The sequence below is a fragment of the Spea bombifrons genome, chromosome 9 (genome assembly GCF_027358695.1).
Source record: "Spea bombifrons isolate aSpeBom1 chromosome 9, aSpeBom1.2.pri, whole genome shotgun sequence".
Taxonomy (NCBI): domain Eukaryota; kingdom Metazoa; phylum Chordata; class Amphibia; order Anura; family Pelobatidae; genus Spea; species Spea bombifrons.
This window is the reverse complement of record NC_071095.1, coordinates 1,506,537-1,557,925: the sequence shown is the minus strand read 5'-3', so window position 1 is coordinate 1,557,925 and position 51,389 is coordinate 1,506,537. Positions and strand designations below refer to the sequence as shown.

At 42.5% G+C, this 51,389-nt stretch overlaps 3 protein-coding genes across 4 annotated transcripts; 2 read left to right on the top strand and 1 right to left on the bottom strand.

Moving 5' to 3' along the window:
* Positions 1-6,260: 6,260 nt before the first annotated feature.
* On the top strand, positions 6,261-15,582 carry LOC128505029 (cholesterol 24-hydroxylase). Its single transcript, XM_053475312.1, has 15 exons — positions 6,261-6,747; positions 8,108-8,185; positions 8,746-8,827; positions 8,994-9,064; positions 9,772-9,858; positions 10,356-10,494; positions 10,679-10,789; positions 11,077-11,233; positions 11,546-11,608; positions 12,275-12,347; positions 12,899-12,983; positions 13,303-13,413; positions 14,287-14,375; positions 14,648-14,714; positions 14,903-15,582. Exons 1-15 carry the CDS (start codon positions 6,611-6,613, stop codon positions 15,044-15,046), a joined length of 1,494 nt encoding a protein of 497 aa, XP_053331287.1. The 5' UTR covers positions 6,261-6,610; the 3' UTR covers positions 15,047-15,582.
* An 882-nt stretch (positions 15,583-16,464) lies between these two features.
* Positions 16,465-23,906, bottom strand: LOC128505028 (cholesterol 24-hydroxylase-like). 2 transcript variants are annotated; one of them, XM_053475310.1, is made up of 15 exons: positions 23,326-23,906; positions 22,504-22,581; positions 21,707-21,788; positions 21,508-21,578; positions 21,176-21,262; positions 20,688-20,826; positions 20,250-20,360; positions 19,855-20,011; positions 19,296-19,358; positions 18,992-19,064; positions 18,082-18,166; positions 17,812-17,922; positions 17,299-17,387; positions 17,097-17,163; positions 16,465-16,762 (listed from the first exon to the last, which is right to left on the bottom strand). In XM_053475310.1, exons 1-15 carry the CDS (start codon positions 23,454-23,456, stop codon positions 16,598-16,600), a joined length of 1,509 nt encoding a protein of 502 aa, XP_053331285.1. In that variant the 5' UTR covers positions 23,457-23,906; the 3' UTR covers positions 16,465-16,597. The 2 variants fall into 2 exon arrangements, with proteins under 2 accessions (XP_053331285.1, XP_053331286.1); XM_053475311.1 differs by lacking the exon at positions 23,326-23,906 and having other exon boundaries at positions 21,528-21,578; positions 22,504-22,562.
* Positions 23,907-26,130: 2,224 nt separating this feature from the next.
* On the top strand, positions 26,131-27,868 carry ARF6 (ADP ribosylation factor 6). The gene has a single exon (XM_053475317.1). The coding sequence runs from the start codon at positions 26,894-26,896 to the stop codon at positions 27,419-27,421; it is 528 nt and encodes a 175-aa protein (XP_053331292.1). The 5' UTR covers positions 26,131-26,893; the 3' UTR covers positions 27,422-27,868.
* The last annotated feature ends 23,521 nt before the right edge of the window (positions 27,869-51,389 follow it).

Here is a 51,389-nt window from a genome sequence, read left to right as displayed (position 1 = left end):
AAACTGATGGTTTGGTGGAAAGATTCAATAAAACCCTAAAGTCTATGCTTAGAAAGGCCATTGATAAAGATGGGAAAAACTGGGACTGCCTTTTGCCTTATTTAATGTTTGCTATTAGAGAAGTCCCTCAAGCCTCTACTGGGTTTTCTCCTTTTGAACTCTTGTATGGTAGACACCCTAGAGGATTGCTAGATATAGCCAAAGAGACTTGGGAACATGAGTCTACACCACACAAGAGCATCATAGAGCATGTAAATCAGATGCAGGAACGGATGACAGCCATTATGCCCATTGTTAGAGAACACATGAAGAATGCTCAACAACGTCAGCAGACTAGCTACAATAAAAATGCCAGAGTCCGCACGTTTAAACCAGGAGATAGAGTGCTAGTTTTGGTTCCTACTGTAGAGAACAAATTCCTAGCAACGTGGCATGGACCTTATGAAGTCATTGAGAAAGTGGGAGTAGTGAATTATAAAGTAAGACAGCCTGGAAGACGAAAGGAGGTACAAATTTACCACGTGAATCTACTTAAGCCATGGAAAGAAAGAGACGTGCTTGTGACCATAGAAGCATCAAACCACCCTCCAAAGGATAATGACCCTGCTGTCATTATATCCGAAACCCTGACTATACATCAGAAGAGGGAGGTAAAAGACTTTATTAGATTAAATAAAGATGTTTTCTCCACAGTTCCAGGGAGAACTGCTGTAATAAAACATGATATTGTCACCGAACCAGGGAAAAGGATTCATCTTAAGCCGTATAGAATACCAGAAGCTCGTAGAGAAGCAATCAAAGAAGAGGTGAAGAAAATGTTGGACCTTGGGGTAATCGAAGAATCCCAAAGTGACTGGTGTAGCCCAATTGTGCTTGTACCAAAGCCTGATGGTACAATCAGATTTTGCAATGATTACCGGAAACTTAACACAATATCCAAGTTTGATGCATATCCCATGCCGAGGGTTGACGAACTTGTGGAAAGACTTGGGAAAGCCCGGTATCTCACCACACTGGATCTAACCAAAGGCTATTGGCAAGTGCCCCTCACAGACCGGGCAAAGGAAATAACTGCTTTCTCTACTCCAGATGGACTTTTTCAATATAAAGTATTACCTTTTGGTTTACATGGGGCTCCAGCAACATTTCAAAGAATGATGGACCGAATCCTAAAACCACATACCCTTTACGCAGCGGCTTACTTGGATGATGTGGTTATACACAGTGAAGATTGGGAGTCTCACTTACCAAAAGTGCAGGCCGTCCTTAATTCCATACGAAATGCTGGCCTGACGGCAAACCCTAGTAAGTGTACTATTGGCCTAGAGGAGGCTAAGTATCTAGGGTATTCCATTGGGCGAGGGTTAGTCAAGCCACAACTTGCTAAAATTGAAGCCATACGGAATTGGCCACGGCCATTGACTAAGAAACAGGTCAGAACATTCCTTGGTCTTATTGGCTATTACAGGAGATTTATTTCCAACTTTGCAACTATTGCTGGTCCCTTAACTGATCTCACAAAAGCTAAAGCCCCTGTCATGGTGAAGTGGTCCCCTGAAGCTGAACAAGCATTTCAAAGTCTCAAGGAAGCTATTTGCATTCAACCTGTACTGGTCACACCGAATTTTTCAAAGGAATTCATCCTACAAACCGATGCATCTGATGTAGGATTGGGAGCAGTGCTTTCCCAGGTAACTCAAGATGAAGAGCACCCAATCTTATACCTAAGTAGGAAACTTCAACCCAGAGAAAAGAATTATTCCATAGTGGAGAAGGAATGTTTAGCTATTAAATGGGCTGTTGAAACTCTGAAATACTATTTGTTGGGCAGAAGGTTTAAGCTAGTGACCGATCACGCACCACTAACTTGGATGAGTCAAAACAAGGAGAAAAATAGCAGAGTTACACGCTGGTTCCTTAGTTTACAACCCTATCATTTCTCGTTAGAGCACAGGGCAGGCTCTAAACAGGGTAATGCTGATGGTCTTTCACGTAAACATTCACTTATGACCGTGGTCGCTCACCCCACAAGGTTTGAGCTGGGGGGGAGGATGTGTGACAGGGAACAGGGCATGGTGGTGGATAACATGTACATTTCTCACAAAATACTGCAGTGCAATGTATTCGATAACCCCAGGGAGAATGTTTTGTTACCAACAAAATAATGGTAATGTTGTAGTTGTGTTTGGGTCCCTGGGGTGGAGCATTTGGAGAGAAGGGAGGGCCAGTGCTCCACTCCACAGTTTACTTGCAGCAGGTGATGAAGCCAGTCCAGGAGTTCTGGTTCTCTCAGATTGTTACTCACCTGTTACCAATGAGCAGCAGGGGGCTGCTACAAAAAGGAGCCCTGTGAGTTATTCAGGTGAGAAACATACAAGCAGTGAGTGAGACTGCATTTTCTCCTAACAAATCTGCTGAACGGTTCCTAAACGAAAAAGGTCTGTGCTAAATGTTTTTTGTTGGTAGCGGGTAAGCCGTCCAACGATAGTTAGTTGCTGTTTGTCAGTAAGTGCTCAGAGAGCAAGGCTTTTCTTTTTGTTTGTTTTATTTATGTTTGTTTACAGACCTTTTAATAAAAAGGACTACAATTCTAAAAATAATTTAGCCTTATGTGGTATTTCAAACCTTAAGACTGTGTGGTTACATGATCCCAGATCACAATATATATTATATATATGTGTGTGTGTGTGTAAGGGCAGTGCATGTATGTATATGTCAGCAAATCACCGTGATTGGCTGGTTGTTGTATGCTGGGTAGAGGGGTAGTCTTATACGGCGAGTATAGTCCAAACTCTATATTTGAACTGTAAAAGTTGGGGGTCGTCTTATACGCCGGAATATACGGTAACTTTAAACAGGGTTCATGTTTGACTGTAGACGAGGGTTGAAATCTAACCCTCCCCTACACAATTTCTTCATCAGATGCCCTTGTGGCTGTGTGTGCCGGCGCAGGGAGAAGGAAAGCCCAAATCTTGCGATCTCGGACGTCGCTAGATTTGGGCTTTCCTTCTCCCTGCGCTGGCACACACAGCCACAAGGGCATCTGATGAAGAAATTGTAGGCAGTGGCGGAACTACCGGGGTCGCGACTGCGACCGGGCCCTGGAGTTCTGCCAGTCAGGGGGGCCCAAGGGGTGCTGAGCGGTTGCTGTAAACGACCGCTCGGCACCTCTTGGGCCCCCCTGACTGACAGAAATCCAGGACTCCCCTGCTCGCTGCTGCCGCCGCCTGCCTCTGCGCTGCCCAGAGTGCAGTGTTGGAAGCGTGAGGCGTTTGTCTCGGGTGCCGGCGCTTCACACTGGGCGTCGGCATATGACGTCATATGCCGGCACTCAGCAGTGAAGCGCCGGCACCCGAGACAAACGCCTCACGCTCCCAACACAGGAGTTGACGGTAAGTGACCTACAAGGGGGAGTAGGGAGGGAGTGGGTAGATCGTGAGAAGGGGGGGAGGGTAGATCGTTAGAAGAGGGGTAGGGAGGGAGAGGGTAGATCGTTAGAAGGGGGGTAGGGAGGGAGAGGGTAGATCGTGAGAAGGGTAGGGAGGGAGAGGGGAGATTGTGAGAAGGAGGGGTAGGGAGGAAGAGGGGAGATTGTGAGAAGGGGGGTAGGGAGGGAGAGGGGAGATTGTGAGAAGGGGGGTAGGGAGGGAGAGGGGAGATTGTGAGACGGGGGGGTAGGGAGGGAGAGGGGAGATTGTGAGAAGGGGGGTAGGGAGGGAGAGGGGAGATTGTGAGAAGGGAGGTAGCGAGGGAGAGGGGAGATTGTGAGAAGGGGGGGTAGGGAGGGGAGATAGTGAGGAAGGGATAGATGTGGTATGTCGTTTTCAATAAACTTTGCATAAAATAGTTAATTTGCATTTAATTTTAATGGTTCAGAAAATGTCAGGCAAAATGGTCGGCCCTCGCACATGTTCACTTCATCAAATCTGGCACTCTTCGAAAAAAGTTTGGACATGCCTGGTCTAGTTCCTATCCCTGTAAGGGACCTGCGTGAGCTGGAGATATGAGTCCCTTCGCAGTATAGGAACTAGGGATTGTTATCCTTGTAAAGGACCTGTGTAAGCTGAAGGTATAAAAGTCCTTTAGCTGGATGGAAATTAGATTTCTCACTATGAACTGTCTAGTTCCTATCCCTGTAAGGGACCTGTGTGAGTTGGAGGTAAAATTGTCTCTTGGCTGTATAAGGACCTGCGTGAGCTGGAGGTATAAACTAGTGAACACAAATAAAGAACCAAGAAACAACGTGAATATAAATAACAATAAATAAAAAAATAAAAATACTTCCCAAAATGCGAGCAGCTACCAAACAACACTCTTCCTCAAAGTGTATACAGAAGCAAACCAGGAATGATGGAGCGCATACACATAAGGGAAGAAAACAAAAACAAATACAATAGTGTAATATTGTCAAAGAAGTGTGTATTATTGGATATGTAAGTTCCACTCACAAAAGGACTGGACTAAGCAGGCTCATCAAATATCAGGCTTCTAAAACTGTATGTAGTCTTAATTGAGATGTAGCACAACTCAATGAGTATTGTGCAAAAGCAAGTAGAAAATCAAGCATCCGGTGTATGGTAAAATCTTTCCAATTTATTCTCTCAACGCGTTTCGCCGATGGGTTGTCGGCTTCATCAGGAGAAAAATAAATAGAACTGCAGTGTAAATTGAACAGCAGCATAAAACATGTTATAAAGTTCCGTGTAGCGTCAACCGTCCTTTTAAATAGATAGGAGTCCTTCCGGGTACGTCATCGCGTCAAAAACGTCCTCATTCGCGTCATCACGTCTTCGTTACGGCTGCATGAAGTTACGTGCCGGCGTGGTGACGTATCCAATAATACACACTTCTTTGACAATATTACACTATTGTATTTGTTTTTGTTTTCTTCCCTTATGTGTATGCGCTCCATCATTCCTGGTTTGAGCTGGAGGTATGAAAGTCCTTTAGCTGGATAGAAACTAGATTTCTCACCGTAAACCATTTAGTTTCAATCCCTGTAAGGGACCTGTGTGAGCTGGAGAGATAAGGGTCCTTAAGCTGGATGGTAACTAGATTTCTCACCATGAACCATCTAGTTCCTATCCTTTAATGGGACCTGGCCACGATGGAGCAAAAGGTCCTTTACAGGGATAGAAACTAGCTCTCTTTCCATGAGTTGGATAGTTCCTATCCCTGTACAGGACCTGACCACTAGGGGGCAAAAGGTAATTTTGCTGGATAGAAAATAGCTCACACACACTGAGCAAGCTATTTCCTATCCCTGTAAAGGACATGGTCCTTCTACCAGATAGGAACTAGTCGCAACCCTTTTCTTTCTGATCGCTCCTCTTCTTCTGTCTTCTTCCTGGTTCAGAGGGCACGGACGCCGGTGGGCGCGGCTTCAGTGTTGTGCGCAGGGATCTGACAACAAACCCCGGCGCACAGCAGCAGTTGCCGCGCAGATCGCGAGGGAGCAGTATCGGAGGTCTTTAACAGACCTCCGGCTCCCTTGAGTGATTTTAAGCCGGTTCCAACAAACCCCAGCGCACAGCAGCAGTTGCCGCGCAGATCACGAGGGAGCGGTATCGGAGGTCTTTAACAGACCTCCGGCTCCCTTGAGTGATTTTAAGCCGGTTCCACTGGCTTAAAATCACTCAAGGGAGCCGGAGGTCTGTTAAAGACCTCCGATACCGCTCCCTTGCGAGCCTTCTCCTCCAGCGGCGGACATTGCTGCCCGTCTCTGGAGGGGTGCCGGCAATTTGGCACCCCCTGATGAGCGGCACCCGGTGCGGACAGCCCCCCCGGCCCCCGCTAGGTACGCTACAGCTATTATATACTGAAAAAAAGAGGTATCAACAACCACTAGGATGTAGTATTATGTCAAGAATGGCAAGACGAAATCCTAAAGGAAAACTGTTGCAAAACAAATGTATTTTTGTTATAATTTTCATAAGCCTTTTATATTTGAGTCCTAATAAATAAAGTTTTATATGTATGACTGTAGCTGCAAAAGAAAGCAATACTTGTCCTGGAGAAAAGAAATGATAGAATAAACACGTGTTAAAAATGGCAAAGAAGGTTTGGTCTTTAGGAAGAGAAATATGCTGGCCGTTAAGAGGTTAACCAGCTATAGAATGTGACGGCAGATAAGACCCACTGGGATCATCTAGCCTGCCTGCTTTTTCTGCTTCAAAGACTCAGATCTTAATCAGTCGTTGGTCTCGTCTTAGATTCAGGAGCCGTATGTCAATCCCATCCATTCCCTCGCTGTATTCGCCGCTGCTACTTCTGCTGGGAGGCTGTTCTCATGCTTGTGAACTTTACCCTGCATAGAATGTGAAGCATTATTCGGAGGATCTGGGGCTCTGCCAGAATGTTTCCTATGTGCAGGGGGGAGTGATTTCTATAGGGAAGTACCTCTGTATACAGTGCATTCTTGCTCTTGAACGGAGCTGAGCTCCCTCCTTGTTATTTACCGAGAAAGGAAGGGGAGGAGAGACGACTCTATTGCTTTGTCCAGCTGTCCCCTGTTTATGCTGATCGGTGTCAGCTACATTAACCGAACTGCAGCCGTCTCAGCAACAGCCCTGCTCTGTTACCCCCGATACCCTTCAAACCCACGGAGATCATGGAGCTGTGGGCTGCTCTTACATGGGCTCTACTGCTTCTCCTCAGCCTGACCGTGATCTGCTTTCTGGTCTTTTGCGGATACATCCAGTACGTTCACATGAAGTATGACCATATCCCAGGTCCCCCCAGAGACAGGTGAGTATCTGCAGATTAACGCTTTGGCGTTTGGTCACTGATGAGCTGCATGTAACCCTTAATTAATATTTACTATTATTATTAATATTGTACAGGAGCTCATCGGCTCTTGGTGTCTTCAACTCCAACTCACCAACATCTCACTGAGAGGGTCCTCGGTACAAAAAAGGGTCCTAAGTACAAAATAGGGAAGAAAGCTCAAAATTGCTTGAAGCAGCCAATCAGAGTGACTAAATGCATGTGAAATTGTTAGATGCACTGAAACTATCTTGCAAGCCTAATAGCTGGGTGTCGAGTATAGAAGCCAATGCATAGAGGGGGGCAAAATGAAAAGGGGGCACTCATATGCATGAAGGGAAGGTCTGGAAAAGGTTGAAGATGACAAATGTTTGTGGTTCACACCCAACCTATTCACTATGTCTTTCATAAGTGTTCCAGGTGACAGCCGAGGTTAGCTGAGTGCAGGGACTCGGGTGGTTAGACGCACAGAGTTATCCAACCTGGTAACCAGAAAGCACAATAATGACAGCACTGAAAGCCTGTGGGAACTGGTTTTTCTGGGGCTGACACTAGACACCGGGTGAATGCAGTTTATGATAATTATCTGGACTCCTGGACTATGTGGGGAACAATTGGAGAAAAGTTAGAGTCTCAGTGCCAAGAACATGCTGCAGCAGATCGATTACACTTGATTCAAGCTTCAGCAGACACGTGTTAGAAACACAGAATGTGCCAACAGATAAGAACCATTCGGCCCATCTAGTCTTCTCTCAATACTTTTATTAGTGCCTGGCCATATCTTATATATAGGATAGCTTTATACCTATCCCATGCATGTTAAAACTAAGCAGAAGTGGTAGAGGTTAATGCAGTGAAGGAGTTTAAGCATGCACGGGATAGGAATAAGGCTATCCTAGATATAAGATAATGTATCAGTATATGAATGAATCAGTGAATGACGGTATCAGTATGGGAATGTTATCAGGCACACTTGGAAAATATGTTTCAACTGTGTACTGCGCAAAATGACATGTCACAGAATACGGAGAGGTATTCCAATGGATCTTGGTGCCATTAGCACCCCAAGACTCCTTGCTTGACCTGCACCAAACACCTTCGTAAAAACGTATAAGTGCCCAGAAAGGCAGTGACCGGTGAATTCCCTGAAGAATCTCTGCCTTCAGCTAGTTCGTCCCCAATCGATTTAACTGTTTAGTGAATGAACCCAGAACCAACCATACATGATCCCTAATATAAAACCACCAGCCACTTTGTATCATAACCCTGACACGTAACACAGATGTGTTGTCTGGTCGCGATTTCCAGGATGTTTTCAGATGATTCTAATCATTTTTTGCAGTTTCCTGTTTGGACATTCCCCCACAATAATGAAGCTGATGAAGAACAACGACCTGATCTATGACCAGTTTATAGATTGGTAAGTTTTTCATTGCATGGACGGTGTGAACATATAATCGTCTTCACATGCTCGCTGCCCTGGGGTCCTTTAAGGCCTTCTTCTCCATTCCTCATATGCAGTCAAACTCCACAAAATCGCTCATCTGACAAAATATGCTATAAGAATTGTAGTTCATGTCCTTCTTTTCTCCCATCGCTATACTATATGCTGCTGACAATTTGATTTCTCAACCATGGAAACATAGAACAGACTTTGTGGTGGACACTTCAATAAATGCTTCATATTCATCAATGACTTCCAGCAGCCTTGTTACAGACACCAGTATGAGTCTTTGGATAAACCAATATTGAAGCCAATTTATAGCTGTAACTGATCATTGGGCAAAATGCTTGGTGGTCCAGTCCCAGATGCCATAGGCCGCGTATGTTTGCTGCCGCTCACGCATCCAGTCCAGTAAGGTGTAGCCAGGTCCAGATTAGCCAGATTTGGATATGGAGTATTATAATGAGACAACACATACATTTAGATAAATTACAAATGAAATGAACTATGTATTTGCAAATTTCTCTCTTTTTCAGGGTGAAGATGTACGGTCCGATAATACGGATTAATGGGTTACACAAGGTGTTGGTACTGGCCATTAGCCCAGAAGGAGTGAAGGTATTAATCCAAATGACGTAAAAATCCTAAATATGTCCCTGGGTCCTATTAACATCACACACACCTTTGTGTCCTTCAGTGGTTGCAACTGGAGGGTGGCATGGAGTATTAAATTTGGGGTCCATGTATTATTTTATATCGTATTAGCATATTTTATTTGTTACAGGAATTTTTGATGTCAACAAAGTACTCCAAGGATGATTTCTACGACCGCGTCGCTAATATATTTGGGGTGCGGTAGGTGTTAGACTATTTCATTTTCCTGCAGTCAATCTACTGTTTCTCATCGGGTCTCATGCGGGTTATCTACAAGAGAGAGACAGTGTTTTCAGTTCTATCTACTCTCTCTTGTGTAATAAGATCATGATTAAGATCATAGGATCATGTTGGTTATTTTGGATAATATTTACTTCTCCAAGTACACGAAAGCTGTCATGTAAGAAGACTTCAAACTCTCAAGATCTCGATACTAAGCACATTGCAACATAACAACTTAGTTTGAAAAAGTTCATCAAGTTCAGCTTTGCTGATCTAGAAGGTGGCAAGCAAGCACCTTTCTTGATGGGCTGGTATGCATTAAACCCGGCCAGTTGTTCTCCTATGAACCACCTGACAGTGAACATTAAGCAAGTATTACTGCCTAATATTGCTTTGCTTTTCCTGTATATTTCAATAAATATATCAGTAAATATATTTCAATAAATATTACCAGAATAAACTCTCATCTGCCCCAGTTGGGCTGTTATTAGACCAGGTGGATCAGTTAGTAACACCATAAATACTGATGTGAAAGCCTCAAATGGTGAGGGTCCTAAGTAGATCTTTTTAAAACATTCAAACATATGTTTCATGGAGAAAATGTTTCTTATTCATTTAATAAACTTCATGATCCCTTACATATCATACAAACACACCTTTATACCCAAACTATGTCTTTTTTGCAGGTTTATGGGAAATGGTTTAGTGACAGATCGAGACCATGATCATTGGCATAAACAGAGGAGAGTTATGGACCCTGCGTTCAGCCGAACGTAAGTTTGTTTCAACTCATAAAGTGTGAATCCTGACTCAAATTCAAGCTATGCTTAAGAATACTATTAATTACCCAAGCAGCCCCTCTCGTACAGTCCTACTCCCCCTCAACCCCCTGATAGATTGTGTTATTCACTACATTTCATTTATTTATAGAGCGCCAGCAGATTTCATAGCACTATTACAATAAGGACACGGTGAAAACGAACAATAATATTACAACTGACGAGACACAATCTGACAATAAGATTAACAATTGTTAAGGCATACTGATAATAAGGAGAAGAGGGCCCTACTCTTATGAGCTTACAATCTAACCTAGGGCAAAATTACATTTAGGTGATTTATCACTTGGATCTTGGCTTGATAAAAATCCTGTGGATTTTTATGTGACATACATTGACTATACATATATATATATATATATATATATATATATATATATATATATATATATATACCATGCTTTATATCATTTCTTGTATTTGTTTTCCAGTTACCTGATCGATTTAATGGGGCCTTTTAATGAAAAAGCTGAGGACCTGATGACAGCATTGTCAGGAAAAGCCAATGGAAAACAAGAGGTTAAAATTCACGACATGATGAGTAGGGTGACGCTGGATGTCATCGCCAAGGTAATCCTGCCCATGAACGCCTTTGCCTTCTCGCTTTTTGATCCTTAGTGTATTTTTTAAAGGCTACAAAATCATTAACATTCGGTTTATAATCGGCTGTAATCTTGTAATACAAGATTGTGTGTTTAATAGATAGATTCGACAACACAAGCGTCATGTTTGTATTTGTCTTTGCAATGGTCAGGTTGCTTTTGGGATGGAGCTGAACTCCCTAGAAGACGATGAGACCCCCTTTCCCCAGGCGATCTCAACGGTTATGCGAGGCTTGGTAGAAACACGCAATCCTCTGGCAAAGGTGTGTATGGAAGCATTTTTGTTGATCACATACAATTTAATTAGTAGCCACTGCAATGTAGAACAAGCCTGGCAACAATAAGCCCGGGAGGCAAGTAAGGGTACATAAACTAAAATGTTTTAGATTAACTCAGATTTAGGGGTTAGTAAATTCCCCCTATACATTGGTAAAGTATATCGCAACATCAGACGTTATAAACCAAAAGGATGGAAGAGAGGATTATGAGGCCTTCTACGCCTCACTTTGATAACAGAGCACTTTCTAATTACCAATTACTTTCTAATTAGTATTTGCCGGGAAAGCGAGCCTTTATCCGAAAAGTCCATCAAAGTGTCAAGCTTCTCCGCCAAACAGGAAAAGAGTGTATTGAAAGAAGACAGAGGGCCATAGAGGAAGGAGAGGAGGTTCCCGTAGATATTCTCACCCAGATACTCAAGAGCGCAGGTACAGTGCAAGTTTAAATGGAATTATGTATTCATACTTTGAACCATATGCTTGCTCACAAAAATGCAATAGACTTTTGCAGTTTTAGTCTCCTGACCTGCAAGAATTATATCAGAAAATCCCTATGACAATGAGATTTGATTGCGAATTCTGCACCTCAACCGCCCTTACAGTAGAAAAAAATCCTATACTGTTCTTCAAACATTTTTAATTATCTGTGTAGCTCTACATGACGAATGGACATTTGATTCGTGTAATAATTCTTCTGTTAAAGAGACTAATTAAATTATCTTGTAACTCCTTTGTTTACAGCCTTGGAAGAAGAGTGTGACCCAGAAAGTTTGGTGGATAACTTTGTGACGTTCTTCATTGCAGGTTTGCATTGGGCTATTATGTATTTGTACTTTTTGGTACGTTCAATTGAGACATTCTAGATGTGGTGGGCATTCCAAAATACGGGAAGGGAGAACTGCAAGGGCCATAGAGCGTGGCTATCACGGATCCAACACTCATTAGTGAATTAGTGAACTAGAGCATTGACTCTCAGGCTTTTAGTTACGTCTTCAGTACCAGGACAGATTGGTGTTAAAGTATTTGAATGTTCAGTTTTTTGATCAATGCTGAAGAGCCATGATCGAGTGAGTTACGATGGAATATGTGGCCATCTGATGTAATGGAACAAAATGGTGGAAGGCATTGACAATGGCTGTTTTCATATGTCACTGAAAACAACAAAAGAAGTGGAATCTGTGCACATCACCCTGGACCATACTGGTCCACATGTACTACGGGATTACAGGAGGGTCTAGTATCCTTAAAACCAAAGGGATCCAAGACCTCCTTTACCTCCTGTGCCATCTATTGTTCAGCCGCTGCTTGAATATCTCTAGAGCTCTAGTCCACAGCTGCTTCAGTGCTCTGAAGCTGTAAAGCAAAGGGATTTATCTCACGAGCCATAAACTGGGGAACTGCCAGGTTTTATCTAATCTGCTATTGCTGTTGTGTCACTGGGAAATGATTTACAAATGAATTCCTTTTCAGGCCAAGAAACTACTGCTAACCAGTTATCATTCGCCGTGATGGAGCTGGCGAAGAATCCCCACATACTGGAAAAGTGAGTCCGTATCAGGGGAGGTGATAATAAAAAAAAGAGTTTTGAGGTCACCCGAGCTGCTCTGATTTTACAAGTTATTGACCAAGTGTTTTTCATACCCGAGGAACAGGAACATTTTTGGTCATTTTTACCATAAGTTTTTTTCAATCATGATTCATCTTTACAAATGATATGTTATTCTATACAAGATAAGAAGGGTTTTGGTTTAAATCATACAAATACATATAATATCTATTGATACAGATATATTGTAAAATGGAAAAAAACTTTTTTTTTACTTCAGACTTTGGGTTTGTGAAGGTTTTTTAATTTTATATTTCTAGTGGTAGGGGTACAAGGTATTGAGGAAAATGTTCAGCATTTTTTATATTTAATTTTATTTTTAATTATTCTTTTTACTTATTTTTTTTTGTACTGCTGCCATTGCAACACAATTATCATTTTAATTTCATTTTATTTTTTATTACATTTTTATTACTATTTCTTTTTTCATTTTTTTTTTTTTTGAAGAGGGGGCAAAAAATAATAAAAAAATCTTTGTTTACCCACAGGGTCCAGGCTGAAGTGGATGAGATTATAGGCTCAAAAAGAGATCTAGACTATGACGACCTTGGGAAATTGTCATACCTGTCACAGGTAACTTCAATAACAGAACTTCTTTTGAGGTCCCATGGTGAATGTGAGGGATTACCAGATACTTGTAGGGGCAGATACTCGGGTCAAATGGGCATATTTTTCAGTTCCTAAGGCAAATGGGCCTGCATGAATTATATCACAAAATTTGGATTACTAGAGTTTTGTATCTATTAATGGAATGCTATGTTATATTCTATATTGTGTCCGGATACTATTGGATTCCTGCCTATTTAGTTGCTATTGAAAACCTGCATACAATGCCCCATTATTACTGTTATTCAGTTTTGAGTTTTTCTGCCTTTTATTCCTGCTTCCATAGGTATTGAAGGAGACTTTGCGCCTCTACCCAACAGCCCCGGGAACTTCACGAGCACTCCGCGAGGAGATGGTGCTGGAAGGAGTACGGATCCCCCCTAACACCACTTTAATGGTATGTTCCTAAGCGGGGACGGCACATTATGTATTGTGGATGTATTCTGGGGCAGTTAAGTTGTGTTTTCCTTTCCGAGTGTATAAAATATAATATACTGAGGTACATCGGCCATCAATATCAAAACATTGCCTACAGCAGCTGTGGTTTAAACATCGGCAAAAATGAGTGAAGCTATAAGTGCTGAACCCTAAACAGGAAGTCATGTTGTGCTCAGGCATCACTTCCTGTTGCGCTCAGGCATCACTTCCTGTTGCGCTCAGGCATCACTTCCTGTTGCGCTCAGGCATCACTTCCTGTTGCGCTCAGGCATCACTTCCTGTTGCGCTCAGGCATCACTTCCTGTTGCGCTACTTACACTACTACTATACTGTTGCTGCTAGAGATAGCAAATGATTAGTGAACTGGGAATGAAAAAGAAAGTTATCTTATAAAAAAGGAAAGGGGGAAACGTATTAATCTGCAGTTATTTATATACGAAAACAGCATCTTATTGTGTTCATCCAAGCTCTTTCCATTTAATTGTTGGCGTTTTTGGAGACTTCCTGACTTGAGTTGCACTGTGACAATAGAGAAATAGCAGTCCATGTGCTGCCTGGAAGGACTAGTATGCGCCTGTACATGCGCATGTATACAGTACATCCAGCTGTCCTACATAGAGGAGCCTATAAAGGTCCAGAGAACCTAATGGCCACACGAGCAGTGCAGTAAATCTCTGCTAATCACTATTAGAACCCAGGCGTTCGATTTATGGATGTTTAGAGACGATTGAACCTCCTGCTCTTCTACTGATGCGTATTATGTCATCAAATTATTTTTAACTTGCGATCAGAAATATAAAACATTGTCATTGCCTTCGTTTTCTGTTTACAGTTTAACTCTTATGTCATGGGAAGAATGGAGGAATACTACAAGGACCCTCTCACTTTCAATCCAGACAGATTTCACCCAGATGCCCCCAAGTAAGTGGTTCAATTTGTCACACATGCTACATACTTCTTGGTCATAACTGTATTCCCTGGTTTTACATACAGTACATGTATGAGGCTCACGTTAGAACAGATTGTAAACTGGCAAGACCTCTTCTTCTTCTACACCCATATGTCTTAACATGTGTTTCTGTTATTTTTTATTTTAACTATTTTTGTTACATTTCCCCTTTTTTCTTATTGTAACAGCGCTACAGAACCTGCTGCCGTTGTATAAATGTAATGTTTTGTTTGTTTGCTTGTAGGCCTTACTATACATATTTTCCATTTTCTCTGGGTCATCGATCCTGTATTGGACAGGTGTTTGCACAGGTATGAAATATGATTCATTATGATTCTGTACAGTAAGAGATCATTTATAAACCATGCATATATTTCTTCCACGTGAAATTTCATTAGAAATACTGTACAATGGGAAATTTTCCTTTAAAATATCCCAAAAGCAAACATGAAATAAAATGCTGGTGAATCCAATAACCTGTACTGTTTTCTTTACATAGATGGAGGCGAAGGTGGTGATGGCCAAATTCCTTCAGAGGTTTGATTTTGAGTTGGTCGAAGGACAAAGCTTTAAGATATTAGATACCGGATCCCTCCGACCCTTAGATGGGGTGATATGCAGAATGAGAACCCGGACACATTAAAACTGTCACAAGAACGAGATTTAAAATTTCCCAGAATATGGATTGTAGACACTAAAACTGAATTTATATTATAAGGTTTGGGGCGATAGCAGCCAACAAATGAGTTTCTCTGGTCAATGCCTGGCTGTATTTGTATTTTGTAGCACAAGCAAAACCATTATCAATAGAGATCAGCTTTTACGCATTAACCACATTATAATTATAAAGTAAAATGAGTATTTTGTTAATTGTACTTTTATAATAAACTATAATAGAACTTTTATAAAACTTTCGTAAAAAATGTTTGAAGAGATTGACGCCGTAGCTATTAGCAAACGGAGGAGCAAGACTTTGAGATATTTGTTGGATCGTAGAAAGATGTTGTGTGAAGAATTTAACGCGTAATCTCACCTATCAATATTTTACGTCTGAAAAAAGAAAATGCTCTTCTTGGCGGGACCTCAAATAAACCTTGCGTCTGAATTCTGATTTCACATTTAATTGTGAATGTGTTACTAAGCATCTACAGACATTAAAAATCTGAATGATAAGGAAAATGCTTTTTTATATTTCTTTAAGGTAATATGTTAATGTGGATGAACACAGAAAAAGCGCTCATGGGTCTTAAACCAACCGTTAAATCAGAAATTGGGTAAATAATGAAATAATAAAGTGAAACAAAACAGATCATATTTCTTCGTAACATTGATTAAATGCAATTATTTATTTACATATATAGAAAAGTCTCCCAAGTCCCTCTGTAACAGATCGATTAACATGATTACTGCATATGAAACACGCAAAAATGTATTTTCATATAAATCCATTGCCATTCAATGATCACCGATCACCTGTCCAAATGCGGTTCAAATCTACGTCTGCACTGGTATTTAGTGACACAATGTTACTTACAATGATTAAACATTACAATACATTTCATCAATATTATATTAAGAAACAGCATGGCATATTGGTAAGAATATTGTTATCCTTAAAAATGATTGGATAACACAATATTGAGTAAATGGAATGGAACGTTTCCGGAAATCAGGGCAGCTGATAGATATGGCAGAGAAAAGGGATCATAGTAAGTAAAGGTGGGGTAGAGAGGAGGTAGATGGACATTGAAGATGAAGAATGTATTGGAAGGTGAAGCTGGGAAAAGGAGGATGAAGCGATAGAGAACTGTGAGAGAAGGCTGAGATGTGAAAAGTAGTGATGTAGAAAGGGTGTGGGATAAAGAGAAGAAATTGGGAAAAAAGAGATTGGTGGATAAGGTGAGAAAAGAGACAAACTACAAAAGGGATGTAGGGATAGAAAAAGAAAGGGGGAAAACAGAAGATGGAAATGGAGAGAAGGTAAGAAAAAAAGAGTCAAAGACGTGATGTGGAGTAAGAGGAGGCTAAAGAAGGTGAAAGAAGGTGAAAAAAGGAAAGAAAAGGATGTGAAAAGGTAATAGATTAGGAAGGATTGTGCTTTGTATAGTAATAATAATTGTATGCATAGGCTAGGCAGTATTTCTTCAGATACCAAGACCTAGACAAGCTTTTGCCATTGTGATAACAGAGCTTGCTAGTAATTCCCTGTCCCTCTCTGGCTTGTTCGGGGTTCCAGTGTGCAGATCACCCCATCCATAGGGCGAAGGGTCCCGGTGTCAATCAGCTTAAAGCTCTGTTCTCCCGCTAGCTGGAAATCAAATCTCTGCAGTAGTTTGGCCATCACCACTTTAGATTCCATCTGTAAAAAAGAAAAAAGGATTTTAGATGCTTGTTTGTAAACGGACTTATGTTTTTATATGAGAAGTTGCCTGCAGAGTAATGGCTAAAAAGTTCTGATTTCCCCGTTTATATCACATAACGCAGTGATACCAGGGCACAGCCACCCAAAGTGAAGGGGGTCGTCGGACCCATTCCAACATTAAAAAGTTTTTAAAAACATTGGGTAGTTTGTGCTCCACTACCTGTATTTGATTGTAACCCATAATAAACTAGTCTTACAAGTAAATGTGTAGTCGTTTATCTACATTCTAATCTTCTGTTTAGCATACGTGTCCGAAATGCAGTGTTCCCACCTGTGCAAACGTCTGTCCGATGCATGACCGGGGACCCAGCGAAAACGGAAAATATGTGAAGTACGGCCTATGGGAGAAAAAAAGAAATGTGCATATGTTTAAGAGAATGAAACATGCATGGTTAGACATAAATACACCCCTCTAAAAGGGCATCGACTCATAATCAAGAACGTGCAACGGGAACCACTGAAACTGGACTTACTTGGCTGAATCTGGACTGAATCTGTCCGGGTTAAAGGTGAGAGGGTCCTGGTAAAACTGCTCCATCCTTCCCATTACGTAAGAGTTAAGCTGTAAATGGAATGATAGAGCAGGTTATTTGACATATTTAACATTCCTTTACAAAATACATGTCATATATACGGTATACGTTAGTGCTGTAAGGAATGGCTCACGACTATAACACCTCTTGAACTTTACATTAATAGGTTTTATTTATTCAACTCTTAGGATTAAAGAAGGGTAAACAATGATCCGGGCAACAAGTGGGAGTTAAGCTGATACCTGGACGCTGTCAGCGAAGCAACCACACCAATGCCACCGAATGAGGGTACCATCACCCATGTGAAAAAGTTCACTAAGAGTGTTTATTTACTGAAGTGGGAGTTTGCAGCACAGTTGCAGTTTCTAATCACTATGCACTATGAAGAGAAGAGATTCCCTGACCCTGCATAAAACATAGGTAAATTGGTAAGATGAGTTCTCAGAAACATACCATCACAGTAACATTTGGGGGGATTCTGACTCCTCCAATGACTAGCTCCCCTCTCACCGCCCGTGATGTCGCAGGAGCTGTGGGGTATAACCTCAATGCCTCCTTCAACACCTGCACAAACAAAGGTAATGGTTTTGAACGGATCCGCACGAGGGATCGAGGAACTATTGGATCTCTCTGAGTAAATGTCGCTGCATCCTGTCCTGCTATAACAAACCCCAGTTTCAATGTACACACAATGTAAAGGTAAAATCGCAGTGTTAAAGGTACCTGGGACAGGTATTGCAGGTTTGCAAGGTCTTCATACTCAATATTTCTTTTTGAGCCAATAACGTTGTCTACTTCGGCCTGGGCCCTGCATATAAAAAGGAGACGAGCCATAACAACACAATTTACACAACAATAAATTTATGGGTCAAAGATCCCATCTTAAACTTAGTCATGGCAGAGACTGGTCTACTGATTAATCTACTGAATCATCTGGTTTGGCCCTCCTTCCCCGGGTTTCCGGGTCAGTTACCCTTTTTTTCTCTGGGTAGGGGAGAATTTTTTGGGGACATCCATTCCCCACTTATTCCTATTGCCCAACCACTAAAGTCTTTTGGCGCTAGCCACGTGTCCCTTCACCAAGCCAGTCCCCCAGAATAAGGTCAGCTTTGGGTAGCCTAACCTAGGAACCAAATATTAGTAACTAAATATTTAATGTTTATTATTAACTCCCTGGACTGCATTAGTAAACATTCACGGGGTTAATATAAAATTACTAATTAAGATGTATTATAGAATAACTTTAACACTTTGCTTTTAATCTTATCCTCCACGGATAAGGTCGAGGCCCCATGGGCTGCTATTTTAATGCTACATATAGTTCACATACAGCATTACCTGGATAATAATAGGGAATTGAGTTATTCTGGCTGCTTAGAACCAATGAGGAAAGCTAACTGGGCATTAAAGACACGGCAATTCAAAACCAAAGTTCTCCTGCCCAATTGTAATCATTTGTTTGCTGTCATAGCTTGTGGCGACCTATGATATGGTAAGTTATGGAGACCCCTGTTGTGGGCTTCTGCCGCGGACCTGACCCCGTAGACATCTGTGGGATGAATGACGGAGGAACGCTCACACAGATCAGCGTCATCGGTAGCACTCCAGTAAGTGGCAGAGGGAACTCACTTACTTTTGCAATATCTCTGGGTTTCGTGCCAGTTCCATCACTGAAAACGCTAAGTGATTGGCAGTTGTTTCTTGCCCTGAAACAAAATGAATTCAAGTTTTACGTTAACACACTGGAGTCAAAATGTACATTAATCACAAGAGAATAAAAACTGTGTTTAATGTTCTCCTCCTAACACTTGTAATGCAGGTAAGTGGAAGAATATTTATCCATTGACTATTTTTAAGTCAACATAAAGTCATTATTTGTTATAATTTACAATAATACACCATAGCCCTAAAGATAAAAATATAAAATATATACATACCACCAATGAAAAACGTGACAAAGTTATCAACTAAAATCTCTGGGTTACAGTCTTCCTCCAGATCTGCGGAAAGTTGAGTACAAAATAAAACAATCCGTCATGAATTAGAGAGAAGTCACAATAAAATACAACATGCAACTGGTTATCAACCAGACCATTGGGTGAATGCTACGTAATTTACTAAAACAGGGGGTAGAAGGGAACCGGTGTGAGCCAATGTGGGTAACACAATCCAATGCTTTGTGTTTCTTGATAACCTTAACCCCTTAAGGACAATGGGCAGTCCCTAAACCCATTGAAAACAATACATTTTGAGCCCATACATGTACGGGCTTTGTCATTAAGGGGTTAAAGCACTTTGGTCTCATTTATAAGAAATTGTGGCAACTTCCACTTAGAATAACGCAAGAAGGTCAAAACATAGACACAAAATCTAAATATATTACCACCCATGTGCTGTATGCCTTCTACTACCCCACCAAAAAAAAAGTACTCAGAAAATGACACTTAATTTAATGTTGGCGGTAACTCTATTGGCGGGGCGATGATTCCGTCGCACCTGCAGCGTTGAGTATTCGGGTCAGTATATCCTCAGGAACATCTTCTCCTTTCTGTATGGCTCTCTGTCTTCTCTCGATGCACTCTTTGCCGGTTTGCCGGATAAGTCTAGCACTTTTCTGGACGTCTCGAATAAAAGCCTGCTTCCCTGGCAGATACTTTTAACAAAATAGAGTGTGCAGCTTATGTACAGGTGAACAAAATCATCATCATCACCATCATCGTCGAGACAGTAACTACATTAAAATTGAGGATAAAGCCCAAGCTAAACACTAAAAGAGTGGTGCACCTTGTGAACCTCTACGGATTACCCAAATGTTTCCATAGGTTGTCATCAACAATTGTTTTCTTATTTACTTCCCCAGCTATAGTAAATGAACAAAGTTTCAAACAAACCTTTGCCCAAGGATTTAGTGATTCGGTCAGGCCTTTCATAACTAGCAGTATGGCTTGTGGGAAAGGTGTCTGGTCATCATTCACACAGTCCATCTCCAGTCCAAATGCCACCTGCAATTAATAAGGAGTGGGGATTTGGCTTCATGGACTGCAAGGTCCAAACTAAACATGAGAATTGGGTTGTTTGCCATTTAGCCAAACAGTGGGCACCAAGAGCCATTGAACGGTCAATGATATCATTTTCACACCTACGAGTACACCGTCTATAAAGACATCCAACCAACAGGAGACCATGATGGTGTCGGAAATAAACAGGGAAAATATAGAACTGAGTGTATTCCCCATAAAAAGAGAATGGACTGTAGATAGGAGCAAGATTAATAGTCGCAATAAACATACAAGCTCCATGTAATGGGAATTATAATCTAGCAGGATTACCTTGGCAATAACATCCAGTGCCAATCTGCTCATCATATCGTGCATCTTAACTTTACGGTTTGAACGTATTTTTTCTGACAGTTTTTTCATTAGCGCCTCTGCTTTTTCATTAAAAGGTTCCATTAGTCCAACCAAGTAACTGCAAAGAGAAGATCCATTATAGACTCTATATTTCTATGATAATGTCCCACATATGAACACCATGAAGCTAATGGTGGAGACCGGCATTAGATCCCTGTTCTCAGTGTCTCATTGTTGTTCTGTAAAGCTTTTGTTTGTGTCGCAGATCTGCCCTCCCCAATTTATGGTTTTTTTTATCCGGTCATGTTTGGCATTTTGCATTCTGTTTATAGCTATTTTGGACAGGACATGAGAATTATAATAAATATCTATATATACTCTAATGAATACTAAGTACTTACTGTTCTTGTGTTTAGTGGCTAGAAGTCTAAAACTGTAGACTGTCCCAGAAGATATGTTCTACTTACTTTCTTCTAAATGCAGGATCTATCATATTTCTCTGCTTTCTCCAATGTTCATTGTCTTGATCCGTTACTAAACCATTACCCATCAACCTAAAAAAGTAACAAAAACTGGTGAGATGCCAAAAACCTGAGAACTTAAACACATGACAGATCTAAGGATCTGTGTGATTATTCCTCCCTGTCAAGTAAGAGCAGACTCAGAAGAAGGGAGAGAACCTCAGAACAGAAAGTCAATTTTATTCTAGTTTGGCCAACTTCAGATCTTCGGAATTCTGTAATATGTCACATTTGACATTTTGGGACAGTTACTAACCTCGAGGACAGGATTTACCTACCTTACACCAAACACACTTACGGCACGATTGTAGGCGGCATCCTTGCTGTACTTTGGTGACAGAAGAACCTCCTGTAAGAAAATGTAAGCCATGGGGACATTATTTTTTATTCTTAATGGTTTGTTCTGTTATTTTAGGATAGCTATTAAAACATTAATGAAAAACTTCCATCAGTAACTCATCCAGACATGGCTCATACCTTGACTCCTTCTGGAGTAGTGAGTAGTATGGTCACATGGTGTAAAGTGTTATAACGTACTACTGGACCATATATTTTTGCCCTGGAAAACAGAAACGTGTTTTTTTCATGTATGAAAATATTTCAGGGAAGCCCAAAAGCTTGAATTCTTTCCAAAAATTGTCTTATGAATCCCATTCTTTTCTAAACGTTTAGAATTCCATCAGAGGCGGGCTCTGAGCCTCCTGTATGAATACGGACACAACACCATAAGGAGCGTGGTCTCCTCTAGGACTCCTACATGGTCTTTGCAACATGCGCATAGCTGACATAGCTGAAACCCCTAGAAATGAGAGTATTTAGATAGAAGGAGTGGAACTATTACAGGCAGGGTCTTGTAGGATATGCCCATGACTACTTTTTGCCCAGGGGTCTTGCTTGATGTCACCTGAATTCTGTTGATGTCCATCAGTGTATTAGGTTGTCTCGGGAACCAATATTTTTTGGAGGACAGCTTTAGAAGTTCATATACCCAATGTATTTTAATAACATATAGTACAAAATATCAGCTGAAACAATATCTATTGTTCTTCCAAAACAAGAAAACATATTTTCCAAGTAGTCCCCTATTATAAAAAGCCACAAATGAACCGTTTCCTCAATCTCTTCTATGGACAGTCCTTTTTGGGGACCCTAATCCCTTGGGGTGCATTCACTGATACAAAACTAACTTTTCCTTAGTGGTACACATAATTACTACATAAAATATCGTATTTACTACTAGCAGAAAATATATATCCATTGGAATACTGTCTTACCACTCCAGAAATAGATTATGTATGAGATCGTTGTTCTTTATCACTTTAAGGATTGAGGGCATGTGTCCAAGCAAAAAGCTGAAACACAAAACAAAAAACATAAAATGGTATAGTATGTAGAAATGGGGTGCAAAGTTTAAAAAGTGCTATTATAACTATTCCAACCGAAGGAATTGCCCCATAAGCAGGATGGTGGTAAGACCTCAAGAACTTTGAATACATAATATTCATATGCAGGTGAATGTGAATTTTAATTACACGTATGGTCGTTATGATTACATTAATATACATCTACCAGGTGAAAATATAACTTTATGAATATTGTTGTTAAATGAGCTAATTAAACTGTTACATTTACAAAGCAGTGTGAAAAATATATTTTATTATAATGTTACTTTGTTTGAAATTAAGTTTCACCTTTTGGTAAACGAATTCTTTGAAGCATCTAAAATATATCTCTGGATTTAATTCACGTGTTGTGAAAAATATAATTACACAAATTGAAATGCAGCCGTAAAATAGAAACATATATTCATGTGATGACCCGGCACCAAGTTTTGCGTCTTCATGTACTGACTCCAGGATGCAGTTTCAAGCCAAAAATGCCCCTTTGCCTATATGATCCTCAGTATGGGGCCATTAGCCAAAAATGCCCCCATTTTTTGTTTTGGATCAGTGCATTCATGTTCTAACCATGTAATGTTTAGGTTTGGGTATTTCTAGATGAATGCGTTCCAGGTAAATGTCTACATTGCCCAACAGACATACTGGCCTTGATATCAGGGCAAGAGCCTCCTACTGCCCCATGTGCCCCTCACCTACCTGTCTCTGGGAGGTCCCGGGATATGGTCATATTTCATGTGAATGTACTGGATGTATCCGCAATAAACGAAGAAGCCCATCAAAGCCAAGCTGAAGAGAAGCAGTAGGGCACAAGAGAGAAGCCCCCACATTGCTATGATCTGAGTGGGCACAGGGCAGACAGAGGCGTCAGGAGAGACAAGAGAAGGGTCTTCACTCAGGCTGCAGCAAAGCTCCTTGTGACCCTATCACAGACAGCAGGGGACAGCAGGGCAGTGGGCTGGGTTTCTTTCCATCGTGATAGATACGTTTGCTCAGTCATTCTTGGACGTGAAGCAAAAAAAAATGTAAACTTGGAAATCCCACACTTTTCATCATATTTTTATGCAACCTCCCCAGAACCCTCTGCAGAAGCTCCCGGTCAATGTTATGTGATGACCTGCGATGACTTTACATGATCTTGGTAGAACCTTGCAAGCTCTTTGATAAATAAATAGTTTGAGTTCTTACTGGGTTGTCTTGAGGTTTAGGCGTGTAACTTTGTAGCAAAATAAACAGACACCCTGAATGTGACATCTGTGTCTATGCGCTATGAATGAAGCCCACATGCGCAGAGGCTATGGCCACCTTGGGGCCTTGCACCGTGGCTCTGTTTGTTTGGACAGATAGGGGTAACTCCCAGCTCTGTGGGCTTATCTCAGAAGAACACGAGAGGGTGGTGAGAACCCATGAACCTTCCTAAGACACGTTGTTTTCAAATAATGGCAGGAGATTCGCATGTTGGATTTGAAACAATTTATCGAAATATAGTTAAGGCAAACAATATTCTCATCACCTGGTTGGCATTTCAAGAGGGGCATATGAGGTCCTAGAGCCGAGGAACGGGTTTATTCAAGAATATCTTAATTTTATGATTAATGCCGCAACCCGGCTAAATGTCTTTACTTTCTGTAAGTTCACTTATGTTTCCTCCTTAAATGAAAGACTCGGCACACATTTCTGGGTACCCTACTCATGGCAGCAGGTCATGGGGGGGCAGCAGCCCATCTGCCAGATAATAGGGCTGATCGCCCTAATGGGCAGCGCTGGAGGTAACACGCCATTGACACTACTTACAAAGTAATGAAATGTTTGTGTAGCGATTTATTTTATACAGTAAGGAATGCTGAAGAACAAAAATATTTATTTGCACAGTGTCAATTCTAAAACACTATTAAACACTCTCATCAACACATTTGAGCGGACAGAAAAGGATTTTGGTCCCAAAGACAGACATTTAGCAAATTTGCCAATGTGCCAACCCGTTCTGGCTAAATGCTTTCAAATGTTCTATTACCGGCAGGGCCGGCCCTATAATGGGGCAGACTGGGGCAATTGCCCCAGGCGGCACTTTAGAAGGGGCGGCACTTTGCTGCCCCAAGCGCCTTTTTTTTTTTGAAGTGGAGGAGAGAGAGAGGGGCACCGAGTGGTTTTCGCTTACCCGCTCGGCACCCCTCTCTCTCTCCTCTGCGGCGAGTCTCCCTGTTCGGTCCCGGTGCCGGCTTGTAATGCAGAGCGCCGGAAGTGACGTCAATTTCCAGTGCTCAGCATTACAAGCCGGCACCGTGGCAGAGCAGGGAGACTCGGCGCAGGACTGTTTAAAGGTAAGTACCGGGGGGGGGGGTCCGTAGATTATGGCGTCGGCGAAGTTTTAAACTTCGCCCCAGGCGGCGTTAAGTCTTCGGCCGGCCCTGATTACCGGGTTGGACTGGGGCATTTACCCAGATGGCCAGGCCAGGTGTGTATATTTTCTGGAGGAACTTTGAAAGTTTACAAACTCTTTCCTCACTGTTATACTTCAGCAGGATAGGTGGCGCTCTAGCACCACAGATTACACATGCCTTCGGAGTCGGGAAACGCAGACTCCCCTCTCAACGCCCCCATAACGTTTCTATACATTTGTATTGCACCAAAGGCCAGATGATGCTTCCACGGACACTTATATATATTAATTGCGAGAACAAGAGATCATAATCTAAAAGTAGAGGTTCAGAGCTTTAGATGTAACTTAAGGAAGTTTTACTTTACTGAGAGGGTAGTAGATAAGTGAAACAGCCTCCCAGCATAGATGGTACATGGTAACATTGAGGGAATTTAACCACGCATGGGGTAGGGATATGGCTCCTCAATCTAAGATAAGACTAACGACTAATTAAGGTCTGAGTCTTTACAGGAGACAGGCTGAAGAGGTTCGATCCGACATCATACGGTGGTGGTTGTATTGCCATGACAACCAGCAGAACAGAATGGCCCAACGAGCAGTAACATTCCACCAGGTTCTATGGTCATTAATGCCGCTTCGCACCTAAACTGTCTATTAAAATAAATCTTTGTGCAGACACATTTAGTGTTTGTTTTGTCCTGCTTGCTGTTGTACAGCGCTGCAGAGTATGATGGCGCTATATAAACCAGTAACTCCTCATTTACTTGCTCCAGGCTACCAACGCAGAGGTTCTAATATGTATTTGTAGCGTGCTCGTGTGTGTTAAATGAACGAACAAATGACGTTATGCCCCACACACGGCACGCACTTCAGTTTAATGTTATTCTGTACGCCTCCCGCCCCACCAACGGCTGCGAGCGGACCGAGTTCCAGGCCCTCCCCGCGCGACATTTAAAGTTTGACGCGACGGCACGCGCAGCGCTGACTCCTCCCTCTTTGTTCGTCGCTCGTGCGCGCGGCCGTCACGTGACAGTCTGCCGCACGCGCCCCCTTCTCCGCCCGGACATTCCTTTGTAGCACTGGTTGGTCGCGGTTTGATTGCGCAGGCGTCGGTGGGAGGGGCCGGGAGCGGCGCGCACCGGCTCAGTGTACGTTTCCGTGTGCTGACAGTGGATGTCGGAGCTGTGCCCCAGACGTCCCTTACCCGCCCTCGCCGGCTCCTCCCACTTCATTCCTGTAGCCGGAGCGCTAACCTGCCACTGCTCTTCACAGGCACCGGAAGCGGCCCGAGGTGGGAAGCCAATGACTGGGAATATCCGGCGTTGGCTGGGACCGGTCACGACGGGCTAAGTCCATAGCGAAGTAGGGGTTTAACGCGGTGGGCGAGAGTGGCGCTCTCAATCGGTTTGTGAGAGTAACATAGGGATAGGTTTGCCCGGCCTCGGGTCGCTACAGGCCTTACGTGCACAGCGCTCGTGCTCTCCTGCTGCTGTCGGCCCCTGCAGCCCCGCATGTGCTTTGCAGAGGAGGAAGAGAGCCCCTAGCTGAGCCGGAGACTACCTACCTCAGGCCCGTGTGCCTCCCCTAAGGGCTCACCCAGCTTATTACCAGCCGGATCCCCTACAGTACAGGGACACGCAGCCGGGGACGTCCCGCCTAGAGATCCACATCTGAGGACTCTCCTCAAAGACTACAGTTGCTGGATATTAACTCCGCACTGTCCGCATACCTGAACTCACCTGCCCAGGGACTCAGATCTCACCTGAGGACGATAAGGTATCTTCTTCACTTGGCTCCAGAACTTATTGATCTTCTGCCAGCTTGGAGACATTTACTACCTGACTGCACCCTCCATTCTCTCTGATAAAGTGACTTTCATGCGCTACCATGGGCAAGGTTCTTTCCAAGATCTTTGGCAACAAGGAGATGAGGATCCTGATGTTAGGGCTGGATGCTGCTGGTAAGACCACCATCCTATACAAGCTGAAACTTGGCCAGTCTGTCACCACCATCCCCACAGTTGGCTTTAATGTGGAAACAGTGACTTACAAAAACGTCAAGTTTAACGTCTGGGATGTGGGGGGCCAGGACAAGATTCGACCTTTGTGGCGGCACTACTACACCGGCACCCAAGGCCTCATATTTGTGGTGGACTGCGCCGACAGAGACCGCATCGATGAGGCCAGGCAAGAGCTTCATCGCATCATCAACGACAGGGAGATGAGGGACGCCATCATTCTAATATTTGCCAATAAACAAGATCTGCCTGATGCCATGAAACCCCATGAAATCCAAGAGAAACTGGGTCTAACCCGCATCCGGGATAGAAATTGGTACGTGCAGCCCTCGTGTGCCACCACAGGGGACGGTCTCTATGAAGGACTCACATGGCTAACATCCAACTACAAATCTTAATGACTAATAGAAGATCCTCACACAATTTAAGATGCTGCTTCTCAGACAATTATAACGAAGGCGTGGGAGAGAAGCAGTGTCATAGGATTAATGCTGATCAGACTAAATCACAAGGAAATATGGGCTGGAATACTTTAAAATTCTATATATATATATATATTTTTTTTTTTTTTTTGCTTTGCTATAGGATCCTAATTTCCCAAATTCCTGATTATATAAATGAGACTTCAAGCTCTAGATTACAGATGTGGCGCAAGCACTCTTTCTCTGTTGGCCCCAACGCGAGGGTTTGGTTTGAGGGATACATGTTTAGTTTCCTGTTCTGATATATATATATTTTTTAAACTCGTTTCCATCTGGTGTAGTTCTGCCTTTCCGCATTGATACAGGGTATGTTGCTAGACTGATTTCAGCAAGTAAACTTTATCATTATATTCTTTAAAGTCACCCTGCCGTTTGTCTTTTATACAAAGGGGTTTTTTTTTTGTTTTTTTTTTTAAGGATTCTGCTAGCGTATAACAAATTAGAAATTGTGTGTAATATATATATATATATATATATATATATATATATATACACACACATACATACAGCTTACCCAGGGACATTTCTTATTTTAAAGGCTGCTTTAAAAAATTAAATAGAATTAAATATGCCCTAACTGCTGGAAAAATCTGGACTATTTAAAGTTGTATACGTATGCCATGCATGAGTAGCCTGAATGCAAATGATCTTAAAACAGTTTAGCAAAGCAATCTGGGAGAAGGTGTATGCGGCACTCTGTGGTACGTGGTCGGACATTGTCGCTTCTGTCGACCCGGCCCATTTTTGTACGTACAGCAGGACTCCCGTAATGTAGCAATATCGAAATTTTATGCAAAGAGCATCACCTTAACTAAACAAACGATGTAAAAAGCACAACTTTGTAATTCAGTGCGAACTGCGAAAGCTTTTCCGCCGCTCGGTAATCTATCTGCCTGATTGTGTTGAAAAAGGTACACTGCTCCAAAAAAGCATCTTCAAATATAAGCGTTTATAAATAAATACCTATATTATTTCTTTAACGCCTTATTGTACAGTTATTTATCATCTGTGGCTTAAAAAATGTGGTTTGGTTAAATTTTAGGGTGTGTTATGACTTAAAGAAACTTCACGGTGTGACAGATTTAATTGTCACCCCCCCCCCCCAAAAAAAATATACTAATTTAAACCCAATACAATCAAACAAAAAAAGTAGGTAAGCTTTTCTCACTTTGTGTTCTGGAAGGGCACCTTGTTTTATTCTGCAACTTTGTGATGATTTACTTGAATCCGGGAAGTGTGCTTTTGTTTGAAATATCTGCCTTTGGGGTTTTTTTTCTCCCTTTCTAACATCAAATAGTTGCTCTCATGCTAAGTTGTCACTCCCATGCTAGTGTCAGCATTTCAGAACACTCAGTCATTTCCACAACCTGTAAACACTGCTGTTCAAAAGTTTGGGGTCACTCATGGAAATTTCTAGCTGTAACATAATTGCCAAAAAGGTTTTTCTAACGATCATTTAGCCTTTTAAACTTGGACACGAAGGGCTGTTGGAGCACAGGAGTGATGGCAGTGATAAAGGGCCTCTGTACGCCTGTGAATATATTCCATTAAGAGTCAATTACGTTAACCCTGTCTGCCACAAATTGCCTTTCTTTCAAAAACAAGGTCTAAGTGACCCCAAACTTTTGAACGGTCATGTTGCAGGTTTGTGCTTATCTGGAGTTTAAAAACTAAGCACAGGTAGAACATGCAATAGGTTCGCGTGAGTTAGCCATGTGGTAAAAACCTCAAGGTTGCAGAAGCTGTACAAATATTTCACAAACTTTCTTTCAAAGTTTAACTTGCTCTGTGTTATCGGCCATACCAGACTTTTCAGAAGGTCAAAAATAGGGATAGATTAAATCACTTGGTGTATGAGGGTATATTGGAAAGAAAATATTGTTTCAGCAGATAATTCAAATCTTTTTCCCCCTAGATTTCAGTTGTATGCTAGCGGAGCTGTCAAACCTGGCTGAATGGTAACTACCAAAAACTATTAATAGGGTTAACGGTTTCAAATTCCATGCTAACTTTTCTTTGTTCTCGCCGTCTATGGATAAGACTGCATAGGGTTAATATTCGGTTAGTCCAAGTAAGTAGCTGGAACGCTTATAGGGCTCTGCTTGCATTGTTTAAGCAGATTATAAAGTTACTCTGTAAATGTAAGGTGGCTGCAGGATGGGCTCTTCCACATACAGAATAGCTTTCTGATTGGCTGAAAAATAGCCGCCTGGAATTAAGCTGTGATTGGGATTCACTTGTTCTGTATTTCCATTGGATGAATTAGAAGTTAGCTGCAGAGCAGCTTGTGGTGTATTAGCGATATAGATAAGGTATGGGACTTATGATCGGGGACGATCTGTGTGGCATTTCCTCTTTAGAACTTTGGTAAAAGCAGAAATCAATACTTAAATGGACCGGTTAATGACGTTTTTCATGTATCACGTTACCCCCTGCACCCCGTGTGCCTTTATTTTATTTGCATATAAATTGTATTATACTAAAGCAGCAGGTATATCTACAATGCAGGGTTTACTTAATTTCATGTATCTGCGTCACAGAGCCTGCAGTTTTTAATGATCATGTCAAATTGTCAAAACGATCTTCTTTCCCGGCTCCTGAGAAACTCTGGGTTTGCTTTTACAATGTCTGCCCGGCTCCTAAATTCTGCACCGGTTTGGAAACGCTTGTTTTGATAAAACTGCCCTGGTAACCAGCTATGTTGTCCTGTTACTGAACATCAGAATGTCCCTAAATCTGTGCATTCTAACCCATTAATAAGTGCCAACAGTCCGGTGCCCGGTGATTGCATTTAAACGATAGACAAAAAGATGGAACATACTACAGAATAATAGCACAAAAAGGTGTGTGTACCCCCTGTGAACGTGTAAATCCTGCACTATTAGGTGTTCTATGTAATAGTGCTTAATCGCGTACGGAGATATTGCCCAGCATTCTAGGTGGAACTGTTGGTTTCTACATGTCATCTGTTCTTGTGTGAGCTGGAATACACCGTTCGGCCAGCTGTGGTCCGGTTGCTGCGTTCTCACGCCAGCCTCTGTGTATTCAGCTTCCACTGGGACGGTGGGGGAAGTGACCCCGTTAACAACCCCCGGGTCAGGTTGGTTGAAATCATCACTGGGGTGAGTGTACAGAAGCACAACAATCCGTGCAAAACCTGGTTTTCTGTTAGTCATTTTTTGCAAATGTCTGTCCCTGTAATAGAAATATTTTCAGCCCCTCCTGTGTCTTCATGCTCTGCAGATGTTCTGCGTGAAACCCTCTGCGCTGTCGGCTTTACGGCACGTAAATCTGCCTAGAAGGCTAGCGTGCCAATGGTACCATGCGGTCCTGGACCATACCACCAAGGTAGAACACATTTGGTTCATAAAGTCGTGGCTTCCATAATTGCTGTCAGGTTCAGCTGCAAGCGAAGTCTGCATTAAACCAAAGGGGAGGGGGGACCTAAAACATTGCAGAATCACATTTTAAACGTAATCCAGCTCTTGGAAGTTCCAAAAAGTTCTTCCTTGGGGATTGTGCTGTATATGAAGAGTTACCGTTGCTGATCTGCGCTATACCGGTGCATCTTTGATACATTGACTTGCGTTGCCGGCGGAGCTTGGCGCTATGATGTCAGCTCTGCACCTGCGTATATATCATTCTTCCAATTAATCTGGATGAATTAACCCAAACGTAGAAGTGCGGGGCTCGGGGTGCCAAAACTATATTGTGCAGATGGCTCGCTACCCTCTTGACCCAGTTTAACTCTCATTTCTATGAACATACGTAGATCGGCACAAAGTCAGGTCTTGGCTGTATGTTAACGTTTAATCGCACGCTTCCTGTTACACTTGTACGCTCCGTGGTTATGTTTAAGCTACACCCAGATACTGGTAGACATGGAGCTCTAAATGCTAAAGAAGTAAAATGTTAACGGGTTCTCAGCTGCTGGGCGATGACTCCTGACAGGTGCGTTGATTTCATGAAACTGCTACAGCAGCAACGCAGGAAACACAATCTGCCGTACAGTAACTATGCCTTTTCACTTCGCTAACCGGACCCTGTATACAAGAAGAACTCGTTGCGATTACTAAGGTATTTCAACGCCCCTACAAATAAATGATTTAGCGAAAGAACCCTGCAGACAACTCAACCGTGCAGGATCCGCACCCCAAATTAAGCATGCAATCGTATTAAAGACATGCCTACCCTAAAGTAAAGTCTATTGGCTTGATTGATGTAAATGGTATATAGTATTGCCATGATTTGGGGACTTTTAGTAGTAAGTGCCGTTTGGGAAGTAACTACACAGAGAGGGTTAAGATCTCTACTTTAGTTAGTGAATTTGCTAAACCAGTGAATACACTGGGCATGTTTGCTTTCATGTATGAATGAATTAGGCTGCTGTTATATGCTGCATTCCTCCGTGTGCTGACACAGTAGACATGTTAGATGATTTACATCCAGTGAAAATGAAAAAGGCTTCACCTTTACCTCCGTAGCTGAGTCAGCAAACTATTTCTTAACGCTTTTCACATCTAAGTGTAAAGAATCCATCTAGAATCGCTGTAATGTTGCATCTGATGTCAGGGATCGCTTTATCCAGTTTGTACGCGGTTCTCAAGGACCCATCTCATGCCTTTTCCCCCAACGTCCTTTCAACCTTTACACCTGTCCTCAAAGCATCAGATATATGTAAGGTTTTTTATTATTCTGCTGATTCACCACTGCCAGTACAGGCATGTTCAATAGTTCCAGGGGCTCTAATGAGACCCCTGGACCAGAGCTGAAAAGTTCAAGCAGCCAAAAGTGGTGTGAAAATGGGATCGTGGATGGGACGGTGTTCTGGAGTGACAGCTTCTCCTAAAGGTAAGTATTTTATTCCTGAATCGTACTGATGTACTCACAAAGTACGGGTGGTTGGTGAGGTTGCATGGGACAGTAAACTATGGCTTAAAACATTTGGTTTATGTTCAATTGAAGCCCACCGGCACCCTGGCTCTACCCAGTTCGTGGAACACTCTAGAGAGACAATGGTTCTGTCCCTTCCGAAATCTGGCATGTCAGCCTGTTCAGTAGGCTAGCATTATATTACATTTCATTTCATTTATAAAGCGCCAGCAGAGTTTGCAGCGATGTTACAAGCAGTAGAATAATTTAAAATCACACACAATGACAGACTGGTACAAAGGAGAAGTGGGCCCTGAGCTTACAATCTAGGCGGTGGTTGAGGACACAGTCGCAGCTGGGTTCCATCTTGAATTGTGTCGCACATTCATACGGGTAGAAGACCTGACTGTACTGTGTGCCAAAGATAAGGAGGGGGGGCTGCCTCTTTAAATCTGATCTGTTAACCATCTCATCTTACTGGGTATATCCATATTTTATATATTTATCAATTTTGACATCATCATGCATACATGTCACAAGCCCTTTAACAAAGTATTGGTCTGATGGACAGGTACACTGTGTATGTTCCTCAATAGGCTGACTTCTAAGGAGCTCTAAAGCAAACCCGTGACTGAATGGTAGCCGCAAGAAAGTAGTTGCATGATTATTATTTATAGTTTTATATATTGTAACATAACAATCTGACTTACAGAAACGAGCAGTAAGGACGGTCCTGCTCAAAAGAGCTTACAATCGTTACTCGAGCTGTTGGTGGCTTGGTTCGGCTGTGATGTGGCATGCAGGACGGGTTGGAGGAACTTTGTTGTGTTTGTGCCTTGATGTTCTTAAAATACAAATCAATCCCTTAACTTATCACTTTAATTTTGTGTTAGGCTTTGCTGGGAAAGATTACCAACAACATCTGAGCATCTGGAGATTACAGTAAGCCTGTTAAAAGGAGCTTGTGTAGATACATTGATCACCAGTAAGTTACCAACCCCCTTCCCCTAGTTACACTGCGGCTCGAGAACCCAACATACAAAACGGGTTCTCCTTTTTAGATCCCCTTTCCTTTGTGCAAAGCGTGTCTTAAGATCTTTTTTCCGTTCTGTGAAAACCCACTCAAATCTTCCAGAACGGACTGTGTGTAATGCGGTCTCTAGTGATAGAGAGACCACCAGAACACTCTGTGTAAAAGCCATGCTGAAGCAAAGCCCCAAAAGTAACTTGTTTAATAAATGTTTCCTTTTAGATAAAATGTAGACCTGACCGAGTTGGAGAACACGTTTGTAACTCTCATCAGTTGTTGCCCTTGTCTTCTATTATGGTTTCCAATGACATACAAGTGGTATTCCTGTAAGACAAGTCAGACACCTACATGTCCTCGCAGGCTGGGATAAATGATTCATAGAGCAAAGCAGTTCCACACTTTGATATTCTATAACTTCAGATTTTGCACAATAAAAATATTTTGCATGCTTGGCCATGAACAGGTTTTGCATCCTTTGAACAAGTTTCTGCATTTAGACGGAGATCTGAAGGATGACACCCGTAGCCATTCTCAGGAAGTATATAATACCGAGGGTTCTCAGGAACGTGCCATTACTTCTTTCCTCCCTCAAACACATTGTTATACCCGGACAATGCTGATCAGACTCCTCAAATCCATGTGCCCAAGAATGGAGACAATTTAGCAACGTAGTCCGTGGGATGGTACCCACGAGTGGACATGTCCTTTGTGCCTTCTCTGAGTGTGTGTATATGTATGTAAATATATGTATATAATACACACATACACATACACTTAGACAAGCATCGCTCATAGCCCATGCGTACCTTCTAAGTGTACCATTTTTCATGGTAAAGGCTAAAATTTTGCCCTGTGGAGGTACCTCGTTGGTCATGGGCTGGTTGAGGAGGTCTTTCGACCTTCCCTGAATGGCTCGTGTAAAATTAATGGAGATATGTACAGTTTCAGCACCGACCTCCATTGCAGCTCCCACGTTACCACCTCTGCACCGCAAGCTGGCCCTTTGGGTAAGGTGGGTGGAGATGACCCCGCCCATTTTCACCTCTGACCCAACCTTCAATTGCTCTGCACCTATAGCTACCCTTTCTTGTAGACAGACGGCTTGGTGCGCCCCCCACACACACACAGTGATCGTATGGCACAGAGACTTCGAGGGCACCAAGGAGTTCAATGTTATCACACTGTTCACTGATTGGCTGCCTAAAGCTGCCAATCAGCGGCAGGAAAATGCTCCCATTGGATATTCATTCAGCCCCATCCATTTCTTGCGGGGCATTTAGCTAGAGCAACCCTCCAGCTAAATGCCCCGCAAGAAATGGAACAATGCATTTTGAGTTTTGTAGAATGCCCCCTTCCCATGCATTTGCAGTGTCCCTTTAAGAAAACATGAATGAAATGTATTAATTATAATTGATCTTTCAGCTGAATGCATTAATAAACAAGCCTTGTTTGTCTTTCAATAAGATAGGTTTATAAACATTTACAATAGATTGTTTCCACTATATTTGCTTTGACATTTTGATTGCAAATATGTTCAATTCATATAACTTTGGTTTCATGCATTCGCTCAGCTCAGTCTGCGAGCCAACATTTTTCAGGAATGTAATGCATGATTTAGACCGGCTTTTGGAGGGAATTCCAGAACGGCCTATAATGAAATTCCAGAATCCTCTAGCAGAGTCGAGCGCGTAAACATTCCCTTTAACAGCGAGGAAAATGTGCTGTGGATGTTTGGTGAGATGTGTAACCCCCACAAAATATTTTATGTGCCATGTTAAGGGTCTCTGGTTATTTTGTTCGGTTGTTGGCTGTGATGTCATTGATTCCCAAGATTTTGGAATCTGAGTTGAGTTCCCTAATTAGTTATACAGGGTCGCAGGGCAAATATTCTAATAAAGCACCAGCAGATTCAGCGGGGGCAAGTATACCCCTATTACTGGCACTGAGAACCTGATAATTCCCCTATTGGGCTAGCAGTGTGGCCACACCCACTCCCCAACCATTTTCTGCCTAGTGCTCCCATCAAGTTCTCACCCACTAAAGGCTTTTTAAGGCTAGCCCTGCCCCTATATTCTTTTAGCCCCACCCCTACATATAGCCACTCCCCCAAATAGAGCGAGAGCTCTGGGGTGCCTGCCCTGGGATGGGTGCGTTGCAGATAAGACAACATATCAACGACTGTCAGGGGAACATGAAGGAGAGAAACAAAGATTTCATGCTGCCAACCCTAGATACATACGATATATATATATATATATAATCGTACAATTATATACCCCCCGCACTTGAAATGGCCAACAGGGGCATGTATCTTCTGCAAACACCTAGCAGTCAATCAGAATTCAGAGTTCTTTTCAAAGTGAGTTCCCACAATGAAAGATCCCACAATTATTATTTCTCATCGTTATTTTATATAAAAATCAATTTACACTAAAATATTAGTGAATTTTTCCTTTTTTTTTTGTTTCATATAATGTAATAATAATTGATTTATTCGTGCTGGCCATTTTCTGATGCCCTATAAAATAATGTACTAATTGCCTTTGAAGGAGGCATCCGGTTACTCATGTAATTATAAGTGTATTTATTTATTAAACAATGAAATATATTTCAAAGTTCCAGACAAGCCCAGTTCCTCCCCAGGAGCTGTAATAGTGTTTGAAGAGCGCTGATGAGTTACGATGGGCGTGGGTCGCCACAACCACTTCAGAATAATGACACCATTGAATCAAACACACCTTGACATGCCCCGTGGATTCCTTGTGAATAAGGATTTGGTTATAGAACAAAGCTGATTCCCGTACCTGCTCGGCACACAGGGCAAGCAGCCAGTGACATTCTGGATCTGGGGGTTTATTCACTAAGGAGGAAGTCTGCAGCAGAGTTGCAGTTTTACAATGCATTAGGCAGGGTCAATCTCCAGTGAATTTCTCCTGAGCTTGTTTGGTCCTATATAATGCATACTAGTCACTGATCTATGCATTAGAAACCAGCAAGTTAGCCCCTTACAATGCATCAGGAATTCAGTGAGTTGAAACTGTAACTTTTCTGCAAACACCAGTTTTAGTGAATAACCTCCCTATGTCAAGGTGCAACTTCTGCCAATGTCAGCCAGATAAAGAAAGCTTAAATCTGGCTCATCCGAAGAACACAGGTTAGATTTATATAGGGTCTGACTATAGTTACAACGCACCGGGTTATAATTACATTTCTGGATTACGTCTGACTCTTTTATCAGGTCCTCAGGTCCTGTAGCGCTATAACAATAAGGAGGCAACGAAAATTAACAATAACTTCAACAGGATACAATTTGACAATAAAATTAGCGCCAAATCTTAACACGTTAAAACGCACTGGGACAGAAAGAGAAATCAATCTATTAGGAGGCTGAGCGCAATAAGACGGGAGGCGAGGTAATGCTTGGGTGAGGATGAGTGTAGCGAGGGTGATGTCGAGAAGTCAGTGGGATGGAGACATGGAGAGGTGGGGAGGATGGATGGTTGTTTGGTTACAACATCTATTACATGAATCCAGCCTGGGGCTGGCTCAGATAGATCAGAATATGTAACCCAACCAGGTCTCAAGCCGCTCAGCCCTAGATTAGAGGACTAGGACGTGACTCAGTGGAACGTATCAGTGCGTCTTTGTTAAACTCCGGCGTACAAAGGGCGTGAATGGGAACAGAGACTTTCTACTTTAGCCGAGTTGGAGGAATGTGACCGGGTGGCGGTTACCCATTAACCCCAGAGTTAATATTGATTCACATTTTGCAGGGTACAGGTGTATTTCTGAACCCTGGCAGCAGAAGTTAGGGACACTATGGTTAGTTAGCACGCTTCTAAGTTGCTTTCCCTTTCAGATTTATTGAGCATAAAGTCAGACAGTCTGAACTTTTTTGAGACAGCCCAATCAGCTATCTTTTCATCTCGGTGGTCGGCTGTCCCAGCAGATGTTCTGGTTAGTTTGAAAGCCATAAGCTTCGCTTATCTGAATCAAGCAGTGTAGGTGGAAAAAGAAGGAGGGGCAGTTTGTGATGTCATATGCCCTTTAATGTCCCAAGGAACGTTCTTTCCTCCTTTACCCTGTACGATCTCTGATCATTTTAATTGAAGAGATAGCACTCTTTCGAGCAACTCATCACCCACCGCGTGGCACTCAGTGGATCAGACAAAGCAAAAAATAGAGGTCTTCTAGACCGTAAACTTTAGCTTAACCACCGAAGAGGGGCATTTCTCCATCTGGTCATGGTTGGTGGGCGAGGCATGACTAGGAACTTTTAGGAGACCAACTGATAACGGTTTATGGAACACAAACTCAATATAAAAAAAACTATAGTATTTTCATACATGAGGAAGAGTTTTATTGACACGGAGCTCTGTTATTTTGAAACATTATGAGATTTCAGAAAAGAAGGACTTCAGGGCTGGAAAGAGGCACAGAGGGGTTTTGGCCACAAAAGTTGGAATGTCCTTCCACAAGAGCTACACATGGGAGGTATGGTGACAAACGGGTGAGAAAGTCCTTCCACCCCGCAGTAGCCGGTCTGGGCCAGGAACGTACCTCCCAAATGACCCATTTCAAGAGACCACAGGCTATACACCCCCCTGGTTTGCCTTTTTTTATATTTTGTTAAAATCTTTTGTTAAAACACACAAATCAGAGTTGAGTTCGGGTTTATATCAGACTCTATTTATATCGGACTCCGGATATCTATTTCTTGCACAAAAGAGCCAGGTATGAGCAGTGATAGCCTGATAGGGACCCGTTCCAAGAACAGTGTAATCTCTGATTTACTTAACAGTCTTACCATGGAAACAAAATAACCATTCAACAACTCCGTCTCTCCGCGCGGAGGAAAGCAGTCATTGGCATCGTAAGAAACCAGCGTTTCCTGCCTAACCAGTAATCGACACAACCGTATCCTAGCGATCATCGCAAATTAAAGACCTTTATATAGAGCGTGACCTGTAGTCAAGGAACCAGAGAATAATTTCGCTACAGAACCCTATGGAGGCATCAAATAGGACATGGGGGGGGTAGTCATTTTGAGTGTGAATTGGGGTGAAAGGATGGATAGAGTGGGGAGTAAACTGGGATCTGTATACAGTAATTGTGGCCGCGTAGTGTTAATATTATTTAAACAATTATTCACTGAAAGGCTTCCATTATCCAGAGGTGAAAGTGAAAATAAGTAAGATCTGCGCATGCTGTATGGCGTGAAGGCATGAAGGGCATATGTAATCACCATAGATTTGCATTTCTGATTAGCAGTTTAGAGTAGATCATTCATCTGTAATTAGCTCAGGTAACCTTGCTCTCGAAGTGCCCTTACGTCCACAGTTATGGCTGGCCTTCTGCCCTTCATGGGGGAGATAAGCTTTGTAATGGGATTTGTGAACGTCAGCGAGGCAGGTTTTCGTTCAACTGATTTCCACTAAAAAGATCTGAAAGCTCTTTATCGGAAATCTATATTACAGCAATAAGCAGCCTACAGCCTGATGATTAGAACTCCCATCATGCTCATCCAGAAGCATTTTTGTTTTTTTTCTCTCTTTTATTGCAGGCATAAACTGTATTTAAGCCGCTAATATCTATGCATGTATTAGGGTTACGGCAATCACATTGGCCACATTTTCCAGGACACATAAAAGTGTCACATGTTGCAGAGCAGCGCAGCACAGCGCAGCTGGGTCAGGCCACACCCCTCATCTACAGCCACACCTCCAACACAGGTGACCCTCCCGGGCAGACTGACCTGCGGTGTGTAAGATATACAGGTATCAGGTTTAAATGGCCAAGGTGCTACTCAAGATATACTGTACATATATGCTGTGTATATATATATATGTATATATATATATATATATATACGCATCATTACAATATTCAGTATAACAGCAACAGCTGAATTTAGTGGCAGAGAGAATGTAGAGATCATCCAATTATGATCTCTCACAGTTGTTTCCAGCATGCATGAAGTGACATCACATCCATTTACTATATGCTGGATCAGTCAGCAGTTCGGTGGCTAAAATGGTTCAGGTTATTTGGGGGACAAAGAAGGCACAGACAGGCTGTTAGGGGGCTAAAATGGCACAGAGAAGCTGTTTGGGGACAAAGTTGGCACAGACAAACTGTTTGATGGCAAACCTGGCACCTTGGCACATGTCGCTTGGTGAAGTCTAGGAGATGTCTGGGGCAATTATATATAATCTAATTATATAAAATTATATTAAATATAATATATATTTAACTACTGTATACTGATACAAACTATTTGGTGGATCTACATTGTGTGTTGTTCCCTGCTTTAGTGACTCAAACCTTCTAATTTCATTTTAAATGCTCCAGAGTAGAAAGTAATAGGCTGCGCAATTCTGTTTCCGGGCCTTTATTGAGACTTCAGGTGTGAAAATTTTAATATTAACATGTCTTTCACCCATTTGCTGCGCTCACAGAGGTGTGAAAAGCTCCAGCGCCTGGGTTACGTTTGCATTAACAAGAAATGAGTTTAAGTAAGTGGATGGAAATAGCAATTAAATGAGCTTTAAACCCGCACTGGCACTGCTTCTATGGCAACAGCCTATCAATGCAGCTTTGGGCACATGGCAGTGAAGTAGTCCCAGGAAAATTACGAATGCAAATTTTTACATTATTAAAAAGATTTGTGCTTTTAACGGGTCTAGGAATGAAGTTTCCGATGCTGTATTTAGTTACAAATGTGTTAAATTCGGCAGGGTAGGTGGGACAGCAACTTAAATAACGCCGTGCAATAAGAAACTTTTACATGTGATGGGGAAAAAAATGTGCAGATTATATTAGCCCAATATTAATAAGAGTAACGTCCGTTTCTTAAATGTTAATAATGTCTTTATCCTTTAATCACGGAGAACGCAGATCCATAACGTCACACGGCTGTCGGAGACGAGCGGGGGGGTGACATGCCGTCAAGAAGCCACGTGTGGCTGAAGACCTCAGTGAAATGATCCTCGTTAAACACAGAGTGACTTGTTTAGTCTCTAAACCATAGAAAACATATACGAGAGCGCATGGAAAATTACAGTAATGGCCGAAGCTGAAAGAGGCAGCTTGTCAGGGGAAGCGCTCGGTAACCTGACCTTTGTGAGGTCTTGGTGTCCCTCCTAAAGTGGGATACTTTGGAAGTATGTATCATATATAACAAATTGCCTTTTTCATTACTAATGTCTAACGTTCCAATTTATTCTACCGCACTGCTGCATGTGATAGGATACCAAGCTGATGTACAACAAAGAAACAACACAAATAAACTGACAGTGAGGAACTGTGTCACCAGAGCTTACAGTCTAAAGCCAGTACCTAGCGCATCGCTGGGTAAAGTGCACCACGGTATATTATCACCATACGTATTCATTACACCTGGCTCCTTGGACCCAAAATATTTTGGGCTCTGCCAATTTTGTAAACATTTCTTGTGCTTTGTTATCACGACTGAGGGCAGAACAGGGCATGCTCGCTGTCTTTGGGGATGTTGGCCAGGTGCAGAATTCGGCTGAATTTCAAAAGAAAAAGAATCTCTTAGCTCTGTCTCCGAACAGACTTTAACCATCAGTGTTCTGAAGACCAGTGCATTAGGATTATATACAGGAGAGGGCTGGCACGAACCCTCACTCATACACGCCATCTCACACGATCACACACGCTTACCTAGAGCATGTCATGTGGGCCTTTATCACAAGCGACTGCGCTGGTACTGCAGGGTCATGTAATGTAATGCAATGTGACCCTTATGCGCGCCCGTCTCCCAAGTCGGGCCGGCCCCATTTGGAGAATTTGAACTGGCCCAGGGGCACAAACACTCACATACACTCACTCGTTTACACCACCTCACACAGTCACACATGCTTACCTAGAGCCTGTCTTGGGCCTTTATCGCAAGCGAATTTGGACTGGCCCAGGGGCAATTATTATTATTATTTTTTGATAAAGCGACATCATATTCCAGAGCGCTGTACAATTGCCCCCTGGGCCAATTTTGATGATATTACATGTATACCGCAGGGCTGCACTAAAACATGTTTTATTTCAGCCCAAGAACAGACTTCTAGATTTATCACAGGTTCCAGTTATACAGTATTTTCTAATAAAGCTCTGGATTTTACGGTGTACCAAGCAAAAAGATTTAGGGGCTTTATCTTTAATACAAGTGATAAGAATAATCATCAGACATTGATAAATTGTGTGCGACACAAAAATCTTCACTTCCTTATTCTCCCATTGTTCTAATTTGCAAGTAACCATCATATTTGCATCTTGTATTTACAATAGTTATGTTTCTCTAAGGTTCTGGTACTCTTAAAGGGGCAGCGCCGCTGTGTATACCGTCCATGTGGGCCGCATTCTTCCCTAGTGGCCGGGGTCAGGATTGAACCGGATGGGACCTGTCTTTCCAATTGATGAGGGGGGGGAGGGCGGCAGGTCATGGGGGAGGCTGAGGGAGCTTCATTTTCTTAAGAAAAAGGAACCACATCTAAGAAGTGAAGTTGTGAGAAGACAACTAAACTAGTCTTCGGAGTTAGGATCTGTCACTTAGTCTGTTCTTCCGTCTTTGCCTAGCTACCATACTGTCCCACTTTTTTGGCCAGTGAGAACCATGGACCAGCTGAGAGATGCAGCACATCCTCCATCGCAAGCTCTCACTCTTCGTATAAGATGTGTGGTGGCCACACTTACAGCCCTGCTTATTCTTCTCTCTGGCTCACTCCACTCCTGTCTCTAGTTACATACATGTGGGTATTCGCCACCTCCCTCACCACTTTTACAGGTACCTACATTCCAATGGGAGTTACAATGAAACAGGTGGAAATCATGAGATTTTTGCGGTAATACCAGGAGGAACAAACTCCTAATTTTGGTTCCGACTCTAGTCCCAGTAGTAGACCTTAGTCCAAACTCACCCACAGACACTGATGGACCCAACTCCCAACTGGTAGAGCCCAAAGACAGAAGGGGAGAAAGGTTTTAGTTGGCTAAGCCACTGGATCTTCTCTTAAGAGTCCAGCCAAGCCATGTTTAATGCTCGAGGCCTAGTTTAGGGTTGGGTAAATATATCACATTTTAGAGTGTGTCATTATCAGATGTCTCTCGCTTGAAAAAAAAAACGGGATTGTTCCAGTTTGCACTCACAGGGCAAGCCCTGAAATCTAGCCAAGCTTATCTTTTTACTGTGATAAGTGTATTTTTTGATTTTATTTTATTTGCTAAAGGCAGCTGTAGCGTATCGTAGGCCTATTAAACTTGCCGCGATACCAGCTAATTCCGGACCTAAGTGGCAGTGGACAGTTATTCAGTGACTTGCAGGCTATCTTTACGCATTCGGTTACTCGATGCTCAGTTATTGTTGAGTTAACTCCAGCAGAGCCCTGGGGTTTTATAACCGTCGGCAGTCCTGCAATGTTACCGGCAGATTATTTGGAAATCCATGATATCGAGGACTTAGATCATAATGGAAACATACTAATTATGAAAATACTAGACAGATGGTCACAAGGGGGCACTTTATTTTTTGGCAGGAGTTTATCAGCGTGTACATGCGTCTGCTAAAACAGGGATTTTATTAGCCGAGATAAAGCGTGTCTCACCGTTGTGATATATTTGTTTGCAAATTGTAGAGTAAAGGGGGTAGGCGGCAGGAAATAGCTCAGGATGGAAATTGCCACAAAGCTCACTGTGGTCTGGAGATTATGGACCACTACCTAAAGACAAGGGTGCAGCTAGGCCCAAATAGCCTTGAAAATGGCAGACAGTGGGTGGGAAATGGGCAGGGAGAGGGCATGGTCAAAGACTGTTCCACATCCAGAGATTAATTTTAATCAGCTCTGATTTTTGGAGCCTCCGGGAGAAATCCAAGGAGTTCCCAGATATATTGAGCCATGTTATCCAGTTACCTGGGAACTCTCTGGGTTTGACCTGGGGTCTCCAAGTGAAGCCCTGCTTTCCCATGTTGACTATATTCTTTTTACGGGCAGGGGAGCAGCGGTTTGCCATGCCTACTCCATGCCAAATTCTTGTCTACTGCACACCCTTAACTTGAGACTTGCCCCTACATATGGCTAGTCCGGCCATACATGTAGCTAGCCATCTAGCCATCCCACAAAGCCTCTCCCCCAGAAAAGTAAGAGCTCCAGGTAATCCAGCCTGGGAAGTTTCACGTATTTCTATCCTGATCGCCAGGCTACTGTGCCACTGAGTTGGATTAGTGTCAATATAGTTGAATTATGAGCCTAACCCAAGGCAGCTTTAATTGCCACCCCTCTGCGCAAAATTAGGTGAATTCCCAATTTCCCTGTTGTGTTTTTTTGGAATTATTTGACCAGCGACAGCTCGCCGAAGGTTTGACAATATCCGACAGTGCGGTACACAGAATACGACAAAGAAATGCATGTTAGCTCTGCAATAACATTTGCAAACGGCAGAACCACCACCAAGCCGAAACCTGTTTTAAACAGGAAACCCTTTTAATATATGAATATATAGGGATTCTGGATACTTCCCCTTTAAGCAAACCACATTTTTTTCCCCTTGTGTACTATACTAAGTATTTCCTTCCTGAGCCCCCAGCCCTTTAAGGTCCATAGTAAAACGTTTGTAAAATTCCTCTTCTCTAACTATGATGTCATTGCGAACAGGATACACCTGTCACAGCCATGGGGGAATTGTGAATTTAGTGAAACATTTTTTGTAACCTGATTTGACTCCATTGTGAAAGCATGATTGTTATGAGATACGGCTGCTTGAGCATGATAGGACTTGCTAAGGATATGTAGGGAGTCTACACCAACAAACCATAACAGGTTAGGAAAATTCTCTAATTGGCTGCTTTATTACTCAATAAAACCTACTATTAAAATATTTTGCATGCTTCCATGCTAAAATCCTTTAGCGTCTGGAGTTGCCGGTGGGTTGAAACGTTTTATTAAACTATGCATTACGAAGGGCACATTTATCCTGCCAAAAAACTCATAGTTCAATCTCTGCATAATAATCCCTGAGAACTTCCCAGGATACCCTGAGCTCTCTCTTTCTCTTTTGGGTGAGTGACTTTGTGTAGAGGAGGGGCTAGCCATGGATATGGGAGGGTCTAGACACGCATAGGGGTGGGGCTTGCTGTGCATAGAATTTAGCCCCAGATAGTGGGTGGGAAGTGGGCAGGGAGTAGGCGTGGCGAAACGCCATTCTCTGGCTTGGAGAAAGAAGAAACTGACCCAGGGACCCAAGGAAGCAGGGCCTCACCAGGAGACTCCGAGTTAAACCTCTACAGAATTCTCACCAATTGATCAATACTTAATGCAGGGCAAATAATAACTGATAATGATTTCTCTTTATGATTTATTATCCAGCATGACCAAAACATTTAACAAATCTGTGTCTTGTCTCTGGCACCTATCTGTTGCATACTATAACCCTAACAAAGCTTTTTTTTCCTCAATTTTTTTCGACGGGGCGGGTTCTGCTTAAATTAAAGCTGTATATTTTGTGTAACATTCTTGCAAAATCTAGCACAGAATATTTTTCCTTTAGCGAGATCTGCTCATGGTGATTTATCTACAGGCTTCTGAGAGCACTGAATCCTCCGTGCAATATTTCATTATAATTTAGTGTTAACACTTTAAACCCCAGAGGAGATCTGTAGTGTCACGCATGCCTGGGGCCCTTAAAGGATTAAGTCCAGCTGGACCAGTGACAGGTACTAATGAATCCCATGCTTCTGTCCCACTGAACTAGTTCTGTTTTACAGTCTTGTAATGTAAACGTCCTGCCCACAAGATATGATTCATATACCAAACAGCATCTGGGAAAGAACTTAACACGAGATCTCATTATCTTTATATGATTTATACTGAGCTGACCAGCTATCCGGGCTATCCATGTACATATTCAGACACATTCATGCATACCCAAGATGGCTCATTCATTAGGGGTTCTTACTTTACTGAGAGGGTCGGAGATAAACAGTCTCCCAGTAGAAGTGGTAACAGCTAATACTGTGGGGAAATTTAAACATAAATCGCCAAGCAGTTCTTATTACCCATCAAATTCTACTTTTCTATGAATAACAGAAATGTAATATTTTAAGCCCACTTGACCACTTGAGATATGAGGCTCAGCACTGAAGCCACTCACACCAAGATGGGGCACTGAAAGTTAAGCAGTTAAGAAAGGAAAGAGATGGGGAGAGAGGGGAAAGATAGCTAGTGATAAAGAGTAGAGATAGTAAGATAATGGAGAGATAAAGATATGGGGAGAGATAGACAGATGGGGGAGATAATGAGAGAGGAGAGATAGCGACAGCAGCACATGAGTTCCATCTGAGAAGCCACCAGACCACTTGCACCCATCTTGTTTAATCTAAATATATTTATATACATTTAAATTAAACAGGTTGTGTGAATGAATGTGCATATGTGTGTGAGTATGAGTGTGTGCATATAAATGAGTTTCTCCTTGTGTGTGTATTTTTTCTTGAGCACACATTTTTGATATGAATCACTGATATGAATAAGGCAAATGGTCTGATGCGAACAATGTAATCATTATATGTATGTTTTGTAAATTGGTTCCATATGGTAATTATACAAAATGTGGAACTTAAAGTCTTGTTAGGACAGGGAACAGAGGGTGGATATGAAATATGGGCAGAGTTAAACCTGCGATAATTTGCCTATCGATGGGTTCATGTAATTAGGGAGTGTCTGCTAATACAATACAGTCATTTGGAGAAGGTCTGGCTTTGGGCCATTAGCTCAGATCCCAGCCATGATGTTTATCAAACAGCCGGTTTCATCGAGACAGTGTTTTGTAATAACAAATGACACACAAAATCCTCCAAAACATTTGTTACTTCTCTTGTATTATCAAAGCATTTTCCTAACCAGGGCCAAGACGGCTTGATGGCTCTGGCTTTAATGCCGTGGCCACCTGACGACAGAAGTACGGCTGGCGTCTGTAAATGAGCGGCTGCACGCAGCGTGTCTGAGCTCACGTAATGTGCCTGGCCGACGATGTGGAGGACTTGCTCCTAATCCTGCACTATAAGATGTATATGGGTATAAAGCCGAGTACATCAGTAGCTTATCTAGAACTAAGTTCAGGTGCCTAACTCACCGTGTTCCAAATGTCTTTGGGGGTCCCCACTGCTCAGGACCCAAACTGAGTTTTTATGAATGGTACGATCTGCCTTATGTTTTAACGAGAGGCCATGAGATCTAGGCCTCACTTGGCAGAACTTTCTTCTCCTGTTCCTGTTATGATGGTTCCTCGCCTAGTAGAGATCCAGCGCCCTATTGTATCTGTACCTTCTATTATGTTATGACTTTTGTGGTCATGTTCTCCTTTAACTGGGGACAATACATTTACAAGTTGTCCCCATTTAAAGGGCAAATCTGACCACCTAAAGTGTAACATGGATGTAAGGTTACCAAATTCTATATATAACAAAAAAAAATACAACTGGAGCTAGCTTCCTCCTAAATTATAAGGAAAAATTTTATTATTGCTGTGATAATTCACAACTCCAATTTTGTCCAAGTGAGTCTGGAATAGAACACACCCAGGAAAAGCTCAAACCTTGGTCCGGATCCTTTATATGCTTCATCAAGATGTTTTATTAAAAATGCAGTCCATGTGTGTACCAAACGTGGCAGCACATCTGCCTTGCATGTGGTCATTTTACCCATCCTCTGTGTAAAGAATAAATAAATTATTATCTCCGTGGACATCTAATGATGGAAGAGGAGCACAGCTGACTATACTGATGCACTGCATTGATAAGGCTACATGCGTACATTATATGAAATATAAGAGGTTTATTTATTTTTGCTTCTAATCCTTTAAACATGCAACCCAGAAAGTGAAATGCTAGCATATGTGACCCTGAACCGGAATGGTTAATAATCCAGAATTGGTATATATTTTTTTTAAACTGGGTGATGGTGAATATTATATAGCATTATATGAGACATCTGGCCCTTTGTAGACCTTTGTTTTGATCACTTTTCATTTGTGTGTCTTTAATCAAAAGCGTGATTTACAATGAAAAAAAAAACTTTTATGAAACTGTGAGGGAACATCAAAGAAATAGCTGGGCAGATGTGTAACACCGGTTCTACTGATGTTAGGGAACACCAACTGGTTTTCATGCTAACCCTGCTTCAAAATATCTGCCCGTCTACGGAACAACAAAGGAAAACGGGCAACTCTTATCTGCTATGGGCTACATATCCCAGGACGAAGGTCAAGCTTCTAGAGCTCCAATCCCTTGGCCAAAGACAATATGCTATAAAGTGGCTATATGTTATAATTCCCCCCATGTATTTTATGGGATGAGGTCCACCTCGCGTGTACATCTCACATACCTCCAGGCTAAGGATCCTCCCCGATCATTGTAACGCAAGTTCCTCATGAGCTGATCGGTAAACATGTAGGAGAAGTTAATAAATTGATACAATGTGGCTTGTCAGATGCCTTCCAAATGTACAGAACTTCTAGGCACTTGCCTTCTCTGTCTTAACGGGACCTCGGGTCATGGTTGGAGTCGCTGCTAAGGGATGAGTAATTTGTCTGACTAATGGTCAGTTGACTTACTCTTCCTTTATATATATATATATATATATATATATAACAAGCAATCCTTTTTGTGGTTAACCAATGCTCTTAAAAGATAATAAAGCATTACCCCAGCCTTTCTAGTGCCTCATAACCCAAGCTTCTGGATATCCGTGGGGTCTCAGTATAGATGCACACAGCTTGTCATTCTTCTTAATTAGAACAAATGTGTTTTCCATAAACACACCTCTAGGTCTTGTAAAGTCAAACAAAGCTGTTCTCATATATACTTTCCTTCTTGTCTCAGATCGTGTTCAGCTATTAACTCGTTCACGCCAACATAGCGCTCCTTTCAATTGGTTCCACAAAGAATCCTTGGTGTTACCAGCGTTAAAAGAAAGAGGTGATAAATAAGGGAGGAAGGCTTAGCCCATGGGAAGAACATAACGATTATTGAGTAGAGGAGGATTCTGAGGGCACATATATACGGGGACCGGTATCACGGAGGGCTTTGTATGCTCCACTTTTAGCCCTCTTAGTTTGGAAACTGTACATTTCAACAATAAATTCTCCATCCATGTGATGACGGATATTAATCATTTTATCTTCGAGATTTACACCGGAGGCGTTCTAACCAAAAAAGCTAAAATATGTTGTGGGCAGACCACAGGCGGGGGACAGGGCATCAGGGGAACAGGACATGGACCCCCAGAACTGGGTGGGATTATTTAGACAAATATTTTGAGCTCCTGCTAAAGAGTTGTACTCAGTGGCGGAACTACCGGGGTCGCAGGGGTCGCGACTGCGACCGGGTCCTGGCGTTCTGCCAGTCAGGGGGGCCCAGGGGGTGCCGAGCGGTTGCTGAAAGCGACCGCTTGGCACCTCTTGGGCCCCCCTGATTGACAGAATTCCAGGACTCCTCTGCTCCCCGCTGCTGCCGCCGCCGCCGGCCTCAACGCTGCCCACACTGCAGTGTGGGGAGTGTGAGGCGTCTGTCTCGGGTGCCGGCGCTTCATGCGCCGGCATATGACGTCATATGCCGGCGCTTATCAGTGAAGCCATGCGCAGCGAGACAGAGGCCTCGCGCCCCCACCACAGGTAAGTGACCTACAAAGGGGGGTAGGGAGGGAGTGGATAGATCGTGAGAAGGGGGGTAGGGAGGGAGAGGGTAGATCGTGAGAAGGGGGGGTAGGGAGGGAGAGGGTAGATCGTGAGAAGGGGGGTAGGGAGGGAGAGGGTAGATTGTGAGAAGGGGGGGTAGGGAGGGAGAGGGTAGATCGTGAGAAGGGGGGGTAGGGAGGGAGAGGGTAGGGAGGGAGAGGGTAAATCGTGAGAAGGGGGGTAGGGAGGGAGAGGGTAGATCGTGAGAAGGGGGGGTAGGGAGGGAGAGGGTAGATCGTGAGAAGGGGGGTAGGGAGGGAGAGGGTAGATGGTTTGGGGGGCCCTTAACAGATTCTCGCACCGGGGCCCTGAGGTTTCTAGTTACGCCCCTGGTTGTACTTTAAGTTAAACACAATAGTTTCTATGTCTCTGTTTAGATGTATATAATTGACAGGTCATAGAAAGGGATACAGAAATATTATACAAAGTATTATAATCCAACAGTAAGAAGTGCGTGACTGCGTCTCAAAAAGGAACCAAGACTGAGAATAAAGCTAGTTATCTGAAGTCAAGAGGAACTTTAATTATTCAATGTAACCTCTTCTTCTTTCTATCTTGGGTTTTTTTGGTTTCCTTAAGAAATTGTGATGTAGGGAACATGGTCAGCCCCTGGGTATCAATGTGTTTATATAGTGTGTATATATAGGTTGCCAACCTTGTATAACTAGTATGATCGAGTATAATCCTATCAAACACCAGCAGAAATATAGGCGATGCTATAGGGTGTCATGGTAAGCCAGTAAGGCATGTATGTGACCGGATACGCAACAAGACATCTCTTTGTTGTAATCTGTCTTGATGGAAGTGGTTAGGTAGCCAATTCATTTACATTAGGTACTCTTTTTTTAACCTCTTATTGCCTGACTAGCATAGCTCATGAAAGAAATGCCATGGTCCAAGAACAAAAAACGGCTCGCATTATAAAAACAATCACTTGGACCTAGTTCATCGGCTATACGTAGGTTCTTAGACCCTGTTGTAATAAGATTTGTTGTACAGTTGGGGAAGAAAAAAACCCCTTCTATAGCCTATTCATCCAAATACCGGTTATTTCTGTTCATTCGCCGGGGTGAGAATTAGTTGAACAGCTGCCGTGTCATTTCACAGCCCTGACTGCACGGTGACTCATCTGTAAAAGCCTTCGCAAGAATAAATCTGAAGTGAGAATGGGTGTAGCCGGCAGAAATTTTGTAAGAACAAAAAAAAGCCCCTTCTTCTGACTGCTGGGCTGAAATAAATGAATAATCCTTCCATTTAAATTTATTAAGAAATTACATTTTGGTTTTTTTTATAGATATGAAAATCCAGCTTTGGTTGAATTGTCGGCACATCATGGTATTTCAACCATTTGGAGTTTTTTTCGTCGATTAATTTATTTAACCGGGAATTCTCCTGTTGTCACAGTTTGCCGAAGTACCCCTCTGGATCCCAGGAAAATGACAGCTAACTGCAACGTGGCTCTACTGGATGAATGGCCAAAAATCCCCACAGAAACGTTCCAAAATCTTGTGGAAAGCCTTTACAGAAGAGTAGAAGCCGTTATAGATGCAGTATGTATATATGCATGTCAGGCATGCGTGACACACACAAACATGCAAGTGGGGGGCTCTCAGAGTCCCTGGAACTGGTGGCGAGCTGGTGGTGCATATCTGTGCCCGCTCCATCTCTCTTAAAGATACACAGCACCAGGTACTGCGCACTATGGTGACTTCAGCACGGTCCTCTATAGTTGGCATGTCCTCCAGTTGGGGAAATTAGACATCTCCCTTGTAACCGGCCCACTGTGCGATTATCTCTTGAGGCTACCTGCCTGAGCCACTGGTTGAAATGCGACTTTCCCTGCACCTTTATGATTTCTGCTGATTTGCATCATATAACCTCCCTACATGGTGACCTTAAGGACTTGGTAAGAATTGGCCTTTTAGTAGGAGGTCACCATCCTCTCTAATCTTACAGAGGATACAAACCTGTATAATAATTCTACTGCTACAATGAACTGTATTTCATTAAACTGTGTCCATCATAAAAGCTGCAGAATCTGTTTGCACTATATAAATAGAGAATACAAATAATACATGGCATTTGTCCAGACAGTTGGGGTCCCTTTAATGGGTGGCTCTGAGCACTCCCCCCTAGTTAGTACTACGTAACTAACTAATGTGACCCTGTTTCCCAGGAACAGAAACACTCTTTAATCACTCAATCACCCGTGACCTGCTGACCTCTATGTATTTAAAA

What these genes read in the sequence shown, in the direction of transcription:
- LOC128505029 (XM_053475312.1), top strand. Translation starts at nt 6,611, where the DNA reads ATGGAGCTGTGGGCTGCTCTTACATGGGCTCTACTGCTTCTCCTCAGC. An exon ending in CCAGGTCCCCCCAGAGACAG is followed by an intron (nt 6,748 to 8,107) that starts GTGAGTATCTGC and finishes CATTTTTTGCAG; the next exon opens with TTTCCTGTTTGGACATTCCC. An exon ending in CCCCTAACACCACTTTAATG is followed by an intron (nt 13,414 to 14,286) that starts GTATGTTCCTAA and finishes TTCTGTTTACAG; the next exon opens with TTTAACTCTTATGTCATGGG.
- LOC128505028 (XM_053475310.1), bottom strand. Translation starts at nt 23,456, where the DNA reads ATGTGGGGGCTTCTCTCTTGTGCCCTACTGCTTCTCTTCAGCTTGGCT. An exon ending in CACTAAATCCTTGGGCAAAG is followed by an intron (nt 20,012 to 20,249) that starts GTTTGTTTGAAA and finishes TTTTGTTAAAAG; the next exon opens with TATCTGCCAGGGAAGCAGGC. An exon ending in TTCAGTCCAGATTCAGCCAA is followed by an intron (nt 17,164 to 17,298) that starts GTAAGTCCAGTT and finishes TTTCTCCCATAG; the next exon opens with GCCGTACTTCACATATTTTC.
- ARF6 (XM_053475317.1), top strand. Translation starts at nt 26,894, where the DNA reads ATGGGCAAGGTTCTTTCCAAGATCTTTGGCAACAAGGAGATGAGGATC.